The 72,089-nt window shown below is 46.3% G+C and overlaps 1 protein-coding gene across 2 annotated transcripts; it reads left to right on the top strand.

Moving 5' to 3' along the window:
- The first annotated feature begins 41,729 nt into the window (after nt 1-41,729).
- On the top strand, nt 41,730-50,606 carry LOC125519482 (putative acyl-activating enzyme 19). Of its 2 annotated transcripts, XM_048684273.1 has the most exons (17): nt 41,732-42,022; nt 42,126-42,551; nt 42,755-42,948; nt 43,562-43,762; nt 44,584-45,303; nt 45,471-46,195; nt 46,398-46,473; nt 46,554-46,640; nt 47,070-47,113; nt 47,379-47,487; nt 47,575-47,634; nt 47,820-47,904; nt 48,556-48,620; nt 48,988-49,047; nt 49,253-49,297; nt 49,602-49,705; nt 49,783-50,606. In XM_048684273.1, exons 1-17 carry the CDS (start codon nt 41,800-41,802, stop codon nt 50,006-50,008), a joined length of 3,450 nt encoding a protein of 1,149 aa, XP_048540230.1. In that variant the 5' UTR covers nt 41,732-41,799; the 3' UTR covers nt 50,009-50,606. The 2 variants fall into 2 exon arrangements, with proteins under 2 accessions (XP_048540231.1, XP_048540230.1); XM_048684274.1 differs by lacking the exon at nt 49,253-49,297 and having other exon boundaries at nt 41,730-42,022.
- Nucleotides 50,607-72,089: the final 21,483 nt, after the last annotated feature.

The following is a 72,089-nucleotide window of genomic DNA, read 5'->3' as shown; positions in this document are numbered from 1 at the left end:
GTCACCACGCCGTCGTGCCGACGGAACTCTTCCCCGACACTTTGCTAGATTGGAGTCCGGGGATCGTCATCGAGCTGAACGTGTGCTAGAACTCGGAGGTGCCGTAGTTTTGGTGCTTGATCGGTCGGGCCGTGGAGACGTACGACTACATCAACCAAACGCTTCCGTTGTCGATCTACAAGGGTACGTAGATCATACTCTCCCCTCTCGTTGCTATGCATCACCATGATCTTGCGTGAGCGTAGGAAATTTTTGGAAATTGCTACGAAACCCTTCACAGGGGGCCCACTCCCTGTCCACGAGGGTGGGGGGCGCAGCCCCCCCCTCCCTAGGGCGCGCCCCCTACCTCATGGGCCCCCTGGTCGCTCTCCGATGCCCATCTTCTCCTATATGAAGTCTTTCGTCAAGAAAAAAATCAGAAGCAACCTTTCTGGACGAGACTCCGCCGCCACGAGGCGGAACCTTGGCGGAACCAATCTAGGGCTCCGGCAGAGCTGTTCTGCCGGGGATACTTCCCTCCGGGAGGGGGAAATCATCGCCACCATCATCACCAACGCTCCTCTCATCGGTAGAGGGCAATCTCCATCAACATCTTCACTAGCACCATCTTATCTCAAAACCCTAGTTCATCTCTTGTATCCAATTCTTGTCTCCAAGTCCGGGATTGGTGCGAGTAGGTTGCTAGTAGTGTTGATTACTCCTTGTAGTTGAAGCTAGTTGGTTTATTTGGTGGAAGATCATATGTTCAGATCCTTTATGCATATTATTACCCCTCTGATTATGAACATGAATATGCTTTGTGAGTAATTACGTTTGTTCCTAAGGACAAGGGAGAAGTCTTGCTATGAGTAGTCATGTGAATTTGGTATTCCTTTGATATTTTGATAAGATGTATGTTGTCTAGCGTCTAGTGGTGTTATGTGAACGTCGACTACATAGCACTTCACCATTATTTGGGCCTAGAGGAAGGCATTGGGAAGTAATAAGTAGATGATGGGTTGCTAGAGTGACAGAAGCTTAAACCCTAGTTTATGTGTTGCTTCGTCAGGAGCTGATTTGGATCCACATGTTTCATGCTATCCTTAGGTTTACCTTAATACTTTTGTTGTAGTTGCAGATGCTTGCAATAGAGGTTAATCATAAGTGGGATGCTTGTTCAAGTAAGAACAGCACCCAAGCACCGGTCCACCCACATATCAAATTATCAAAGTACCGAACGCGAATCATATGAACGTGATGAAAACTAGCTTGACGATATTCCCATGTGTCTTCGGGAGCGCTTTTCCTTATATAAGAGTTTGCCCAGGCTTGTCCTTTGCTACAAAAAGGATTGGGCCACCTTGCTTCACTTTATTTACTTTTGTTACTTGTTGCTCGTTACAATTTATCTTATCACAAAACTATCTGTTACCACTAATTTCAGTACTTGCAGAGAATACCTTGCTGAAAACCGCTTATCATTTCCTTCTGCTCCTTGTTGGGTTCGACACTCTTACTTATCAAAAGGACTACGATAGATCCCCTATACTTGTGGGTCATCAAGACTCTTTTCTGGCGCCATTGCCGGGGAGTGTAGCGCCTTTGGTAGGTGGAATTTGGTAAGGAAAAATTTATATAGTGTGCTGAAATTTACTGTCACTTGTTACTATGGAAAGTAATTCTCTGAGGGGCTTGTTCGGGGTATCTTCACCCCGTCCAGTAGAGAAAAGAGTTGCTCCTCAACCTAATGAACCTATTGAAAATGAAACTCCTTTTGAATTTCCTTCGGGTATGATGGAAAAACTGCTAGCTAATCCTTTTACAGGAGATGGAATGAAGCATCCTGATGAGCACTTAATATATGTGGATGAAGTTTGTGGATTATTTAAGCTTGCAGGTATACCCGATGATGTTGCTAAGACGAAGGTCTTCCCTTTATCTTTGAAGGGAGACGCATTGACATGGTATAGGCTATGTGACGATACGAGATCATGGAACTATAGAAGATTGAAATTGGAATTTCATCGAAAGTATTACCCTATACATCTTGTTCATCGTGATCGCAATTATATATATAATTGTTGGCCTCGTGAAGGAGAAAGCATCGCTCAAGCTTGGGGGAGGCTTAAATCAATGTTATATTCATGCCCCAATCATGAGCTCCCAAGAGAAACAATTATTCAAAATCTTTATGCTCGGCTTTCTGAAAATAATCGCACCATGCTCGATACTTCTTGTGCTGGCTCTTTTATGATGAAGACTATTGAATTTAAATGGGATTTATTGGATAGAATTAAACGCAACTCTGAAGACTGGGACCTCGACGAAGGTAAGGAGTCAGGTATGACACCTAAGTTTGATTGTGTTAAATCTTTTATGGACACTGATATTTTTCGTAAGTTTAGCACTAAATATGGACTTGACTCTGAGATGGTAGCTTCTTTCTGTGAATCTTTTGCTACTTATGTTGATCTCCCTAAGGAGAAGTGGTTTAAATATCATCCTCCCATATAAGTAAAAGTAGCTGCACCTATTAAAGTTGAAGAAAAGACTATCACTTATAATGATCCTATTGTTCCTACTTCTTATGTTGAGAAACCACCTTTCCCTGTTAGAATAAAGGATCATGCTAAAGCTTCAACTGTGGTTCGTAAAAGCAATATTAGAACTTATACACCTCCTGAGCAAGTTAGAGTAGAACCTAATGTTGCTATTGTTAAAGATCTCTTGTCTGATAATATTGATGGGCATGCCATTCAGTTCAACGTTGAAACTGCTAGAATTGCTAAACCTTGTGTTAAAGATAAACATAGACCTGTGGTAGGCGTGCCTGTTATTTCTGTTAAAATAGGAGATCATTGTTATCATGGCTTATGTGATATGGGTGCTAGTGCCAGTGTTATACCACATACTTTATATGAAGAAATCAAGCATGAAATTGCACTTGCTGAGTTAGAGGGTATTAATGTCACAATTAAGCTTGCCAATTGGGATTGTTAGAGATGTTGAAGTGTTGTGTGGGAAAACTAAATATCCCGCTGATTTTCTTGTTCTTGGTTCCCCACAAGATAGCTTTTGTCCCATTATATTTGGTAGACCCTTCTTGAACACTGTTAATGCTAAGATAGATTGCGAAAAGAATGTTGTTACTATTGGCTTGGATGATATGATTCATGAGTTTAACTTCTCTAAATTTATTAAACAACATCGTGAAGAAGAATTGCCTAGTAAGGATGAAATTATTGGTCTTGCTTCTATTGCCGTACCTCCTAGTGATCCTCTAGAACATTATTTGCTAGACCATGAAAATGATATGTTCATGAATGAAAGAAGGGAAATAGATGAAATATTCTTTAAACAGGAACCTATTCTGAAACACAATTTGCCTATTGAAATCTTAGGGGATCCTCCTCCACCCAAGGGTGATCCCGTGTTTGAGCTTAAACCGTTGCCTGATAATCCTAAATATGCTTATCTTGATGAAAAGAAGATATATCCTATTATTATTAGTGCTAACCTTTCAGAGCATGAAGAAGAAAGATTATTGAAAACTCTGAAGAAGCATCGTGCCGCTATTGGATATACTCTTGATGATCTTAAGGGCATTAGTCCCACTCTATGTCAACATATAATAAATTTGAAGCAGATGCCAAACTAGTTCGTGATCCTCAACGACGTCTGAATCCTAAAATGAAAGAAGTGGTAAGAAAAGAAATACTCAAGCTTCTGGAGGCAGGTATAATTTATCTCGTTGCTGATAGTCAGTGGGTAAGCCCTGTCCATTGTGTCCCTAAGAAGGGAGGTATTACTGTTGTTCCTAATGATAAAGATGAATTGATCCCACAAAGAATTATCACAGGTTATAGGATGGTAATTGATTTCCGCAAATTAAATAAGGCTACTAAGAAAGATCATTACCCTTTACCTTTTATTGATCAAATGCTAGAAAGATTATGCAAACATACTCATTATTGCTTCCTAGATGGTTATTCTGGTTTCTCTCAAATACCTGTGTCGGCTAAAGATCAATCAAAGACTACTTTTACATGCCCTTTTGGTACTTTTGCTTATAGACGTATGCCTTTTGGTTTATGTAATGCACCTGCTACCTTTCAAAGATGCATGATGGCTATATTCTCTGACTTTTGTGAAAAGATTTGTGAGGTTTTCATGGACGACTTCTCCGTCTATGGTTCGTCTTTTGATGATTGCTTGAGAAATCTTGATCGAGTTTTGCAGAGATGTGAAGAAACTAATCTTGTCTTGAATTGGGAAAAGTGCCACTTTATGGTTAATGAAGGTATTGTCTAGGGGCACAAAGTTTCTGAAAGAGGTATTGAAGTTGATAAAGCCAAGGTTGATGCTATTGAAAAGATGCCATGTCCCAAGGACATCAAAGGTATAAGAAGTTTCCTTGGTCACGCCGGGTTTTATAGGAGGTTCATTAAGGACTTCTCAAAAATCTCTCGGCCTCTGACTAATTTATTACAAAAATATATACCATTTATCTTTGATGATGATTGTGTAGAAGCATTTGAAATACTTAAGAAAGCATTAGTCTCTGCACCTGTTGTTCAGCCACCTGATTGGAATTTACCCTTTGAAATTATGTGTGATGCTAGTGATTATGCTGTAGGTGTTGTGCTAGGGTAAAGAGTTGATAATAAATTAAATGTTATCCATTATGCTACTAAGACTCTAGACAATGCTCAAAGAAATTATGCTACTACTGAAAAGAACTTTTAGCAGTTGTATTTGCTTGTGATAAGTTCAGACCCTATATTGTTGATTCTAAAGTAACTATTCACACTGATCATGCTGCTATTAAATATCTTATGGAAAAGAAAGATGCTAAACCTAGACTTATTAGATGGGTTCTCTTGCTGCAAGAATTTGATTTGCATATCGTTGATAGAAAGGGAGCTGAGAACCCCGTTGCAGACAACTTGTCTAGGTTAGAAAATGTTCTTGATGACCCACTACCTATTGATGATAGTTTCCCTGATGAGCAATTAAATGTTACAAGTACTTCTCATAGTACTCCATGGTATGATGATTATGCTAATTATATTGTTGCTAAATTCATACCACCTAGTTTCACATATCAACAAAAGAAAAAGTTCTTCTATGATTTGAGGCATTACTTTTGGGATGACCCACATCTTTATAAAGAAGGAGTAGATGGTGTTATTAGACGTTGTGTACCTGAGCATGAACAGGAACAGATCCTACGCAAGTGTCACTCCGAAGCTTATGGAGGACACCATGCTGGAGATAGAACTGCACATAAGGTATTGCAATCTGGTTTTTATTGGCCTACTCTCTTCAAGGATGCCCGTAAGTTTGTCTTGTCTTGCGATGAATGTCAAAGAATTGGTAATATTAGTAGACGTCAAGAAATGCCTATGAATTATTCACTTGTTATTGAACCATTTGATGTTTGGGGCTTTGATTATATGGGACCTTTTCCTGCCTCTAATGGATACACACATATTTTAGTTGCTGTTGATTACGTTACTAAGTGGGTAGAAGCTATTCCAACTAGTAGTGTTGATCATAACACTTCTACTAAGATGCTTAAAGAAGTTATTTTTCCGAGGTTTGGAGTCCCTAGATATTTAATGACTGATGGTGGTTCACATTTTATTCATGGTGCTTTCCGTAAAATGCTTGCTAAGTATGATGTTAATCATAGAATTGCATCTCCTTATCACCCACAGTCTAGTGGGCAAGTAGAATTGAGCAATAGAGAGCTCAAATTAATTTTGCAAAAGACTGTTAATAGGTCTAGAAAGAATTGGTCTAAGAAACTTGATGATGCATTATGGGCCTATAGAACTGCATATAAAAATCCTATGGGTATGTCTCCATATAAAATGGTATATGGAAAAGCATGTCACTTACCTCTCGAACTAGAACATAAGGCATATTGGGCTACTAAAGAGCTCAACTATGATTTCAAACTTGCCGGTGAAAAGAGGTTATTTGATATTAGCTCACTTGATGAATGGAGCACCCAAGCTTATGAAAATGCTAAGTTGTTTAAAGAAAAAGTTAAAAGATGGCATGACAAAAGGATACAAAAGCGTGAGTTTAATGTAGGTGATTATGTATATATTGCTATACAGCTTTCGTTTAAGATTTTTTGCAGGAAAACTTCTCTCTAAATGGGAAGGCCCCCACGTCATCGAGGAGGTCTATCGTTCCGGTGCCATAAAAATCAACAACTTCGAAGGCACAAATCCGAAGGTGGTAAACGGTCAAAGAATCAAACATTATATCTTAGGTAATCCCATAAATGTTGAAACCAATATTATTGAAACCGTAACCCCGGAGGAATACATAAGGGACACTTTCCAGACCGTTTCGGACCCCGAAAAGGAATAGGTATGTGGTACGGTAAGTAAACCAACTCCAAAACAATTTTTAAGGAAATATTTCTCCGTTCTAGAATATTTAGAAAAATAGAAAAATAAGTGGCAGTCCGGGAAGGACACGAGGTCCCCACGAGGGTGGTGGGCGCGCCCTACCCCCTAGGCGCGCCCCCTACCTCGTGAGCACCTCGTGTGCCCTCCGGACTCCGTTTTCTTGCACGATACATATTTTGGTCGGTAAAAATTCATTATATATTCTCCCGAAGGTTTTGACTCCCGTATCACACAAATCTCCTCTGTTTTCGTTTCGAGTTGTTCTCTGTCAGGATTGTCAAGGCCAGGCATCATGTCATCTCTCTCCTCCAACAATGGTGACAAAGATGCTTGGCTAATGAAGATAGAGCTGAAGAGGGAAGACCCTATGGAGATCAACAAGGATGAAGGGATCAAGAAGACCACAGAGAACCAAGCTCCGGCAGCAGAAGACATCCTTCAACTTGATCATAATCTTCTTACCCCAACGGAGATCGAAGCTTTCAAGATGATTGAGTTGGCTCGTATACAGAACAAGTATCTCACACGTGAAAATATTTTGTTGAAGGAGCATATTGTCGCACTCAAGGGCATTTATCCGCAAGCTGGAGGACCTCTTACACTCTATGTGCGATTATCCATCACCACCACCTTCTTCGCCAACCAAGGAGACATAATCACATGGGTATGGGCACTCCCCTTGGCAACTGCCAAGCTTGGGGGAGGTGCCCCGGTATCATATCACAATCACAACTCCTACCTTTACCGTTTTTCTTAGTTCGATCCTATTAGTAGTATCTTGATCTAGTAGAATAAAGTTATGGCATGATCTAGTTTTGAGTTTTGCTTTATGATCTCTCTATGTAATCGAGTCCGTGAGTTATATATAATAAAGATTAGTGTTGAGTCAAGGGCTTGATTATTTTTCCATGGTCTTGGGTGAATAAAAGAAAAGAAGAAAAAGAATAAAAAGAAACAAAGAGTTCATATTGATCTTATTAAGAGTAATGACTTCACATAGAAAGAGTATGATGATTAAAAGTTGTTGGGAGTTGGCAGACATAGCTTTGGTCATCGTTGCAATTAATAGGAAGTAATAAGGAAAGAGAGGTTTCACATATAGATATATTATCATTGACATCTTTTATGATTGGGAGCACTCGTTAAAATATGACATGCTAAAGAGTTGATGTTGGACAAGGAAGACAACATAATGAGCTATGTTTTCTTATATCTGAGATAAAGTATGTTGTCATGGATCCTCTAACATGTTGAGCTTGCCTTTCCCCCTCATGCTAGCCAAATTCTCAGCACCAAGTAGAGATACTACTTGTGCTTCCAAATACCCTTAAACCAGCTTTGCCATGAGAGTCCACCATATCTACCTATGGATTGAGTAAGATCCTTAAAGTAAGTTGTCATCGGTGCAAAGCAATAAAAATTGCTCTAAATATGTATGATTGATTGGTGTGGGAGAAATAAGCTTTATACGATCTTGTGATGTGGAAGTAATAAAAAGCGACGGACTGCATAATAAAGGTTCATATCACAAGGGGCAATATAAAGTGACGTTCTTTCGCATTGAGATTTTATGCATCCAACCATAAAAGTGCATGGCAACCTCTGCTTCTCTCTGCGAAGGGCCTATCCTTTATTATTATCTTCTACCTTATGCAAGTGTCACGGTGATCTTCACCTTTCCTTTTTCATTTTATCCTTTGGCAAGCCTAGCATGTTGGAAAGAACATGATATATATATATATATATATATATATATATATATATATATATCTAATTGGATGTAGGGGAGCATGAGTTATTATTGTTGACATTACCCTTGAGGTAAAAGGTTGTGGGGCAAAACTATAAGCCCCTATCTTTCTCTGTGTCCGGTTAAAACTCCATAACCACAAGTATTGCGTGAGTGTTAGCAATTATGAAGGACTAGATGATAGTTGAGTATGTTGACTTGCTTTTAAGCTCTGACATAGACTCTTTCCGATATTATGATAAATTGCAATTGCATCAATGACTGAGATTATAGTTTGCTGGTGATCAATAAGGTTTCTGATTCATAATTTTGCATTGTGAATAGATCATCACTTGAACATAAGTAAGCATATGACAAAATCTATATATGTTGCTGTTATGAGAATAATCATGATGCCTTCATGTCCGTATTTTATTTTTATCGACGCCTGAGGGAGTCCTGGTTTAGGGGGTGTTCGGGTAGCCGGACTATACCTTCAGCCGGACTCCAGGACTATGAAGATACAAGATTGAAGACTTCGTCCCGTGTCCGGATGGGACTTTCCTTGGTGTGGAAGGCAAGCTTGGCGATGTGGATATTCAAGATCTCCTACCATTTTAACCGACTCCGCGTAACCCTAACCCCATCCGGTGTCTATATAAACCGGAGGGTTCTAGTCCATAGGACAACTTCATCATACAACAATCATACCATAGGCTAGCTTCTAGGGTTTAGCCTCCTTGATCTCGTGGTAGATCTACTCTTGTACTACCCATATCATCAATATTAATCAAGCAGGAGTAGGGTTTTACCTCCATCGAGAGGGCCCGAACCTGGGTAAAAACATCGTGTCCCTTGTCTCCTGTTACCATCCACCTAGATGCATAGTTCGGGACCCCCTACCCGAGATCCGCCGGTTTTGACACCGACATTGGTGCTTTCATTGAGAGTTCCTCTGTGTCGTCACTTTTGGGCTCGATGGCTCCTTTGATCATCAACGACGATGCGGTCCAGGGTGAGACTTTTCTCCCCGGACAGATCTTCGTCTTCGGCGGCTTCGCACTGCGGGCCAATTTGCTTGGCCACCTGGAGCAGATCGAAAGCTACGCCCCTGGCCATCAGGTCAGGTTTGGAAGCTTAAACTACACGGCAGACACCCGCGGGGATTCGATCTTCGACGGATTCAAGCCACAGCTGAGCGCGCCGCACTGCGTCGAGAGGCATGATCTAGCTCTGCCGCCGAATAGTGCCCTGGAGGCCGCACAAGCACCGGTTCCGACCCTTTATTCGAAGCCTATTGCGCCAATCGAGGACGAGCGGTTGGACGTCGCCTCGGGGGCTACGATCTCAAAGGCGATTGAGCTGAACGTCAGCCCCGCGTTCCGCACGGCCCGTGACTCCAAGGAGCCGGATTCCTCTCCGAACTCCGAACCCCCCGCGCCCCTGCCGATCAAATCCAATTGGGCGCTGGTAATGGAGTTCACCGCCGCGGACATCTTTCAGCACTCGCCTTTTGGCGACATCCTGAATTCTCTAAAGTCTCTCTCTTTATCAGGAGAGCCCTGGCCGGACTACGGTCAGCGAGGATGGGATACGGACGATGAAGAAATTCAAAGCCCACCCACCACCCACTTGGTAGCCACTGTCGACAATTTAAACGACGTGCTCAACTTCGACTCCGCAGACATCGACAGCATGGACGACGATGCAGGAGATACAGATGAGCCAACGCCCATAGGGCATTGGACAGCCACCCCATCTCACGATGTGTACATGGTGGATACCCCTAAAGGAAACGACAACGAGGAAAAAGGGGATGGAACGGGGGACCGATCCCTCGAAAAGCAATCAAAGCGTCGGCGTAAACGCCAACCCAAGCCCCGCCTCGATAAAGACCCAGCCATAGAGCAGGATGAGCCGGTAGACGACGAGCAGGCCTTAGAGCAACCGTCCGAACAGGGCAACACGGATAGAGAAACCGAACATCCCTCCCCCGGCGAAAATGGCACTCCGGACGACCTTACGCCGGATAAACCAACGAAGCAGAAGAATCTCCACAAGAGGCTCGTTGCAACAGCACGCAGCCTGAAAAAGCAGAAGCGGAAGCTAGAAACGGCGGAAGATGCACTCAGGATCCGATGGAGCAAAGTAATCAATACCGCAGATAAATACGGCGACAGTCGCCGCACTAAAAGCTATCCGAAGAGAAAGCTACTGCCCGAATTCGACAAAGAGGCCTTAGAGCCCTCGCATTCAAAAAATAAGAAAGCCACACGGTCGGATAGACGACCCCATGGCCAGCATAAAGCGGCAAGCGGCGCCGCACTTAAATCGGCATGCGACCGACTTAAGGATTCGCATTAGGGCCCAGTCAGGTCCATTTACGGGCCAAGAAAGCAAGCTCTCGTAAGCAATGCAATAAAGCCATCATCAGAATCCGGCACACCCAAATACAGGGGCGACGTACACCCCCTATGTTTCACTGATGAGGTCCTGGACTATGAATTTCCAGAGGGATTCAAACCCGTAAACATAGAGGCATATGATGGAACAACAGACCCTGGAGTCTGGATCGAGGATTATATCCTCCACATACATATGGCTAGAGGAGATGACCTCCACGCCATAAAATACTTACCCCTTAAGCTTAAAGGGCCAGCCCGGCATTGGCTTAAAAGCCTTCCTGAAAACACAATCGGAAGTTGGGAAGAACTCGAGGACGCTTTCCGAGCAAATTTTCAAGGGACCTATGTCCGCCCTCCGGATGTAGACGATCTTAGTCACATAACTCAACAGCCCGGAGAATCAGCTCGGCAATTCTGGAATAGATTCCTCACTAAAAAGAATCAGATAGTCGACTGTCCGGACGCCGAAGCCTTAGCAGCTTTCAGGCATAACGTCCGAGACGAATGGCTCGCCAGACACCTCGGCCAGGAAAAGCCAAGAACAATGGCCGCACTAACAAGCCTCATGACCCGCTTTTGTGCAGGAGAGGACAGCTGGTTGGCAAGATGCAGCCCCAGCGACCCAAGTACATCTGAAACTAGGGATGGAAATGGAAAACCGCGACGCAACAAGGACCATCGCCGGACTAAGGAAAAAAGTCCGAAGAGCACGGCAGTCAACGCCGGATTCAAAAGCTCACGACAGAATCAGACAAAGCCACCCCTCCAGGATAACAGGGATGATCCATCCAACTTAAACAAAATCCTGGACAGGATATGTCAAATACACAGTACTCCCGGTAAGCCTGCTAACCATACCCACAGAGACTGTTGGGTTTTCAAACAATCCGGCAGACTCAACGCCGAACACAAGGGGCTCGACACACCAAGCGAAGACGAGGACGAACCCCAAAAGCAAAGCACCAGGAAACAAAAGAACTTCCCACAAGAAGTAAAAACAGTAAACTTACTTCACATAACAAAACGCGCGGCGCCCATCAAGGTACGCACCACATGACCTATCCCAAAGGGGTCCCGCCATTGGTTGTCAAAACCAATCATCTTCGATCAGCTGGATTATTCTAGAAGTATCAGGAGTGCAGGCTGGACTGCCTTGGTACTCGATCCAATAATTGGCGGACTCCAGTTTTCAAATGTCCTTATGGACGGCGGCAGTGGACTAAACCTGATATATCAGGACACAATCCGCCACATGGGGATAGACCCAGCAAGAATCCGCCGGAGCAAAACCGCCTTTCAAGGGGTCACGCCTGGTCCGGACACCCATTGCATGGGTTTTCTCCGGCTCGAAGTTATATTCGGCTCTACCGATAACTTCCGCCGCGAAAAGGTGACCTTCCACATCGTCCCATTCTCCAGTCGCTATCAAGCACTACTGGGACGCAAAGCTTTCGCCCGCTTTAACGCAATACCGCATTATGCATCTCTAACGCTTAATATGCCCGGTCCACGAGGCATCATCTCTTTGAAGGGGAAGCATTGATGTGCCCCTCCCCCAAGCGGAGGACTGTGCGGCCGCTTTGACAGCCCCACAGTAAAATGGCTTCACCGGCCAAAAATTTCGGAATAGGTCATTAAAGACCACGAACGCGGATAGACGAGTTCGGTACAAAATCATCATTGATGCAGGCTTAGTGGCCATATACCCCCGCACTAGGGGATCCATACATATACAATAAGAGACAACAAAGCTCAGTTCTATATATTTTACTTTATACTTTGCTTATTTTAAACTTTTATTCGGCACGACCCATTTTCAGCTCAGTTCCTCTCTTTCGCAGATGAACGTCGTGCGGCGCCCATCCAGGATACGGCACAACAGAGACACAGGCGCAGACGTGTAGTAGGGACCCGTCCTAAGGATTCTTTCTAGAATAAGACCCTGCGTAAACCTTTTTTACTGTCTCTTGTTGCTACATATCCCCTGGTTTTCTCTGATATAACCAAGGAGGAGGCTGGCGTCTTGGCATGTGACCACGTCAGAATTTTTGCGCGTACCTAGACACTAGGGGCTTTTTAATAAAGAGTGTTGTTTTGCCCGCACTCATAAAGACCGAACACCTTAGGGAGTGTTCGGCGTCGCGGGTTTTGGCATTATATGCATCAGCTCCGAATCATGTCTTTGGTCAAATGTTGGGTTGCCCGGCTCCTGAGTTCGGCTACCTTACGTTCCGCTCTATCGGCTAAGGTAGCACCAGGAGAACTACTGCGATTGTGCCCCGGTTAGGCCGGGCGAGCGCCTCAGTAGAGAAAGCCGAAAACTGACTGTCATGATGTAGTGTGAGACTGGTCAGCCACCCAATGACCTATCGGAATCTATAGGATTCCTCCGTTTTAACGAAGGGCCGTTTCCCGGCCAGGCACACACGCGCCCCGAACTCGGGCGAGCGCAGTCGCCACCAAGGGGCTACCTAAATAGTCCCACTGTCAAGCTCCTATGGCTAAGTGAAAGTGTTAAAGCATTATAGTCCGGTTGCCTGGCCCGCTGCGCTATCACCTCCTTTGTAGGACCAAGACGTTGGGTTAAGTGTGAAAATGCGTCTTCTGCGAGCACCCCCGCACTATGTGCGTGGGGGCTGAAGCCAACGACTGCCATCTTTCAGATTATATATATATATATATATATATCTTAAAACGGCCGCACAGGAGGTGTTCCCAATACTTGAAGGCACAAGTATAAAAGGCCACTACAATTTATCAAAATATTGCTTTATAATTACATACACTATCATAACATAGCATCCTTCGAGCACTGTGTCTCTATTACATGAGCGCCTTCAAGGACTTCCTGAAAATAGTGCTTGGAGGGTACTCGGCTTTTGTCCAAATCTCGGGACGCAACAACGGTGGTCTCCATCTCTGCCCAGTATACACGGGCAAGAGCCATCCGTGCGCCCTCTATGCATGTTGACCTCTTCATTGCATTGATACGCGGCACCGTGTCAAGGAATTGCTGCACCAAGCTGAAATAACTCTTCGGCTCTGATCTCCCAGGCCACAGATGACCCATGACGTACTTCATGGCGAGTCCGGACAATCTATTCAGTTCGGCCCATTGAGCCAGGCAATCGTCCACTGCCAGTGGACGCTCTGGATTGTGGAACTGTGACCAGAAAAGCTTTTCCACTTCGCGATCTTTTAGATCTCGAAAGTGTTCGGTCGCATCAGCAGCACTTGCTGCCAAATCCAGATAGGTGTTCTCCACACTCCACATTCGGTCCAACGGAGCAAACTTCGGATCGCAAAACTTCCTCCGCAGCATAAAGGGCTTTCCAGCCGCAATCTGTTCGGCCTGACGTAGCTCCTCCTTCGCAGCTCTCATCGCAGAGCGAGCGTCCTTGGCATCGGCAACGGCCTTCTCTAAGTCCGTTTGTCTCGCCCGGTCTTCTTTCTCAAGAAGTTTGCAACGGTCTGCGGCACTCTTTAACTTCTCGGCCATCTCGGCCATCTCTTCTTTGCTTCGGCAGTGAGCATCCTGTTCGGCTCTCAACTCTTCAAGGGCCTTCTCGGCAGCCGCATCGCTTTTTCTGGCTTGCTCCTTAGCTCGGGCAAGTTCTGCCCTAAGATTCTCTATGGCGGCCGTACCATCTGTGTCAAGCACACACATTGTAAGACACTGACATGAAGCTCCTCTTACCTGATGCCGCCCGAGGAATTACATACCTTGAGCCTCATCAAGCCGCTTGTTGACAAGCGCGATGTCGGCATCTGCCACGTCCAGTTGCCGCTTTAGTTCGGCCAAATCATCAGTTCGGCTTGATTCCAGACACCTCGCCACCTACATTCAAAGGCGACATTTTAGACCTGGGATTATGATCCTCTGTGTGCCGTCATTTCTTGACAATGCGCAGAGTCTCAGGGGCTACTATCTACACAGGGCGCATCTTACCTATGCGCAACTGACAAAAGTGTACATTATCTAACGTACATCAAAACCCGTCAGTAAACTTTTGACGGCCTCATGCAATCCGCTTTCTGCGGATGAAATCCTTTCAATCACCGTGCCCATCAATGCACGGTGCTCCTCTGAGATAGAAGCTCGCCCCAGCAGAATCTTTAGCTCCTCCGGCCGAGCACCAGACGGTGCCGAACTTGTCCTATGGCCTCTTTCGAAGGCCGGACGCGGAGAACCTTGGGGGGCCACATAGCTACCTTCCGTCCCTGCCGGATTCAGAGAAACCCTCCACGACGACACCTCAGGGTTGCCCGCCTTGCTAGGCGGTACAGCAGGGGGAGGCGTCCCGCTCTCCATCATCTCCGGAAGAAGATCCCCCGAAGACGAGCTCTGCTGAGAAGGGCTGAGGTCCGAGTTACAAGGTAAAATTTCGGTTAATCTTCTCAGATATAAATCAAGGATTTCTCTCATCCCTCAAAAGGAAAACCTCTCTCTACTTACGGCTCGCTGGACGGCTGATCCCTTTGAGGGCATAGTTCGGCCGAGGAACTCCCCGGCGTCGGACCCTCTGACGAGGATTTTCTCCCCCGCTTCGAGGCCATGGTCTCCGGGTCGTCAGAGGCGGCCCTCTTCCTCCCCTTAGGAGAGGAATTGTCGGTTCCTCCCTTCGGAGCAGCCTCCTTCGAGGAGGCCATAGTTCCCTTGTCCTTCCACTTACTTCCCTCCAAAGGCATTATCTTCAACATCCTGACAAGCACGGGATCCGGCCTAGTTTCGGGAAGGGGAGCCGGACACCTGATCAGCTTTGCCTTCGCTATCCACTCCTATTTAAAAGGACAACTCTTTTAGGGGCAAGTTTATGACGATTATATGGATAGTAGGTCTGGGCACAAGGTCACTTACTTGGGTATCCGGGCAATTGCAGCTTAGGCCTGCGTCCTTGGTCAAATCCGGACACATCATTTGTGATCCGAAGAACAGTTTATACATCTCCACGGGCGTTGCGCCCATGAAATTCTGGAGAGCGCGTGGTCCCTCTGGATTAAACTCCCACAGGCGAAGGGAGCGACGTTTGCCGGGCAGTATCTGGCGAATCAGCATGACCTGCGTCACCTTGACCAGGTTGAGGTCTCTTTCTAAGAGATCCCTGATGCGGCCTTGCAATAAGGGCACGTCTTTGGATAACCCCCAATCTAATCCTTTGTTGACCCATGACGCTAGCCGTGATGGGGGACCCGAGCGAAAGGCGGGAGGCGCCACCCACTTGGTGCTCCTGGGAGCGGTGATATAGAACCACTCTCGTTGCCACAAGCCGAGCTCCTCTTGAAAGGAGCCCTCGGGCCATGGAGCATCGGCATTCTTACTTATGACAGCGCCTCCGCACTCTGCGTGCCGTCCCTCGATCATCTTCAGCTCCACTCCAAAAGTCTTGAGCCATAATCCGAAGTGAGGAGTAACACGGAGGAATGCTTCACACACAACGATGAATGAGGAAATGTGGAGGATGGACTCCGGAGCTAAGTCATGAAATTCCAGCCCGTAATAAAACAGCAGCCCCCTCACGAAAGGATCCATCGGGAAGCCTAACCCCCGAAGGAAGTGAGACATGAACACTACGCTCTCACCGGGCTGGGGACTGGGAATAGCCTGCCTTTGAGCAGGCAACCTATGCGAAATTTCGGCGGTCAAGAACTTAGCCTCTCTCAACTTTAGCACGTCCTCCTCCATGACGGAGGAGGGCATCCATCGGCCTTGAAGGTCGGAACCGGACATTGTCGAAGGTCCGAAGCGCCTGGAATCTGGAGCCTAGGGTGTTGGAACTCGAGGCGACGGGCAAACTTGTTTGAGATTGGAAAAAGGAGTAAGGCCTTGGTCTCTTTATAAGAGGTTGAATACCAAGAGCCCCTCCCGTAACCGTTTGGGACTCGCCTTTAATCGAGGAAACGTGCTAACGGGCACGATTGGGTTACCCATGTTCGTATTGATGAGAATCCCATAAAAGGGACGACACGATCTCTGCTTTGACAAGACGTGCCAAGGAAACCGCCTCGCTAAACATGCAGAGGTGGAAAAGTAAAAACAATTCGAGTAAAGGACTTGGCCGTAGTGTGATGTCACACTGCGGAATACGTCAGCAGATTAGATTTGTGTTGATATTATTCTCTCTATGGCAATATGTGGAAACTTATTTTGTAGAGCCGGACACTATCCTTGGTGTTTAAAATCTTCTTGAAGGACTTGGAGGAGGAACCCACCTTGCAATGCCGAAGACAATCTGCGCGCCGGACTCGTCGTCATTGAAGCCTGGTTCAGGGGCTACTGAGGGAGTCCTGGATTAGGGGGTGTTCGGGTAGCCGGACTATACCTTCAGCCGGACTCCAGGACTATGAAGATACAAGATTGAAGACTTCGTCCCGTGTCCGGATGGGACTTTCCTTGGCGTGGAAGGCAAGCTTGGCGATGCGGATATTCAAGATCTCCTACCATTGTAACCGACTCTGCGTAACCCTAACCCCATCCGGTGTCTATATAAACCGGAGGGTTCTAGTCCGTAGGACAACTTCATCATACAACAATCATACCATAGGCTAGCTTCTAGGGTTTAGCCTCCTTGGTCTCGTGGTAGATCTACTCTTGTACTACCCATATCATCAATATTAATCAAGCAGGAGTAGGGTTTTACCTCCATCGAGAGGGCCCGAACCTGGGTAAAAACATCGTGTCCCTTGTCTCCTGTTACCATCCGCCTAGACGCACAGTTCGGGACCCCCTACCCGAGATCCGCCGGTTTTGACACCGACAACGCCTCTACCTCTAAACATGGGGACATATTTATTTCGGCTTTTCGTTTAAGGACAAGCGAGGTCTAAGCTTAGGGGAGTTGATACGTCCATTTTGCATCATGCTTTTATATCGATATTTATTGCATTACGGGCTGTTATTTCACTTTATGTCACAATACTTATGGCTATTCTCTCTTATTTTACAAGGGTTACATAAGGAGGGAGAATGCCGGCAGCTGGAATTCTGGGCTGGAAAAGGAGCAAATATTGGAGGCCTATTCTGCACAACTCCAAAAGTCCTGAAACTCCACGGAATATCTTAAATTAAATAATAAAAAATCCTTGCCAAAAATGAAGGCCAGGGGGCCCACACCCTGTCCACGAGGGTGGGGGCCCCCCCTAGGGCGCGCCCCCTACCTCGTGGGCCCCCTGGTGACTCTCCGATACCCATCTTCTCCTATATGAAGTCTTTCGTCAAGAAAAAAATCAGAAGCAACCTTTCGGGACGAGACTCCGCCGCCATGAGGCGGAACCTTGGCGGAACCAATCTAGGGCTCCGGCAGAGCTGTTCTACCGGGGATACTTCCCTCCGGGAAGGGGAAATCATCGCCATCATCATCACCAACGCTCCTCTCATCGGGAGAGGGCAATCTCCATCAACATCTTCACCAGCACCATCTTATCTCAAAACCCTAGTTCATCTCTTGTATCCAATTCTTGTCTCCAAGTCCGGGATTGGTGCTAGTAGGTTGCTAGTAGTGTTGATTACTCCTTGTAGTTGATGCTAGTTGGTTTATTTGGTGGAGGATCAAATGTTCAGATCATTTATGCATATTATTACCCCTCTGATTATGAACATGAATATGCTTTGTGACTAGTTACGTTGTTCCTGAGGACAAGGGAGAAGTCTTGCTATTAGTAGTCATGTGAATTTGGTATTCGTTTGATATTTTGATGAGATGTATGTTGTCTAGCCTCTAGTGGTGTTATGTGAACGTCGACTACATAACACTTCACCATTATTTGGGCCTAGAGGAAGGCATTGGGAAGTAATAAGTAGATGATGGGTTGCTAGAGTGACAGAAGCTTAAACCCTAGTTTATGTGTTGCTTTGTAAGGGGCTCATTTGGATCCACTTGTTTCATGCTATGGTTAGGTTTACCTTAATACTTTTGTTGTAGTTGCGAATGCTTGCAATAGAGGTTAATCATAAGTGGGATGCTTGTTCAAGTAAGAACAGCACCCAAGCACCGGTCCACCCACATATCAAATTATCAAAGTACCGAACGCGAATCATATGAACGTGATGAAAACTAGCTTGATGATATTCCCATGTGTCCTCGGGAGCGCTTTTCCTTATATAAGAGTTTGTCCAGGCTTGTCCTTTGCTACAAAAAGGATTGGGCCACCTTGCTGCACTTTATTTACTTTTGTCACTTGTTGCTCGTTACAATTTATCTTATCACAAAACTATCTGTTACCACTAATTTCAGTACTTGCAGAGAATACCTTGCTGAAAACCGCTTATCATTTCCCTCTGCTCCTCGTTGGGTTCGACACTCTTACTTATCGAAATGACTACGATAGATCCCCTATACTTGTGGATCATCAGTATTCCGTGAAGTTTCAGGTCATTCTGAGAACTTTTGTTTTCTGCACATAAAACAACATCATGGCAATTCTGCTGAAAACAGCGTCAGTCCGGGTTAGTTCCATTCAAATCATACAAGTTAGAGTCCAAAACAAGGGCAAAAGTGTTTGGAAAAGTAGATACGACGGAGACATATCAGCGACGACCGCCACCTTGTCGGCATCCATGGCCACTCCCTCGGCCGAGATGACGTGGCCGAGGTAAGCGACCGAAGGTGTCCTGAACGAGCACTTCGAGCGCTTAAGATGAAGATGATGCGCCCGAAGCTCGTTGAAGACGATGGCCACATGCTGGAGGTGCTCGGCCCAAGAGGCGCTATAGATAAGAATTCCATCAAAGAAATCGAGCACAAACCGACGTAAGTAGGGTCGGAGGACATCGTTCATCAAGGCCTGAAACGTCGTCGGGGCGTTGGAGAGGCCAAAGGGCATCACCAAGAACTCGAAGTGGCCGTGATGAGTCTGAAACACCGTCTTGGCGATGTCGTCTGGATGCATGTGCACCTGATGATACCCTGACCGAAGGTCCAGTTTGGTGAAGAAGCGCGCCCCATGTAGTTCATCCAGGAGTTCATCTACCACCGGAATAGGGAACTTATCCTTAAGTGTGAGAGCATTAAGGGCGCGGTAGTCGATGCAGAAGCGCCACGTGCCATCCGACTTGCGAATGAGGAGGGCCGGCGCCGTGAATGGTGATGTGGAGATCGGGATAATGCTCACGGCAAGCATGAGTGCACACTGCCACTCCAGCTCGTCCTTCTGCAGCTGAGGGTACCAGTAGGGTCGTACTGCCACCGGCGCCGAGCCCGGCAGGAGATGAATACGGTGGTCGTAGACCCGGGTCGGCGGAAGGCCCTGGGGTTCCGCAAAGAGATCACTGTGCTGCTGCAGGAGGTTATCCAGCAGCGGATGCTCGGCCTCAGTGGTGGCCGCGGCCAGCTGGAGCGGAGGCGACGCCGGGGTGCCTCCAACGCCCTCCCACCGGATGCGTCGGCCGAGACGCCAGAAGGTCATCGTCAGGGCGTCTGCTACCTCTTGAGCACTGCGTTGGATTTCCCCGAAGAGGAGAGGATGATGCAGCAAAGTAGCGTAAGTATTTCCCTCAGTTTTTGAGAACCAAGGTATCAATCCAGTAGGAGGCCACGCACAAGTCCCTCGTACCTACACAAAACAATAGCTCAATGCAACCAACACGATTAGGGGTTGTCAATCCCTTCACGGTTACTTACGGGAGTGAGATCTGATAGAGATGATAGATAATATTTTTGGTATTTTTGGTACAGAGATGCAAAGTGAAAATTAAAAGGCAAAGTAAAAAAGCAAAGCAATAATAAAGTGATGGAGATTGATATGATAAGAATAGACCCGGGGGCCATAGGTTTCACTAGTGGCTTCTCTCAAGAGCATAAGTATTCTACGGTGGGCGAACAAATTACTGTTGAGCAATTGACAGAATTGAGCATAGTTATGAGAATATCTAGGTATGATCATGTATATAGGCATCACGTCCGAGACAAGTAGACCGACTCCTGCCTCCATCTACTACTATTACTCCACTCATCGACCGCTATCCAGCATGCATCTAGAGTATTAAGTTAAAAACAGAGTAACGCCTTAAGCAAGATGACATGATGTACAGGGATAAATTCATGCAATATGATATAAACCCCATCTTGTTATCCTCGATGGCAACAATACAATACGTGCCTTGCTGCCCCTTCTGTCACTGGGAAAGGACACCGCAAGATTGAACCCAAAGCTAAGCACTTCTCCCATGGCAAGAAAAACCAATCTAGTAGGCCAAACCAAACTGATAATTCGAAGAGACTTGCAAAGATAACCAATCATACATAAAAGAATTCAGAGAAGATTCAAATATTTTTCATAGATAGACTTGATCATAAACCCACAATTCATCGGTCTCAACAAACACACCGCAAAAAGAAGATTACATCGAATAGATCTCCACAAGAGAGGGGGAGAACATTGTATTGAGATCCAAAAAGAGAGAAGAAGCCATCTAGCTACTAACTATGGACCCGAAGGTCTGAGGTAAACTACTCACACTTCATCGGAGAGGCTATGATGATGTAGAAGCCCTCCGTGATGACGGCCCTCTCCGGCGGAGCTCCGGAACAGGACCCAAGACGGGATCTCGTGGATACAGAAAGTTGCGGCGATGGAATTAGGTTTTTGGCTCCGTATCTGATCGTTTGGGGGTACGTAGGTATATACAGGAGGAAGGAGTACGTCGGTGGAGCTCCGAGGGGCCCACGAGGCAGGAGGGCGCGCCCTAGGGGGGTGCGCCCCCCACCCTCGTGACTGCCTCTTTGCTTCCTTGGAGTAGGGTCCAAGTCTCCTGGATCACGTTCGGTGAGAAAATCACGTTTCCGAAGGTTTCATTCCGTTTGGAAGCCGTTTGATATTTCGTTTCTTCGAAACACTGAAATAGGCAAAAAAACAGCCATTCTGGGCTGCGCCTCCGGTTAATAGGTTAGTCCCAAAAGTAATATAAAAGTGGAAAATAAATCCCAATATAGTCCAAAACAGTAGATAATATAGCATGGAGCAATCAAAAATTATAGATACGTTGGAGACGTATCAGCGTCGAAGTCCCAAAGGATGGGACCGAGAGTCCGCAAAAAGTCGACGCCGAGGATGAAGTCGAAGCAGCCCAAGTCGATGCCGTCACAAGTGATGGTGAAGTGCTCGTCACTGATAGTGATGGGTACGTCCCGAGCGAGCCCATGGCAGCGGAGGCGGTCGCCATTAGCGACGGTGACCCGCAGCTGCTCCCCGCCTGTCGGCTGTAGCGCTAGGCGCCGCATAGTAGCCTCAGGTAGGAAGTTATGTGTAGAACCTATTGAGGGAGTCCTGGATTAGGGGGTGTCCGGATAGCCGAACTATAACCTTTGGCCGGACTCTTGGACTATGAAGATACAAGATTGAAGACTTCGTCCCGTGTCCGGATGGGACTTCCCTCCCATTGTAACCGACTCTGTGTAACCCTAGCCCTCTCCGGTGTCTATATAAACTGGAGGGTTTTAGTCCGTAGGACGAACAACAATCATACCATAGGCTAGCTTCTAGGGTTTAGCCTCACTGATCTCGTGGTAGATCTACTCTTGTACTACCCATATCATCAATATTAATCAAGCAGGAGTAGGGTTTTACCTCCATCGAGAGGGCCCGAACCTGGGTAAAAACATTGTGTCCCTTGCCTCCTGTTACCATCCGCCTAGACGCACAGTTCGGCACCCCCTACCCGAGATCCACCGGTTTTGACACCGACACCTGTGTCCAAGAGGGCCACTAGAGTCTCTCCATGGATCGTGACCGGTACAAGCATAGTCCGCTCATTACGGATGCCGGCCAACGCGTGAAGGGAGACGACAAGGGCCGTCGCGGGCGCGGGTGCCGGCGCGACCTCTACGGCGGCCGGGTCGCCGAGTCCAGCATCGATGACATCGTCCTCCGTCTCGTCGGTCATCTCCAAGTAGAAGAGGCGCGGGCAGACATGGCCCCGGGCATAGGGCGCGTCACAGTTAAATCAAAGCCCCAGGCGGCGGCGCTCGAGCTGCTCTGCCAGCGAAAGGCGCCGGAAAGGCCGCGTCGCAGTCGGGGTGGTCGCCGGCGATGCGGTTGAAGGTGCTGGCGCGGGCGGTGGGGCCGTGGAGGCAGTCGGCTCCCCCGAGGCGCTGCTGGCCGTGTCAAGGCCTGGGCACGCTGCTCGAACGCCCGAGCGTAGTACATGGCCGTCTGCAGGTCTTGGGGCCCCTTCATCTCGACGTCCACGCGGATGTGGTCGGGAAGGCCGCCGACGAAGAGCTCAGCCCGCTGTAGTGCCGTCACCCCCGGTGCATGACACGCCAGAGCCTGGAAACGGTCGGCGAAATCCTGGACCGTGAAGGTGAAGGGTAGACGGCCCAACTCGGACAAGCGGCTGCCGCGCAGTGGTGGCCCGAAACAAAGGAGGCACAGCTCGCGGAAACGCTCCCAGGGAGGCATGCCGCCCTCGTCCTGCTCGAGGGCGTAGTACCACGTCTGGGCTGCACCCCGGAGGTGGTATGAAGCGAGCCAAATGCGCTCCGACGCAGGCGTGCGCTGCCCCCGGAAGAACTGGTCACACTGGTTTAACCAGTTAAGAGGGTCCTCCGAGCCATCATATGTGGCGAAGTCGATCCGGGCGAAACGAGGTAGTGTCGGGGTTGGTGCGCCAGTGCCCACCGGCTCGGCGATGCGGAGAGTGGAGGACGGCGCCCCGTATTGCAGCGTGGACATCGACGGGTCCCCGGCCTCCGTGTAGACCGGCGGTGGCGACGTTCCGGTGAGCCAGGCCGGAATCGAAGAGGGCGACGGTGGAAACCGCACCTGCTGGATCGGGAGCCCCCCTGGAGGGGCCTGACTCAGGCCGGTGCTGGGTGGAGGTGATGGCGTGTGGGCCGGTGCAGCCGGCGCGGACGGAACCGGCGCGGGCCAGGCCGACCACGGGGCTGGGGCGGGCGCGGCTGACGTGGGTGGCGCCGCGGGCGCTGGCGCGGGCCACTGCGGCCAGGCCGGCGCTAGGGCGGCCGGCGGCTGTAGCGCCGGGTAGCCCCCGGCGAGTGCCGCTGGCACCGAGTACCACGGGAGAGCCGGCGGGCCGAAGGGCACGGGCGGCGGGAGTGGCGGTGGCGGCCCGTACGGGCTGGCCAGGAAGAGCCGGATGCCCTGGACCGCGACGACCAAGTCGTTGAGGACACCTGCCATGGCCTCCGGGGTGTATTGGGCTGGCAGGGTTGATGTAGATGGCGGCGTAGTGGTGACGGGGGCCGACGGCAGGCCGGTGGACGCGCCGGAGATGAGGTCCAGCGGCGCCGATGGAAAAGCCAGCGGCGCCGATGGAAGAGCCAGTGGCCCCGTGGCGAGTGGCGATGATGCGGCGGTGGTGGTGGTTGGCGATGACGCGACGGCGGTGGTGGTGGTCAGAGGCAGCGACGGCGATGGTGGTGGTGACGACATAGTCGAACCTGAGCTGGATGATACCAAGGTGATAGGAACTAGGGTTTTGCCCTGCCTAGGGCGTAGGCTATAGGGGAAGGAAGGAGGTGGGCGAGGGCTGGAGCGCGGCGGCCGGCGGCGAGGCGCCGTCCTTGCGGTTTGGGCGGCGGCGGCACAAGCACGAGGCGGCTAGGGTTTTAGGGTTCCGGCTCCTCTGGGAGCCGGGCAATAGAATAGTCTTATTGCTTGATTCTCAAAATAGTCTTACAAGTCGTATATATAACCACGATATTATGAAATAAAACTAAGATAATTTGAGGGCTAAGTTTGCCCAGTGGGCCTCCTGCGGTCATAGACCTGGCCGGTCATAACAGTCCTAAATATCGTAAATCGGCACATAGTAAAGCATTATATTATTCCTAAATGCTGTTCGAGACCTTTCATCGACATATCATGCAACGTTTTGCTTGATATATTCCGGTTCATGTCATCTTGAATGATATAGTTTCACCAAAAATATGAAACTAATGCCTAATTTTAATAGGAATGCATTTATACGATCTGCAGGTGTATTCCAGATTGTACGACCATCACAAGGCCACATTACTGCAATGGTAAAGAAAAAAGGTCTAACCATGCAGGTCAAGCATCCTAAAAAAATGGGCACGCCAACCACATTGCACGTACTTGGGCTTCGCTTCATGGTTACTGCATGGTATCATGCTGAACTTCAAAGAAGAAGGACGATAGTGAAACAATATCATCCAGATCTTCAAATAATATCAATGCAAAATTATACCGATCCAACAACTACCAACCATGAACATCAGGATGTTTTGTGTGTGTGCCTATATATACCGACCCATCATGACTCCAGCAAGCATCCACTTCTACTAGTTGGAACACCCTTTCATCACATTCAAATTTGACAAACTGAGAAAAAAATAGGAGCTGGGCCTGAGAGATAGTAGATGGACAAAATAGAATGTGAAGATGGATCAGGGAATAAGAGACACCGGGAAAAGTGGGAGCGTCTCTATGTGACTACGCATCGAGTTGGTTCTCGAATGGTGAATATGAAAAGTTTGTCAAGACGGCCCACGTACAACGAATTCGAGTATGGTGACATACGAGTTCAAGTATGTTGCACAACTCACAAGCAACAATCACCTCTGTTACTTTGCGGGTTGAAGGACGAGCGTGTTTTGGCTTCTAAGATCGATTGATTTACAGTAAAATTGCGTAACATGGTTTGAACGTGACCAAAAATCTAGGATGTTCTTCTTTCACTATGTACCTTTGATGGTCTTAGTCCTTGTACAATGCTAGGTGTTTAGGGAGGTGCTTTGAAAAATAAACTGGGTTTTTTTAAAAGCACCGGTGCCTATTTCTACAGAAGAGACGCCTAATTAAGCGTCTGTCTTGTAAAAATAAGCACCCGTGCTTAAGAAAAACCTGGTTTATTTCTCCAATCACCTCTTCTAAGCACCTTGCATTGTACAAGGCCTTTGCCTCTATGTAGTTTATGCAGTGATCAGGACTATGGTAAAGAAAAAAAAGTGCATTCGACCCATTCTGAGTTCCAAGTTTCATTAAAATCTGCTCCAAATCGGGTCTGAGTTCCAAGTTTCACTAAAATCTGCTCCAAATGAACAAGTACCTCTGCTCCAAACTGTTTAAATCTTGTCTACTCCCAACATGTTTCAAGCACGACTGAAGTGGCACCATAATAGACATCTCCAAGCTGGTATCATGTTTAAACTGCCACCAGGCTATTTGTTGGGGGTTTAGAGAGTATGCAAGAAACTAAAAAAATCAGGAGACAAAACAGAAAGTAGAAGTATCGGCCCCTTAGTGCAAGATTGCTTTGTGGGCTTGTTCCTGAATCGGGAACCAATCTTTCTGCGAACTGAAAGTGCAGCTGTATCAAGTTCAAAGCCATCATGCTGAAATGCTGCATCCATGGCCACACGCAAATAGGAGCCTCATCTGGCGATCCCGTTCCGCCTTCTCCCGCTCGGCTCGTCCCATTACCTGGGAAGGTGGGGAGGCAGGAAAGGCAGCAGAAGGTGCGTCTCCGGTGGATTTCGAGGGATTTGTTCGGCGTTTGTCTTCGGTGGATCAAGTTGGATCTAAGCTTCATTCGTCTATATTTGTGTGTTTACATGTTGGATCCTTACAATCTACGCTTCTCATCATCGGTAACAGTTGTTGTTCTGGTGTGAGGGTCCTGTGGGGCCTTAGCCTGAGGACATCCCGGCAAAATGACATGTAAGTCATACATGAAATGCACTTTTATTTCCGATACCTCCTAACCCTAGATCGAACTGGATTTGGTCGTCTTAGACACAAATATGCAAGAAAAAATAAAGGTTGTGAGACATCACCCGGTGGACGTGTATATGGATGCAGATGCTCTTTGTTGCCTTTTATGGTGCACCTTCCAACCGGTTGATATCTCGTACAGGACGCTGCCATCGCCATTCAGTGCCTCCCCATGTGCGCTGCAAATTTCACTCAGCCGATGTAGGCTGTCGCTGTCCATCCAAATGCACTTTATATAACTGGAAGAGAACTGCTCTTCACCCTTGAATTGAGAAACAGTAAAACGGAGCTACCTATGCCCTTTCACAGCGATTTGACATCGACGGCCGTTGGATCAGGCTAATAGACGTTCTCGATCTAGCGTTCATTCCGTCGCTCGCGCGTGCGCGAATTTCGTTCTATCACCCGGCGTAACCCACTCGGCCTACCGTAAGCGGGCTGCTGCTCTGCTGGTCGACCTAGGCTTTCTGTCCTTAATTGGGCTGACAGGTCGGGAGAAACAGATTAGGCCCAGGAAAATGGGGTGAACAATTTCTCAAAAAAAAAAAGGAAAATGGGGTGAACAGCAGGCTCCGCCCCGTGCTGACCTAGGCATCCGTTCTCAAGATTTCTCCACCACACTGCCTGCGTCTCGTTCGCCCCGCGCCGCCGCCGACTTCATTCCTCGATGCTCGGTGGTTCTCCTTGACATTTGTTATTGGCTTCGTCCCTCCTGTACGGCATAGCAAATTGGCCTAGAAGGTTGTGCAGTTGTACAACCCGTCCACGGAGAAGAAATTCTTCATGCGTGGATCGATTCTTCCTTTTCTGAAGGAACACTATCCTCTCCCATGAACTCTCAGCTTCGGTAGGTAAACAAATCTCGTGTACCCTTTGCTTGGATTGGTGTGGAATGGCTTAATTCACCGTTTCGGTCCATCGCCGCTCGACTCCGTCAGCGTGCCACGAAGGAGAAGATGCATGGGTCGACGTGGTGCCTCCCCCATTCCTAAACCTCTCCATTGATCGCCTCCTACAAGTCCTTCAATCTCCCGCTTTCCGCAACCCGTGAGATCCCCAGCGATCGCGATGAATCAATGGCCTGCTGCGTTGGGACATCGGATTGATAGCGGGATCTACAAGATGGCGACGACAATGACGGTCCACGTCAACAAGGTAAATTCTAACCCAAGGTGCAGAACGTCCCCGTCAAATTGGCAAAGCAACAGTTCATACAAGTATAAAATTATGATCTGATCCCCTTCCGCTAAAATCCCCTATCACGAAGTTGGTCAGAGCAGTCTCATCCGTGTTCGTCATTTGTGAATAAAATCAGATGTTATCTGAGGTTTCTATTTCTTTTTTTACAATTGATCTGATGTTCAGCAATTTCCTTGCTTTCTTCTTGTTCCGCTGATATGGATTCCCCAAACTTTTTATTTGGTGCACAACATGTGCTTCAGTACTTGTGTCAATGGCTGAGGAGCAGCACACTCGTTATATGATTTTTCTAACATTTAAGATCCTTAGTAACTAACGACGAGCTACATTGCAGGATCCGGCAGAACACAAGTTGTATATCAATAACTAAATGCATGTTCCAAGTAGTGGATGGAGCATTCAACGACTGGAGCTCATCAAAATAAAAGGTATAGTGGAATGATTAACCCTTATGTTTCGAGCATCACATAAAGTTTTCTACATTTCTATCGTTCATACCGATTCCCTTGGCACAAGAACCAAATCTCAAAACAAATTACACATAATATATCCAGATGAATAGAAGGAACAATACTATGATTGTATTTTCATTTTATAAATAATATACTGACATCTTTCCTTCACTCTGTCAGACATGTTGATATTTGATGTCGTTAGATATACCAAACATTTCGGATTCTTCAATGTTACATTGATTAGTAAAAATATCTCAAATATTTATACCACCTGAGTTTTTCTAACTATTTACATCTTCCTTTGGTAAGATGGACGAGCGCAGCAACGCACGCCTTTATGATCTAGTCTTACCATATAGCAATGTAAGAGCAACTACAGCCTGAACACCATACTCTCCCCAAACATCCGGACGGCGCCCAGCCTGTGACCGAACAAAAAAAGTGCAACTGGACTTTTCATGTCTGGCCCAAACGTCCGGATTGACCGGCACTCCCCACATCCGGCCTATATTTGGGGTGGATATGGGGAGGTCCGGACGCGCCCGGGCACGCCCGTCATGTCGGCTCTGTCAAGGCGGACCCATACTAAACCAGAATCAAATTGACTAGTTCTCCACATCAGCAAAACTCCTCCCGTCTCCCTCCTCCATTTCTCCCGCCGTCGTGCAGCCGCCCACCCCCTCCTTGCTAGTCGTCCTCACCCGCCTTCGTTGATGTCGTCGCCAACGGTCATGTCTGCCTCCATGTGCGCGGATGATGCCTCGATGAAATCAGTCGGGGTCCCCGGCTGGATTTGGATCCTTGCAAGGCGGAGAACCTTGCTGAAGGAGCACCGCCAAAGGCAGCGCGGGCGTGAGGCAGAGGAAAAGATAGCGATGGCGAAGGCAGCTGCAGACACGGCCTTGGTGGCGGCAAAGGCCGCTCCTGAGGACATGGACACAACGCTCTCCAATCCGTCAGTCATGGCCACGGAGACAATGAATGTTTGGTGGTTGCCCGACTCCATCACACCCTCCTAGTGGAAGGGCATCCCGGATTTGAGCTTCAATCAGGCCGTCCCCAACGAGGACATGATGGCGGACTCGCCAGAGCTCGAAGTACGTCGGGCGTCCTCGAGCAATGCCGTTGCCGGTCATGCCCACTTCATGTTCGACGGAATGCGCGACCAAGACTCGATATAAATTTTGACCCTTCCACATTTTTATCCATAGTTTCTTTTGTTGTACAGATCATCAGATCGTATTAGTTGGACCGTAGTTAAATTGCGATGCATATTGTACGAATAAATATTGCATGACATGATAAATCATGGTCAATTGTCTTTGTGTTTTACTATGGAGGATACCCAATCCTCGGTGTTCGAAGTTGGGAAAACATCACACACTAATAATAATAATAATAATAATAATAATAATAATAATAATAATAATAATAATAATAATAATAATAATAATAACTGCAAAATTTTACAAGCCGAGGGGTCCAGCATTCACACAATTTAAAGATGTTTTGTTGTGTGAAAGTTGATGCAACACTAGCATGGATCCGATTTATGGAACCGAGCAAAAAGCAAGAAATATTAGAAGAAAATTTGGAAATTTTATCATGAGCAAAAACACTATGTGCGACCGCACCCAATTTGCACTAACCACGTTGCGAGCTCTCTTCAACATATATGGTCGTCTATCCAAAGAGGTCGTTAGCAAATTTATTGGTTATCTCAAGTTGTAGGTTGGAACCAAGGCAGCATCGAAGTTCAAACCCATGGAACTTTGGCAGCGGCTTTGTACCATCAAGTGGAGAACAAGCCATTCAGCTTTCCTCATTGTTGGATGAAATTGAATGGGGGACCCAAGTGGCAGATTTTTCTCAAGGAAATTGAGAACGATACGAAGAACATGAAGAAAAAGGATGGGTCGAGCTCGGCTCAATGAATTGGAGTGGACGAGGAAGGGGAAGAAGAAAATTATGCATCCGAATTACAACCAACTATGCCTAAAAGAAACCACAACTGATGGGAAATAAGTGGGAGAAGAAAAGGGTGGCGCTTGAAGGTGCGGCAAGCAAAATATCCGCCACTTGGATGGGCATTTTTTATGCGAAGAATGTGAAGAAGAGGAGAGGTACAAGATGTTCATTGATGTGCAAAGTGAGAAAGGTGGACTTTGACTGGTAGAGGTTGGCCTTGGAGCAGGAGAGGCTGGAATTGAAGAGGCAAGAGAAGGTTGCCAAATTGGTGCTTGAGCAAATGATGACAATGCATGGTCTTGACCTCGATAAAGAGAGGTTGCGGCTTGTGAGAGAGATGAAGGAGTCGAGGATCGTGTTGCAGGACATCAACCTCTTGGATGAGATGGGGAAGAAGTGGTTGCTCCGCATGAAGAAGAGGATCAATGACCATGAGGACTGAAGTTGTTCATTCATTCATGTATCGTTTATCTAGTATGAATTATTGAATTTTATTTTCGCATGTATTGAATTTATCGGGGCTACACTATCTTTGTATCATTGAATGTATGATGAATTTGCGTTGTATGATCAGCGTGCATGGATTTGCATGGATTTGGGTATTGAGATTTGGGAAGTGTGGTTGTGGAGAGGGCCAAACGAGGACCTACCCGGCGCGTCCGGGTGCGTCCATGGGCGTATAGGGACCCAGATTAAGCAATTCCGGTTATAGATAATCTAAGTAAACGCGCATTTAAACACGCTTCATGTGCAAGCTGCCCTTGAGTGTTGTCATTGGGTTGTTTGATGCCTGTAGTACATTTTGAACTAACTTCTCACGTTTTGTGGGCCTGGGGTCCATGCTCTTTCATTTTGAACTAACTCAAATTGGATGGATCAGAGATCAGGGAAATGCATGCCATGTTGTAGATCGTAACATTCAAGCCGTTTGTCCTGTTATCTGCTTGCTGCAGAACTGAACACCTGTTCCGATACTGAAGAAGCTGAGCCAACTTCTGTTCTTCTCGCCCACCAACACTGATCTGGTCTAAGAGGAGCTGAGAATAGCTAAGCGAAGTACCCAGGGACAAGGTCAATGTGTGCCATCAGCCATCCAGGTAGCTTTACCAATTTCGGTGCTCTCGGTCTCGGTGCCAGAGCACCCTATATGCAGAAGTAATTTAGTAATTAAAAAAATCAAAAATTTCTAAAACCTTTTAGAATCAAACAAGATCAAGTATTGTACTCTATAAATAGATTCGTGAGAGAATTACTTTCATCATATGTTGGGTCAAAGATTCGCCAAAAAACCGCTATATACAAGTACTATTCATGCTATATTGTCATCATAAATTTTGTTTTTTCCCCTGAAATCAATGGAATTCATTTCTTGGCCAAACTTTTTATATGATTATAATACATGATCACATTGATTCCAAAAGAGATTTGGATTTTTTTGACTTTGTGGGAATTCCTAAATGTTGTGTCCGGGCTCGTCGCAGGACGCGCATGGCAGATGGAGCTTCCTCCGGTGTCGACGGCACTTGATGCGGGATCGCGGCGGCGGTTGCCATTGTATGGGCGACGACTGCGGCTGGCGCGACGATGGGTGCTCCCTGTAGCGTCCGGAATCGGGGTGGCGGCCCCTCTTCATCAACGGCGACAGATTCCGGGGTCGCGTTGGCGACTCGGAGTCCGGATCTCGAGATGATGACGGCCTTCTGAGGCTGGTGGCGGTACGGTCGTCCCTTCCATCAACAGACCGGGTTCGATGCGGCTCGGCAGGTGACACATGAGCCTCTCTCGGAGTTGTCAGGCGGTGCCTGTCGTCGGCAGGTGAAGCCACCGGTGGATGTGCTACTGGCGGATGCTACGCACGACGTCCTATACGGAGACGTCAAGTCATGCCTGCTACCGGCAGGTGATGCACATCGGCTCTAGCGGAGGTGTCAAGTTTAGTTTGTTGTTGCTGGATCGAAGGTGGTGCGACAGTAGCGGGAGGCAGGCGATATGTGGCGTCTTTGTCTTCCGTTGTCTCCTCCAAAGGTATCCAGCTATCGAGGCATCGGTGGGCGGATAAAGGCGGATGGTACAGACAGCTTCAACAACAAACTTATGCACTCTGGTGGAAACACAAGATCTGTGATCGGGCTATGCTGTAGGGCGCCTGCATCATCGCCGTGTCCTTGCTGAAGGTGGTGGATTGAAGCTTTGCTTTGGGGATGAGAATCCGAAGTTCAACCTTGTGGTGGACTCGCCATCATCAGCGCACGTGCGGCGATTCCTTGTTGAAGGCGTAGCCTAGGAGTTGTGTATTTTAATCGTTTATGTTCTGTCTTTTATCATAGGGTTACCGGTTATCTGGGGAGTTACTATCGTGTATGGCCTCAGGGTTTATTTTTTTCTTTTTTCCAGGCCGATGGTGTTCAGCTACTGAATTTTGCTCTATTAATAATATATGGCTGCATGCATCGTCCTGATGCAGAGGCCAGAAGTTATCCTCCTTTTTAAAAAAATTAATGCATGTTCTGCTAGGAGAATAGCATAATCGGCTATTTTGTGTAGCAGTCGTGTACAGTCTGTTTTCATGCATAATTAAGCTTCCAACTTCTGCTATAAAAAATACAAACAATCATCCAATATTGCACCCAATAAATGCTGCCAAAAAATCATAGAAAAGAGCAAAAATAAAAAAAAACTATTTGGATGGAAACCTCCTTCTAGGTTACATGGTTGGGTATAGAAAATATGGAAGGGGCAACTCGTTCAAGGAAGCATCACCTTGCCGGTGAATGCACTCGGTGCTTAACTATGAAGAGAGAGGAAAGTGAACAGAAACAACTACTGAATTTTAGGAAGAAAATAAATCAATGTCCTAAATATCAGCAGTCTGCAAAAATCAGCCCTTTAAATTGTTCTTAAATTGTGTTTTGGAATTAGAAGTATCATCCATTATATCAGTCAATGTTTTGCTTGATATTATGGTTTATGTCCAACCTTTGAATGGCAAAGAATTATGCATCACAGTATCAAATTATGAAATTAATAACCAGTTTTAGTAGTATTGCATATCAAAAACATTGTCTTATGTAAAAAAAAGATGATAGGATCTCCGAACATTAATTCCAGCTTACAAGCAACACAATGCCACATTCCAGACATGAGCTCTCAAAGAAAAAAAAATCAGTCAAAACATGCATGTCAATTACCTTAAAATTGGCACGAAAACACATTTGATGTACTATCTCTACTTGGGCTTCACACCATGGTTACTGCAAAATATTATTTTGAATTTTAAAGAAGGATGATGACGAAACATGTCATAGACCTTTAAATAATATCAATGCAAAATTATACAGGCCAACAACTTCCAACCCATGAACATCATGGCATCTGGTGTGTGTGTGTGTGTGCGCATGCGCTCTCACGCATATATATAGCAACCCATGATCACTCAAACAGTAGCATCCACTTCTAATAGTTGGAACACTCTTGCATCACGTTCAAAACTGAAAAAGCTGAGGAAAAAGACGAGTTAGTCTTGAGTGATAGGAGTTGAACATAAATAGAATATAAAAACTGCATTGGGGAATAAGAGACACTGGGAAAAGGAAGAATGTTTCTATGCGGACCATCCATCGAGTTGCTTCAGGAAGGGTGAATCTAGAATCTTTGTCTAGATGGCGCACGCCACTCTTCCGTATGGTGACATGCAAGAGATCAATGAGGCATATCACATTTTCAAGCCTGTTGGTAACCTCACAAACGCCGACCCATAAAAGGACTTCTTTGGGTGGCACAAGGGTGAGGTACTGAATTCATGGAAGAGATCAATGTCGCATATTTGTCGTCGACCAGGGGTGAAGGCTCCTTGTTAAACAAGGTCTTGGACGAGACATAGACGAAGGGAGCCAGAAAAGGGACAACACGACATGTTGCTGAGCTATCTACTGATGCTCCTACCATTTTGGTGTTTTTGGACTGAACGATCCTTTAGCGGGCTGGCGGATGAGCATGTTAGGGCTTCCAAGAATGATCAGTCATACGGTAACATCACGTTACATGGTGTGAACTAGGAGGTTCTTCCTTTACTAAGCATACTACCTGGGATAGCACAGCTGTAGTCTAGTCAGAGATGATAGAGCAAATGTGTTTTCAAATTTTGACTCGAACCATGTAATACAATGAAGATTTGCACGTCTTCTGATGCTGGGAAAACGATTACGCAAACTGAGACTCGAAGGCATATTCTGCACATTGGAGAAGCCGCGAAGGTAGGTTCGAGGTTGTGCTTCCACTTTGGGTTTCGGTTTGCTTTCCTTCTCTGCTGGCGAGTGCCAAGCCAAGAGATCGTGGCGGCAGAAGATCTGTGCTGCATCTCGCACGCGTTCGACCATACCGCGCCCCGGGACCCTGCTTGACTCGTCGTCATCCATGCTTCGCCCGCGGTGACCACCTCTCGTCCGCCTGTCTCCCATCACATCGTCGCCGTGCTCCCACGCCCTTGCACCGGCCTCCGCAGCAATGACGGCCCCCACGTGCGTGCGTGCGCGAGTGCAGTATTCTCTCGACTACTTCCATGTCACGATTGATCAACTCTGGAGGAAAACCATTATTATTCGCTGGATTTAGTCGTCCCAAATTACGTATGAATAAAATGTGTTCTCAGATGTCCATGTTCCACATGTGTTTGTGCATGGCGTGCCATATTATTCTAACAAAATTCTGTTGCTGCCAAATTCCAATGTGTCTGGTATCTTTGACAAAGTCCAATTTTTTTTTGTAAGAGAAGCGATGTTTGCCCACCCTGTTCATGTTTTTTACTGGCTTTGTTTTTCCTCGTTTGCTTGAGCAGGAAAGAGAGGCGACATCTAAGGCCGAGTGGGTGGTCAAGTGGGTGGTTTGGTACCTCATCTCGTTGATGGAGGTGTATCCATCCTTCAATACGCCGATGATACAATCATCTTTATGGAGCATGATTTGGCCAAGACGAAAAATATGAAGCTAGTGTTATGCCTTTTTGAACAATTGACCGGGTTAAAGATTAACTTTCATAAGAGCGAGTTGTTCTGCTTTGGTAGAGCCAGAGACGACCAGGATTCTTATAGGCAATTGTTTGGGTGCGAGTTGGGGAGTTTACCCTTCTCTTACCTTGGTATTCCGATTCACCATCGTAGGCTAACAAACAGAGAATGGAAGTGCATCGAGGATCGATTTGAGAAAAAACCTGAGCTGTTGGAAGGGTAAGCTCATGTCATACGGAGGCCGTTTGATATTGATTAATTCGGTGCTCACGAGTAAGCCTATGTTTCTCTTATCGTTCTTTGAGGTCCCAGTTGGTGTTAGGAAACGACTGGACTTCTATCGATCGCGTTTCTTTTGGCAGGGTGATGAACTTAAAAGAAAATACCGGCTTGCTAAATGGGACATCATCTGTAGATCGAAAGACCAAGGGGGCCTTGGTATTGAAAATCTTGAAGTTAAAAACAGATGCCTTCTTAGTAAGTGGTTGTGGAAGCTTTCTTCCGGGACTGAGGCCATGTGGGCGCAGATCCTCCGCAATAAGTACCTCCAGACTAAAACATTGTCCCAGGTCGCAGTCAGGCCGACTGATTCGCCTTTCTGGAAAGGACTAATGAAAGTCATGTTGGGTAACGTAGCATAAATTCAAAATTTTCCTACGTATCACCAAGATCTATCTATGGAGAAACCAGCAACGAGGGGAAGGAGAGTGCATCTACATACCCTTGTAGATCGCTAAGCGGAAGCGTTCAAGAGAACGGGGTTGATGGAGTCGTACTCGTCGTGATTCAAATCACCGATGATCCTAGTGCCGAACGGACAGCACCTCCGCGTTCAACACACGTACGGAACGGAGACGTCTCCCATGCCTTGATCCAGCAAGGAGGAGGGAGAGGTTGATGGAGATCCAGCAGCACGACGGCATGGTGGAAGTAGCGGGATTCCAACAGGGCTTCGCTAAGCGCTGCGGGAGGAAGAAGATGTGTCACGGGAGGGAGAGGAGGCGCCAGGCCTTAGATTGGTTTGCTCCTCCTTTTTCCCCACTATATATAGGGCCAAGGGAGAGGGGGAGGCGCAGCCCTTGCCCCTTCCTCCAAGGAAGGGTGCGGCCAAGGGGGGGAGGAGTCCATCCTCCCCAAGGCACCTCGGAGGTGCCTTCCCCCTTTAGGACTCTCCCCTTTTTTTTCTCTCTTGGCGCATGGGCCTCTCGGGGCTGGTGCCCTTGGCCCATATAGGCCAAGGCACACCCCCTACAGCCCATGTGGCCCCCCGGGACCCTTCCGGTGGTCCCGGTACAATACCGGTGACCCCGAAACTTGTCCCGATGGCCGAAATAGCACTTCCTATATATAATTCTTTACCTCCGGACCATTCCGGAACTCCTCGTGATGTCCGGGATCTCATCCGGGACTCCGAACAACATTCGGGTTACCGCATACTAATATCTCTACAACCCTAGCGTCACCGAACCTTAAGTGTGTAGACCCTACGGGTTCGGGAGACATGCAGACATGACCGAGACGTTCTCCGGTCAATAACCAACAGCGGGATCTGGATACCCATGATGGCTCCCACATGTTCCACGATGATCTCATCGGATGAACCACGATGTCAAGGACTTAATCAATCCCGTATACAATTCCCTTTGTCTATCGGTATGTTACTTGCCCGAGATTCGATCGTCGGAATCCAATACCTAGTTCAATCTCGTTACCGGCAAGTCTCTTTACTCGTTCCGTAACACATCATCCCGTGATCAACTCTTTGGTCACATTGCGCATATGATGATGTCCTACCGAGTGGGCCCAGAGATACCTCTCCGCTTACACGGAGTGACAAATCCCAGTCTCGATTCGTGCCAACCCAACAGACACTTTCGGAGATACCTGTAATGCACCTTTATAGTCACCCAGTTACGTTGTGACGTTTGATACACCCAAAGCACTCCTACAGTATCCGGGAGTTGCACAATCTCATGGTCTAAGGAAATGATACTTGACATTAGAAAAGCTTTAGCATACGAACTACACGATCTATGTGCTATGCTTAGGATTGGGTCTTGTCCATCACATCATTCTCCTAATGATGTGATCCCGTTATCAACGACATCCAATGTCCATGGTTAGGAAACCGTAACCATCTATTGATCAATGAGCTAGTCAACTAGAGGCTTACTAGGGACATGGTGTTGTCTATGTATCCACACATGTATCTGAGTTTCCTATCAATACAATTATAGCATGGATAATAAACGATTACCATGAACAAGGAAATATAATAATAACCAATTTATCATTGCCTCTAGGGCATATTTCCAACAGTCTCCCACTTGCACTAGAGTCAATAATCTAGTTCACATCGCCTGTAATTAACACTCACAGGTCACATCGCCATGTGACTAACACCCAAGAGTTTACTAGAGTCAGTAGTCTAGTTCACATCACTATGTGATTAACACTCAATGAGTTCTAGGTTTGATCATGTTGCTTGTGAGAGAGGTTTTAGTCAACGGGTCTGAACCTTTCAGATCCATGTGTGCTTTACAAATCTATATGTCATCTCCTAGATGTAGCTGCCACGTTCTATTTGGAGCTATTTCAAATAACTGTTCTACTTGGAGCTATTCTAAATTGTTGCTCTATTATACGTATCCGGTATCTCTACTCAGAGCTATCCGGATAGGTGTTAAGCTTGCATCGACGTAACCCTTTACGACGAACTCTTTTATCACCTCCATAATCGAGAAAATTCCTTAGTCCACTAGTTACTAAGGATAACTATGACCGCTGTCTTGTGATCCATTCATGGATCACTCTTGTACCCCTTGACTGACTCATGGCAAGGCATACTTCAGGTGCGGTACACAGCATAGCATACTGTAGAGCCTATGTCTTAAGCATATGGCATTTGATTACTGGATCTATCCGTTGGGAGATGGTAGCTCGGGATATCTTTAACCGGTTTGGATGGCGGTCATGTAATAGGATAGGCAATTAGTTTCCCTATCTATTTTTAGCCGGCCGGTTGTGGCACCTTTTTCTTGGCTAGTTTGTATCTAGCCGTTTGTCGCTCTGTGTGAGCTGCATTTATATTTTTCTTTTTCTTTAGCTGGAGAATAAGATGGCCGTATGTATCTTTCTGATGCAGAGGCCGGGGAGCCCCTTTTTCGAAAAAAAATCTAAGGCCGAGTTGGGGGTGACGCAGTGTCCCGGGCTAGGGTTCCGATGAGAACTCAGTCCGATTATGTCAAGTGTCAAAGTGTGCATCTCCTGCGTGGTGCAGGTCATGCAAAGGCAGTTTTGCGCAGTGCGCATACCGTGCTCATATTTTTCATGCTGGAGAAGCTGCGGAGGCGGGTTTGCTACTTTGCCCGTGCTTTCGAATCGCTTGTGGCCACTTCCTCTGCACCCTCTCCTCATTCGTGTGCGGGGTCGCCATCGTGCTTCCGGGGTAGGGTGAGAAAATACGTACAACAAAACTACGTGTCAGTGAGTGGATCGGGTGCTTATACAGAATGAGGAGAAAATGAATGAAAGAAATAAAGTACAAGTTCGAAGGTGCTCATAGGAGTAGGGTGCGTGTGCGTGTGTTCATAGGGGTGAGTATGCAATTAATATTCCACCAAATACCAATGAGCATTGCACTTACGTACTTACTAGTTATTCTTAAAGTGTGTTTCAAACCCAATGCCTGATAGTCATTGTTTTCTTGATATTTCAGTTTATATATGTAAATTACAAAGAATTATGCATCACAATTTCACCAAATTATGCAATTAATACTCAATAATATTGTGTAAATGCATTGTCTTATATATAAGAGAGAAGAGATGATCTCCAAACATTAATGGCAACTTGTACGGGCAACACAATGCCAAACTCCGTACATGAGCTCTCAAAAGAAAAATATCAGTCAAAACTTGTTTAGTCAATCATCCTGAAAATGTTGCATAGCAACCGCGATGCCTACACTACTACATTTACTTGGGCTTTACTTCATGGTTGCTGAAAAATATCATACCTAACTTGAAAAAAATAAGGACTACGACGAATCATATCATTTAGATCTTTACATAATATAAATACACAATTGTATCGAACCAACAACTTTCAACCATGCACATCATGACGTTTGGTGTGTGTATGTGTGCATATATACCGCCACCATCGTGACTCAAGCAGTCGCACCTAGTTATAGTAGTTGGAACACTCTTCCATCACATTCGGATTTACGAAATGTGAAGATGAAACATGATCTAGTCTTTGAGAGATGGTAGATGAACATAATACATATAATGTAAAAGCTATGTTAGGGAATAAGAGACACCAGAAAAAGAAGGGCCATTGCTATAGGGACCATTCATCGAGTTGGTTCTAGAAGTGTGAGTCATACAACTTAGGGCCCGTTCGTATCCTCTCCACAAGCCAGCTTCCCAGAATACCTATGTGAATCGATCCTGAACGCTCCAGCTTCGAGGGTCCAGCTTCGCGGAGACGAGGATCCGACCCATGCAATTTTTGCGGAGACGAGAAGCGGCGGTTGGCCAGCTTCGCTAAAACGAGAAGCGGGAGTTCGATGTAATTACAAGGGAATGCCACCGCTAAGTTGCATACCGGTTCGTTGCACCTCCCGATTTCTTTTCTCCCGAGCCCTGTGGCCTGTGGGAACCAGCAAGTAGACGTGGGCGCAGCAGGGTCATCCACATCCTTCACTCCGAATTGGGCCTGCAGCCCATGTCACCATATGTACTCCCTAATAGCCCATGTCCACACCCTTTCATTCTAAACAACCCTGTAGCCCAGCGCCAGCGCATGAGAAGCTGGCTAGAGCCTCCCGAACGCACGTAGCTCCTCGCGGAAGCTGGAAGCTGGCGCACGAAGCTGGAAGGATTTCCTGAACCTGGAGAGCTTTAGAACGGGGCCTTAGTTTACAACAAAATCGATTATGGTGACATACAACTGATCAGCGAGGTATATAATATTCTCAAGTCTGTTGGTAAGCTCACCAACTTGATGATGCTGAAAGTCTACGTTGGGTGGAACAATGGTGACGTCCTGAGTTTGTTGGTCGAGATCACCATTGATATAGCTGGCATAAGTCGTAGATGTAACATCTTTTATCTGTCAATTTGACTTGCTACAAATCAATTAATTTGGAACAGAGAAAGTATCTAGATATTCCCTTAGCCTATATATGAAGTGCAAATGTATTTTCAACTCGAACTGTTGTAAAAAAACCCTGAAGATTTGCCAGTTCCAAAAAAAACCCGAAGAACTGCCAGGGAACCGCTCCGCAGAGTACGGAAACTGAGCTCGAAGGCTGATTTTGCATGATCCGCTTCCGCTTGGGTGTCGGTTTAATTTCCTTCTCCGCTGGCGCGCGTCAGCTCGACAGTGGAATGGCGATGGCGGTGATGGAGGATGAGGAGGAGCCGTGCAGGATCTCGCACGCCTTCGACCGCGCCGCGCGCCGAGACCCTACCCTACTCGTTGTCTACGCGAGCGACGGCGAGCACCGCTTCACCTGCGGCGACTTCCTATCCGCCATCTCCCCGCTCTCCAACCGCACCGCCGCCGCGTTTCCTCGCCCTTCCACCGGCCACCGCGGTGACGACGGATCCCTAGGTGCGTGCATGAGATACAATGCGCTCGCCTGACATTTGTTGTCCTCTATAATTTCGCCCCCCCCCCCCCCCCCCCCCCCCCCCCCCCCCGCCTATCTGACTCTGAATTTGGAACCCTAGGCTGCTTGGATAGACAATGCCTATACCATTTATTTGGGCTTTACTCCATGGTTGCTGAAAAATATCATGTCTAACTTGAAAAAATAAGGACGATGACAAAACATATCATTTAGACCTTTACATAATATAAAGACACAATTGTACCGAGCCAACAACTTCCAACGGTGAACATCATGACGTTTGGTGTGTGTGTGTGTGCGCGCGCGGGGGCACGTGTGCGTGCGCATATATACCGCCCCGTCGCGACTCAAGCAGTGACATCTAGTTCTACTAGTTGGAACACTCTTCCATCACATTCGGATTTGTGAAAGGTGAAGATGAAAGAGGAGCTAGTCTTTGAGAGATGGTAGATGAACATAAATATAATATAAAAGTTCTATCAGGGAATAAGAGACACCAGGAAAAGGAGGGGCATTTATGTATGTATCATGCACCAAGTTGATTCTAGAGGTGTGAGTGCCAGAGGTTCTACAAGTGCAAGTTCTACAGCCGGTCCAAGATGGTTTACAACAAAATCGACTGCGTTGATATGCAACTGATCGGCGAAGTATATAATGTTCACAAGCCTGTAGATAAGATCACCAACATGAACTGCTGAAGGTCTATTTTAGATGGAACAAGATGTCATCAGTTTGTTGGTCAAATCACCATCAATATAGTTGGCACCGGACTTAGGTTTAGCATCTTTTATCCGTCCATTTAGACTTGGTATAAATCTTAATTTGGAACATAAAAGGTATAGGCATTGAATTTAGGTTTGGTTTGGAAACCAATTTACAGAGAAATGCTTCTTTTACTATCGTGTGCTAGGTCTTCTGAATCGCTTTTTGTGGATGCAAAGAAGGAATCCTTTGTGTTCGGACGATGTGTTGTTGTTTAAGACATCTGTCAGCTTTGTTGACCATCTTCAGGAATTTCTTTCTGCTGTGTTGAATTTTCGACTCGAACCATGTGTAAATGCCCTTCGCCTATAGGAGTATACAAAGTGTAAATGTATTTTCGACTCGAACCATGTAACAAACTGAAGATTTGCCGGTTCAAGAAAAACAAAATTGAAGATTTGCGCTTCTCAGCGTTGGGGAAACGGCTCCGCACAGTACGCAAACTGAGCTCGAAGGCGGATTTTGCACTATCCGCTTCCGCTAGGGTGTCGGTTTAATTTCCTTCTCCGCTGGCGCGCGCCGAGCTCGGCGGCGGAATGGCGGCGGCGGCGGCGGAGGAGGAGCCGTGCTGCATCTCCCACGCCTTCGACCGCGCCGCGCGCGGGGACCCAGCCCGACTCGCTGTCGTCCACTCGGGCGACGGCGGGCGCCGCTTCGCCTGCGGCGACCTCCTATTCGCCGTCTCCTCGCTCTCCCGCCGCATCGCCGCCGCGCTTCCTCGCCCTTCCACCGACCATCCCGGCGACGACGAGTCCCCAGGTGCGTGTGTGAGCTGCGATGCACTCGGCTGATTTGTTGTCTGCTGTAATTTCGCCCCCAACCCCCTCCCCCCGCCTATCTGACCCTGAATTTGGAACCCTAGGCTGCTCGGATCGACAGAGGGGAGGCGCGGGCGCGACGCCTAGGGTCGTTGGGGTGTACGCCTGGCCGTCTGTGGAGTACGTCGCGGCCGTCCTCGCCGTGCTTAGGTGCGGGGAGGCGTTCCTGCCGCTGGACCCATCCTGGCCCGAGGATAGGGTCCGGTCAGCTGTCTCTGCTTCTAATGCGGTGCTAGTCGTATCGGCAGGGGTTTCGCATGAAGACGATGTTCTTAAGGGCAGCTCTTGCCCTGTTCTGCGATTCAATGGTGACATCCGATGTCGGCAAGGGTCCGATGATGTAGAGGCTGGGGTAGGTGGAGATGAACTTGTTTGGCCTTGCGAGCGCAAGAGGCCGCGGGGGTTCTGCTATGTGATGTTCACGTCCGGTTCTACTGGAAGACCCAAAGGTGTTTGTGGAACAGAGAAAGGTAAACATTCATACTGTTGTGAAATTACTTATGTCATCAGCGTTGCTCTGCTTCTGAATGACAACGGAATTGATTGGCATGTTTCTAGATGCTAGCCTCTTGGTAGACTTCTAGGTTACTATACTAGGCGGTTCCGATTGAATTTTAGGTTTGGTTGAGAAACCAAGTTACTGAGAAATGCTTCTTTTACTATCATGGGCTAGGTCTTCTGAATCGCTTTTTGTGGATGCAAAGAAGGAATCCTTTGTGTTTGGATGATGTGTTGTTGTTTAAGACATCTGTCAGCTTTGTCGACCATCTTCAGGAGTTTCTTTCTGCTGTGTTGACTAGCACAACACTGGTCATTCCCCCCATTGATTGGAGAGCTAATCCAACATCGTTGGCCAACTTGATTAAGGTTTCTTGGCTTTCACACGTGTGTTTGTCATTGTTCTAGTGAAAATACTTCCATGTGTTTGGTTTCCTTATCCAGTTAGTTTTTTTCTTTGCAAAAGGTATCTTGTCAAAATCTCCAAAGCTTATTACTTGAATAATATTGCTTAGGAATCTGAGAAATAAAACTGCATTTCGAGTATTCGGTTTCATGTTGTGGAATTATCATTTAACACTGAGAAAATAGGATAAAAGTGAGGATGCTGTTTTGTTGGCATGCTTGCTTCCATTCAACTTGCATAATTTAGACAGTCAGGGTTTCTGACTTCCCAACTCAAGTCATATGTTCATGTATGCCCAAATGTGGGTAGCTTCTAATGTATGTTAGCATAAGATTTCGTTTCTCACTATCATTGGCAGAGATATTATGGTAGCAAACAGTATTTATTGTTTGCTGCCGTTGTGATCAAGGGATAGTCTGACGCTGTTTCCTGTTCAACTTGAATAGATGCTTGACAAAACAATAGCTCCTACTCCTAGAATGCTATTCCTGATTTTCTTGGTTCATCGTTACCTTACTCCCTTGTTCTTTTTGGTATGACATACATTGCGCTTGCATTTGGCTCATGTTGCCGCAGGCATATCGTATATCAAGGATGACTATAGTTCCGTCGCTGATGGAGATAATACTACCCACCCTGGAGAAAAATATTTCATGTGGATATAACTCTCTTAAGATCTTGGTATTTAGTGGGGAGATTCTGTCATTAGTGCTTTGGAAGAGAGTTCGTGAAATTCTGCCAGAGACTACTATCATAAATTTGTATGGAACAACAGAGGTGAGAAAGTTACCCACCAAATATTTTCTTTTTTTTTTCAGAGGAGATCAAGTCTATTTTCTCTCTCTGATACATTCTTACTCTTACCTATTGCTTTCACTAGACAATGCCAGTGCTAATCAACACTACTTTGGCCAGCCGGCTGAATTTTCCCAACTTGGCTATTAATAAAAAGGATGTTTAAATATTTTCATTGCATTCACATAATTGAGTTATCGGTGCCATCTTTATGCAGATAAGTTTAAAACCTTCTAAAAATGTCATACAGAATTAGGCTTGAGACAGGGAGTTCTTTGCTCCTGCTATGGATGTACATTTCCTCCCCAAGAATTAGGCTCGTGACAGGGAGTGCTTTGCTCCTGCCATTGGTACATCATTTACTAACCACAGTTTTACTGCTATCTATTAAATGTAAATTTAGGGGAATCATTGTAATGAGTTGGTATGCCATAATAAGGACTAAGTGCTCGAGTTCCCTACTACCTCTTACGCCCGGAGATGAACTTTAAAACTGAATCTCTGTCCCTTTTTCATCCTGAGATGTTAAATTGGTCTGGAATTACGACACAGAAGAGATACATAGAGTGTTGCAATCTGAGCAACATGTTAAATAGAAGAACAGAAATGGCAGACTTCTGTCCCTAATATCCATCAATCTATGAGCTCAGTTGCATCATTGTTTCATCTCACTGGGAGCTTGAAATTACTGTTGTTTCTTTTGTGCTATCTTTTGTTCAGTTTACTCCACACAGGGACTGGTTGAAATTAAAGTGTTGGTGTTTATTATGTATCTTTATTCAAAATTTGTACTTGTGTTTCAGGTTTCTGGTGATTGTACATTCTTTGATTGCAAAGATCTCCCTGCAATTTTAGAGTGTGAAGAAATAACCAGTGTACCGATTGGATTTCCTATTGCAAATTGTGAAGTTTTTCTTGTGACGCATGCTGGGATGGCAGATGAAGGTGAAATTTGTGTCAGTGGAGCATGTTTATTCAATGGTTATTTAGCTGACTTTCTGAGGAGTAATCACACTGAAGGCAGTGAAAGTTCAACATACTACAAAACAGGTGATTATGCTCGACGGCTGAAGGCTGGTGAACTTGTTTTCCTTGGGAGAAAGGACCGTACAGTAAAAAATTATGGGCAGCGTTATTCACTAGAAGAGGTAGAATCCATCTTAAAGGAACATCCTGCTGTCAGTGATGCTGCAGTTACTTTCCAAAGTAAAGGGTCTCCAGATTATAATGCATACCTGGTGTTTAAGAATAAGGATGAAATTGTGAAAGACAGCCTGCAGTATAGAGAAGTAAATTCTTCTCAAGATATCATGGCATCAATTCGAAGTTGGCTCATCAAGAAGGTTCCACCAGCTATGATTCCAAGCTTCTTTCTCCACGTGAAGTCCTTACCTTTGACTTCTTCAGGAAAGGTTGACTATGTCAAGTTATCAAGTTTGGAGTGTGCATTGGAACCATGTGGAATTGAGCAAATTAAGTCTGGAAGTGGTCCAATTAATCCATATTTACAAGTTATTAAAAAGGTTTGTTCTTAATTCTAAGTGTTGTCCCTTGTTTTTGGTTTTTTGCCTGAAAACTTGTTTCCTTTTAATCTGGCATTTATGTTTTTTCCTTCTTTCAGTTTTTATTTATTTTTGGATAGTGTCCATTCATGTTCATGTTGTACTGACGCCGTCTCTATCTACAATAGGCATTTTGTGACGCCCTGCTTGTTGATGAAGTTTCCGAGTTTGATGATTTTTTCACCTTGGGTGGTAACTCAATTTCTGCAGCCCATGCAGCCCACAAGTTGGAGATTGACATGAGACTGCTTTATATCTATCCAACCCCTTCTAAGCTTTTGCACGCTTTAGTTGTGGAGCATAGTAATTTGGTTTCTCCTACTGATGAGCCTCAGCCTAAGAAGGGCCTGAACGTATCTACAAGCATACATGGACTATTTGACCCGATTGCTGCAAATGCGGATGATAGTTATCATGGAGGCAAGGCACGGATAAATGGAAAGCGCGCACATTATCAAATTGCAGAGAGTTATGGAGATGAAACAGATGGCCAGCTTAACAAATATCCATTCTCTCCTGATGATAGATACCAGGTAAACGGCCTCTACTTGGATACATGCTTGAAGGACAGAAACAGTGTCATAGGGAGTCAGTGGATCCTGAACTTCTGTTTACACAAGAAGTGGTCTATTGGGCGTTGCAACAGATTTATGCATGACGATGAAGGGAAGCTGCAACTTGAAGATGTTTGCTCATATGTTTCATTCAACAAAAGAGGTTATCTTCAGGAACTTTGGAACATTCCTTTGGGTTCATGTGTTGATGCCTCACCTTTGCTTGTCCTGAACAATGGGATGATAAACATATTTATTGGGTCGCATTCACATTTATTTCTCTGCATTGATGGTTCCAAGTGAGTTTTGCTTGCTATTTCTTAGTCATTGTTCTTTTTCTTATTACTTTGAATGCTAAATCCTCGGTCTGGTGCACCACGTATGCTCTCATGCTGTTCTTATTGATTCGGTTAATTTGAATTTGATTCAATGAGATAGCAGTTCCGATCTGACATATGCATACTGAATATTTTTACAATTTACTTCCAATTTATTATGCAGTGGTTCAGTGAGGTGGATTGTCAAATTGGAAGGACGTGTGGAGTGTTCTGCTACTATTACTGGTGACTTTTCAGAGGTGACCTGACTCTTGAACTAGTTGACATAGCAGCTTGCCAATCATTTTGCGATCTAGCTCATCATTAATCTGCTGGACAGGTTGTGGTCGGATGTTATAAAGGGAAAATTTACTTTCATGATATGTTGACTGGTAAACTATCTTGGACAGTTCAAACAGATGGAGAGGTACAATTGCTGCATTTTTATTTGAAATATCTTTTAAACCTCACTTTGAAATATGGCAGCTGTATTTTCATCCCATCTCTGAGGAACACTAAGAATGACAAGGGACTGATTATTTCGTGTGCTCGACGTAAATAAAACTATGATAGATGTCAGCTTTGGGATGTTTGATTTTCAGAAAATCTTCCTGACTGTATGTTCATGTTGAGTAGGCTATAGTTCTTTAACTGCTGCAAGTGAAATTGTAAAGGGGCCAAATGGCACGCTTAAGTTATGCAAACACCCATGATGATAGCATTTCTAGCATATGGAAGTTGATAATGCAGTTACTAAGTTACACCATGATTATTTTGTTACAGCGTACATGATGGAACATATTAAGCATGTAATGTTTTCGATATTTCATATCCCAAATTAAGAAGCTTCTTTCAGGTAAAAATGCAACCAGTTGTTGACAGGACAAGGAATTTAATATGGTACCATTCCATAATCTTTCTTGTGTTTCTTCATCATAACACTACTACCACTTGTTACAGCTCTCTCTGTATATATCTTTTCTCTCCATTTAGATGAAAGCACATTTGTTATTACGATAATAAAATGTCGTGTTTGCAACTAGAATGAGTGAACCAATGATCTGTCTACTCACTCTTCAATCATACAGAGACACAAGTTTGCACAATAGATGACTGTACTGCTGTTAACCTTTTTTGTTAAATATATGCTGTGTATGGTTGTCAGGTGTGGCTCTTATGATCATCATTTATATGCACTAAATTACAAAGATCGTTGCTGCGCTTACAAAGTATCTTGTGGTGGAAGCATCTATGGTTCTCCTGCTGTGGACATGGTATTTATACTGATTCACAGCATGCATCTGCCTTAAATCTGTGCAAGGGCTCTATTGATCTTGTGTCATCTGGATTGCTTCTTGCAGGCACATGACAGGATCTATGTTGCATGTACGAGTGGCCTTGTAACTGCAATATCCCTTGAGGTGACTTGCGATATATTCCCCGTGATAACTTTAAAGGAGAAAATGTGCATGTTTTTCTTTTCTTTTTATCGTTCTGTGTATTGTTTCCATGGGAATTGTGTGCAGCAAAGCTGGTAATAGAAAGTAAAATAATTAGCAATGACTGAATATCTAGAGTCTTGACTGGTTTCTTTTGGTGGTAGCAGGTTCCATCATTCAGAATAGTTTGGCAATATGAAGCCGGGGCAGCAATTTTCAGTTCTCTTGCCATCGATCATCAAAGTGGAAATGGTAATTCTTAAGCTAGCAATGGGGCATGAGCACAGATGTCTTGCAATATGTCCATGTATGTTTTATGATTAAATTTCCTTGACACAAAAAGAGTTAGGAGGATGCAACGTTAAAGGTAGCAAGAGCCAGTCGATTTTAGGAGTTGGTCCACATCCAGATTTAATTTTTGAAAAATCACCTTTTCACCATTTAGTTAATGCCTACTTTTTCATATGTATTTCAGAAATGTTGAAATTTTTGTGCCTACTTTTTCATATGTATTTCCCAAATGTTGAATTTTTTTAGCGATGCACTTTTTTTCATCCAAGATTTTCAAGTTTCCTTGTAAAATTTGAACCCCGTAAGTTCCTCCCTGGCACGGCAGCATCTGAGCATCAGCCAAAACCATTTATTTTAAACGTGAAACTGATGGGGAGGCCCCAAGAAAATTGTGCAACCGTGCATGTCTCGAGCATAGTTTTGGCTAGCTATGTGGCATATGCTTTAAGGTGCCAAGTTTAATATTATAAAAATCAATTAAACATAACATGTGTATGGACCTCAGCCAATGTGTGGGTTTGATAAGGAATGTACTGGGAATTTGCTATGTACATTCAGTATTTTTCACTTAAGGATGCCAATTTATACTGATTATTAACTTTCATTTTGTAGTTGTTTGTTGCTTGGTGAACGGTCTGGTGATCGCATTGAACTCAAATGGCACTGTTGTCTGGAAGGTGGAATAGCTCTTCTCCCTGTTGTGTTTGTGAAGCTATTGTTGCAAAGTTACAGTTCTGCAACAGAATGATATACAAAGGAATAGTTATTCTTTTAGAGTTGTCTGGTAGACACACCAGACATCTGCTAGACTAAAGCTAACTATCCAGCCTACAGAACTAACTAACATTGAGCGGAATACTCAGAGAACAATTGTAGTTTGTGGATGCCAATTTATGTTTTAGACGCCCTTGTTTTTAAGTCTTGTCGTATCAATATTTTATTTGATTTTATTTTTTGTTATTTAGTATTATTACATACTGTCAATTTTGTTAGTATTATTTAATGTTTTATTGCAGAGCCATAACAAATTTCTTTAAAACCCAGGCAACTGTTGGTGGTCCTATTTTTGCTGGTGCATGTGTGTCATCTGCCCTTCCTTCTCAGGTATGGTCTTTGTTTATCAAAGTCTCGTTTGTCTTATGTAGTTTTATGTTCATATTATTCCACAGTATATTATTTAACTTTGAGAATTCTGAAAAAGGTTATTTCCTCACGAGCTAATTGCTTGAGCTCAACAACAGTTGACAACTTTATGTGGTCCCAATTTGAAGTAAACTGAACCAAACTTTTGCATACATGTCAATGGCAGGTCCTGATACCTTCCCGTGATGGAAGTTTATACTCTTTTGATATTGTAAGTCTTACTGACTGAACTTCCAAATGTCTCTTTTGAGACAACGCAATCTTTTCTACGGGCATTAGTGAGAGAGTAGCATGCTGTATTTTTTACACTTCATTTCTTGAAATACAGTTGATGATCATAGAATCTCTCCCACGGTTGTGTTTACTTATTTTCTGATGTCAATTTAGCAGCTGCGGGTAATTTTCAAGTTCTTTTTGTGTTAAACAATTGAACTTTATTTATTGCATTATTGGTTTACTAGGAGATCTGGCTTATCTTCACATTTAGTACTTAAACATTAATGATTACACCACAGACATCTGGTGATCTTCTTTGGTCATATGACGCCGGCGATCCAATTACTGCATCTGCTTTTGTTGATGAAGTGTTATCATCAACGCCATCTGGAGCATCAGAGAGGTACTCGACATATAGATAGCAAAGTCTTATAGCAAATACTAGGTGTCAAGAAAATGTTATAGCTGTCCTTTATGCAGATTTGCTTGTATCTGCACAAGTTCTGGGAAGGTCCGCGTCCTTGGTATTAGAGCTGATGCTGAGCAAGAGAAAGATGGTTACTCTGTGCAAGAGTTTGCAGCCATGGATCTTCCTGGGGACATCTTCTCGTCACCCTTGATGGTGGGTGGGCGCATCTTTGTTGGATGCAGAGATGATCGGCTACATTGTCTCTCAATCACTAATCCATTTAACTTTAGTGAATAACACGTAATCTAGTTTCCCTTGCTACACCAAGCTGCTCAGCATCGTATCTTCATCCTGCGGTGGTTCAGCAGCAAGAGATGCACAGTACTTAGATATTAGACACATCCAGTCAAACTGTTTTGCTTAGTGGCCAATAGAAGAATTATTGGTGATGTCCCGAGCAGCTTGATGTTTTGAACAATCTACAGAGAAGAAATGCAGAAGATACCGGTGCTTGGGTTTCAAAGGTTGGATTTCCACGCTGTAAATCTTTGGTTAAGTGCTTGATATTCAGTATCACAAGCACATTACAACCTTACTGCAAACCGAGTGTACTGGGTTCAAAAGTGGAAGCAGAGCTATAAACAGCCCTCGCTCCTTCGCTGCGAAAAATACACCTTCAAGCTTGGTTAGCATACTGATAGGTCTCTTTTTATGCAACAGAATTTTAGGTTTTTAGTTAGAATCAGAATTGTTGGTCGAGAGCAACATTTTGAATTTGTACATACGCTGATGTTTCAAGGCAGTGTAGAAATATATGTAATGTACCAAAACCACTCCTGATCAGTGATCAACAACATACAGCTGGTTCCAAGTTCCTCGTTCGAATGTTCTTATATACCGTTGAATTGTTCCAGCATTTCGAAGTTATGAATTTGTGGAAGAACACATGATTGACGGCATAGTCTTGCACCAAGGACACACAATGTTTTGGAGAGGCAGTACGCCATCGACTCTACCATGAGCGGTGATAGGGATGCATCTCCCATCTGTTGCCCACTTCCATGAACATCTTAACGACGCTGTCCTTGGGTTGGAGCCCATCCAGCAGCTGACAGCCTGTTCAAATTTGTGTGCTGATGTTGATCCCAGAGTATTTTTCACTGTGCTGATATCGACTCTTAAGCACGACGATGCTAAAGCTGTTCTCAGCTGCAAGCCATCAGTGTTCAGGAGACTATGAACATGTAGTAATTTGTGAAATGCAATTTTATTTCTGATACCTCCTAAATCTGGATTGGACCGGCTTTTGCGAGACCTAATCCAGTGGACATGTATAAGCCACTAGTCTTCACGAGGCCTCTGCAGCATGTAAGTAATGTGTGAAATGCAATCTGGATTGAACCGGCCATTGCGAAACCTTATCCGATAGAGATTTATAAGCCACTAGTATGTGTTCAGGAGACTACCACATGTAAGTAATGTGTGAAATGCAATTGTTAAGAGAAATATATTCCATTCAGTAGAATGAAAACAAATGAACAATAAACGGTACCATTGTATATGAAAGACAAAAAAAGACACACTTGCTATGGAAATGCCTCCATAGGTGCAGGCCTGGGGTGAATCAATCTCATGCATTCCTCCTATCCAACTTCCAAATGTTGCTAACTAACAAAATAATAGTAATTAGTTACGAGCTTATGTGAACCTTTCGTGGTTCAGTTTGTAGTTACAGAGAAACATAGATTAGCCTATAATTACACACAAACCAAAATATAGTTTGTAGTTACGATTGAGCCGAAGTTACGATTTCATTTATTGACAGCAGGCAAAATTAGAGATTCTTAGAAATCTTTAGAGAAGAACATGCTCCAAATAAGACTCAGCAGCTAGCCATGCATAAAGCTCGTCACCATCACCGACAGAACGAGAGCATGCTAGGGACAACCCACATAGGTTGCACCCTGCTATCACGACCCATGAATATGAAGATGTTTGGATTAAATTTGGAGGTGGGCCCATTTCCCTGTAGTGGCTTTCCCAACTCTAGTGCAACCCAATGTTTAGAGTCATGGTTATAGCAGTATACGCAGTTGCTCCTCCCTCCCCATATCTTTGGGTTCATGCAAGACAATGCCTGACTTCTCTTGTCGGTGCTGATGAATATCGCCCAATTCTCTAGCTTCTCCACCTTCAGCCATAGTGCAGGTGCAGTAGATAAGTCAAGGCGGAAGACTTCGAAGGTTACTCCTGTTACTATAATGGTTCCTCGCAAGGACACCAAGAGAAGCATATCGCCGCAAATCACTAGCCATCTATCGGAATGGTGCCATTTCCTAATCATGGTTGACTCCATAACTGGTATTTCCTGTATGCAAATCTGGGGTGTCAACTGCACTTTGAAGAGTTTGAGATTGGAATCGATGCCAAAAACACGCCCTTTGAAGACCACTATTTGCTTGATTGGTCCATCGTCAGGAGAACGTCCCACCCAATATTGACTACCAACACGCCAAAACAAATTGCGCGATCCGATATCAACAACGATATGTGAGTTAGGTGATGCTAGAGGAGCAGTGAGGGCAGCATAGAAGATCCCGATGTCCTTAATGATCGGTAGTTTTGGGGATGAGACACTAGCACCTGTGAACACGTCAACAACGAGGCATGATTTATCTCTTGAGAAAATGAGATGACCATAGGAAGCACCACTGAAGCGAAACCCTTTTAGAGGACTTGGTGGGGTATTGTTTTCACCAAAAATACTATGTAAGGGAATCTGGCAGCACTGGTAGGTGTCTTGGTTTGCTATATTAGTGGCATGGCATGGCCGTGTTCGTACCAGCTTGTTGATCATGGGAGGATGACGTGGAAAGCACATAGGGACATCAGGCCGGAGAAGGAGAGGTGGGAGGAGTGGCACCAAGGTGGAGAAAGCGGCATGCCAAGAGCGACAGGTAGCAGAAAAGGCAACAAGATCGGAGAACGAGACCAGGCCCAGCCGAGCAATGATAGAGTACAGCAGACCCTCCGGGAGGTCTGGCCACCCTCGCAATCTGTACATGGTGGCGGTGACAAAAATGTAACATGCCTTTTCCTCGCAGGTAATTGCAGTTTCCCTGCAACAGATCACCAAAGAAAGGCATGTTTTAGAAGAAAGGACCGAATAACAGAAAAGTAACAGAGTGACCAGTACAAGATCTTGATATGCTAGTTGTAATAGGCACAGAGTCATGTCAATTAAAACATATTACAAAATCCCAGTGACGCGATAAACTGGCAAGATTCGAGAACATTGGATTTCCGTCTAATACGTTGCTGCTAATTAATGTGTCCTAGATAACAACAATAACCAAACACAGTAATACTTCTGAAACTACCTCCTCCAGCCTCCCCTGCAGCCTAAACCTTCGAACACTCCATGAACTCGGACGAATCGCCTACTGATGTCGTACTAGCACTGGTGAAACAAGGCCCGGACAAACGCATTCGGGGGGCTGCACTTTAGTACGGCTGTGGTGGCACGAAAGGAACAAAATGAACGCAGAGGGTCGATTGCGAACTCAGTGGAGATACACAGTAAATTATTCAGGAATTGATGCGCCAAGGCTTCACACGGAAGAGATCCGAGCACTGTTGCTGTGGCCAGCGATTTAGCTGGACAGCATGTTTGATGGATTGTCTCGGAATCGTTCTATCTCCAGGAAAAAGAAGGTAAGAATTAATCAATCGCCATTGGTGATCTGATCTCTTCCAAATCAGAAAGGACAACACACCCAGGATAATATGATATGGAATAACCTCGAAACAGGCTTTCGCCCCGCTTTATATATAAAGCACCAACCATATACAAAAGTATACGGTCGAACGATACAAGATTGTGAGGTAACCCTCTTACAAAGCCGATCCCACGATAAACGGGAAACGCAGACCGCAGGAGCATACGAGACCGAAAGATAACACAGGAAGACCTAAGAACACCGCCACACTACATGATGAGGTAACCCTCTTGAAAATCAGAAAGGACAACACACCCTGGATAATATGATACGGAATAACAATAATGGTGCTGCTTGCCGCTTGGTGTTTCTTTTCCTAATACTGCTAGCTTACTATGGTTCTTGCATGCACCGGTGAGGAGGGCTCCCAAGTATGCACCGGTGATGAGTCATGAGATAAGCCATGGAAGTTAGGATTCGGTTGACCTAGCTAGGGAGGGTGTATATGTATGTATACCTGACGGACGGCGAGTGGAAACAGAGGATATGGCGACGGCGAAGATTGCAGCGGAGACGGAGACGGCGACGGCGACGGAGACGGCGAATATTGCAGCGGAGACCTCCGGCTCCGGCGGTTGATTTCGACTTCGCTGTATACCTACCGGACGACGGCAACCGAGAATAGTTATCAAGGTGGGCTGGGCTGGGCTGGACCGTCCACGTGCCCGAACCTGGCTAAAACACCCACGCAGGCTACGCGGGCTGCAGCACGATTGGCTTAACCGGTCGCCCACGCTCTGGCTCGGCTTCTTTTTCTTTCGCTCTCGCTTTTGTGGGAGCAACTAGTTAACGAGCGCTTCTTTCAGAGTCTCGCAACGATCAGCGCCACTTGACGCGCTCTCAGCCATTCACCACGTGTCATGCTCTAGACGCTTCCTTTGGATTTTGTTTTTTTATTTTTCCGCACACGTTTTCGGCTTTTTAAACGGTTTCTTTTCGGATTTTTTAACGTTTCTTAGCTTTCCGGTTTTTTTGCACGAAAAAACGCGTTTTTTTTCTTTGCGAAAGTCACGGTTTTTCTTTCACGAGAGGCATGGTTGTACTTTATCGAGAGTCACGGCCGTGCCTTTTGGAAACGAAAAAAAACGCGTTTTCTGTTTTTTTTCTTTCGCGAGAGTCACGGTTTTGCTTCCGCGAGAGGCACGGTTGTGCTTTCGCGAGAGTCACGGCCGTGCCTCTCGGAAAGGGAAAAACAAAACACGTTTCCTGTTTTTTTTTTCTTCGTGAGAGTCACAGTTTTGCTTCCGCGAGAGGCACGGTTGTGCTTAAGCGAAAGTCACGGCCATGCCTCTCGGAAAGGGAAAAAAATAGGCGTTTTCTGTTTTTTTTCTTTCGCGAGAGTCATGGTTTTGCTTTCACGAGAATCACGGTTGTGCTTTCGCGAGAGTCACGGCCGTGCCTCTCGGGAACGAAAAAAAAAACGCGTTTTCTGTTTTATTTTTCCTTCCACAAGAGTCACGGTTTTGCTTCCACGAGAGGCACGGTTGTGATTTCGCGAGAGACACGGGTGTGCCTCTTTCGGAAAGGAAAAAAAACCGTGCTCCCGGTTCGGTTTTTTTCGCCCGGTTTTTTTTCGTCCGATTTTTTCGTGAAAAAAATTCGTCAAAACCTATCAACATGGGATCTAGTTTTTAAGATCTCGACGCGAGGAATCCAATGGTGAAAACGGTTCGAGATTTGGACGCACGGTTTAAGAGATAAAACGTTTTGAATAAACGGATCTACGAAAAAAAGGGAAAACTTCCAGGTTGCGACAAGTGGCGCGCTGCATGTGCGCCACTTATCGCAACCTGAGAAAGTGGAGTGTTCTTTGCAACGAGTACTTCTTAATTAGTGATTTCGCGCTTTTCTTGCTGCTAGGGATGGCACCCGCAGGGTATGGCCGTATGGGTACGGGTGGAGCTACCCCATACCCTTACCCGTCCACCCTGAACTTACCCATCACCCATACCCATACCCATCAAGGGTATAATTTTTTCCCATACCCGTCACCCACCAAGGTATATAATCATAAATTATTAATAGCAACACATTTTAAACAACAATGTACAACAACATATTGTAACAACAACACATTCTTATAAACAAAAATACTTGCATATAAAGTGACACATAAAATGTTAAACAACAACACATAATCATAAATAACAACACATAGGCATACACTTTAAGTTCATAAAATCATGATAAATTATAGAGATAATTTGACTACACATTAGAGTTTCTACCTAGCGCGATTAGGAGGAAAAATAATAATACATTGGGATATTAACGGAAACCCACTTGTCAACATTTTAGATGGGTACATGGGTACGCGGGCATGGGTTATATGATCCCATACCCGTACCCTCTCTACCCGATGGGTATGATATTTTCTCATTTAAGTACCCATGGGTAAATTTTTGTCCCATACCCTTACCCTAATAGGGTTTCTACCCGCAGGGTACATGGGTACATACTTGCTGCTGGCTCATGGGAAAAAAAAGCCAGCTACCGGTTTTTTCTTTTCTTTGAGATGCCAGTTCTTCTTCTTAATTTTCAAAAATGACGAAATAAAAAATATTGGTGTATTTTTTCATGAATTCCTCAAAATATTCGCTAATTTCAAAATATTAATAAGTTAGAAATTTTTTCCCACATATAAAAAATATTCATGAACTTCAAAAATTCGAATAATTTTTAAAAATGTTCAAGAATTTATAAAATATTTTTAAATATTCAATAATTATAAAATTTTCATGAATTTTATGAACATTCATAATTCTAAAAATGGCCATGAATTTTAAAAATACTCACTGTTTAAAAAAGTCATATAATTAAAAAAGAAAGAAAACATAAAAAGGAGAAAAAAAGAGTACAAATAGAGCATGGAAATAAAAATGTGTCCTGCCTCTTCTCCCTCTCCCTTTCTCTCATTTAGTGATTTTAATTCCCTAAACAAAAATACTATTAATTCTAACCACTAAAATGAGAATAGTTTGTACCAGTGTAGAAACAATTTGGCTATAATATATGGATGATTTTGTTTGTGGAAATAGTACATGGATAATTGATGATGATGACCACGGTGTTGCCGCCTTGTAGATAGTACAACCAGATTAAGCATTTATATAAATATTATGTGTGCATCCTTGCTTCAAAGTCAAACTCTGTATGTATCTGCTGTGACCACCAAGCCTTACAGATAGTTGCACAAAACAAATTAAGCTGACTGTACGCTATGTACCACCACAAGAGTTCTCTTACTTGACATATATACATAAAGTACCCCGTGCCAAGCTCCGCTTGTCAGGGTTTATGTTTTCAGAGAAAATAGGTATTACAAACTTTCAAGGTAAACTGAAACAAAACAAGAATTTTCAAGTCACAGAGGCCAGATGGGCCAAGCTAGCCAACCGGGTGAGCCCCCATGGGCCCCTAGGCGCCCCATGTTGGTACCCTGGCCCTGAGGGTGCCCCCTAGGCGCCTAGGCACCCTAGGGCTCCCCATCTGACCTGTGGTGCCCGATGGCTTACATATACCTAAAAAACAGCCCGTGATTTTGCCAGATTTTTTTACGCTACCGCCACTTCCTGTATCGAGGCGATTTTTATTTTATCGCTAATTCGGCACTCTGCTGGAATGGAAATCTTCGTCTTCGACCTCTTCATCAACCCTTGGTGCTCCTATAGTGTTGCGGGAGTACACCTTTGAGGCCGAGGGCTTGTGGTAGTAACTATGTGTCACGTATCTCTTGTTCTTGATCCTATTTGTTCGACAAAGAATGAATTTTATTGACTCCAAAGGATGCCGTGGGTCGTTGTGGGAGACTTTAACGAAGCGATGTGGAGTTTTGAGCACTTCTCCGACACACCGCGTTTAGCAGGTCAGATGCTGGATTTCAGAGATGTTCTTGAGGTTTGTGGTCTGGGCGACCTTGGTTTTGCAGGTCTGCCTTACACTTTTGATAATCGTCGAGGGGGGCGGGCTAATGTAAAGGTCTGCCTCGACCGCGCTGTGGCCAACAACATGTGGAGAGATGCCTTCGCTCATGCCGGGGTGGAGCACCTGGTGGTGCCCAACTCCGACCACTTGCCCATCTTGCTTTGATGCGCGCTCGAGGAGATGAGCCAGGCAACAGGCAGGAGATGCAGACAGTATGAGGTAATGTGGGAACGGGACCCATCCCTGCCTGAGGTAATTATGAACACATGGACTGAGTTGGGTGCTATGCTGAATCTTGGTGATATTGCTTCCGGTTTGGGTAACTTGATGAAAAAACCATAAGACTGGAGCCGCAAAAAATTTGATAATGTGATTAAGGAAATTAACAAATCTCGCTCCCGCTTGGAGGAGCTTATGTCGATGAATGCAGATAGGAAGGACATACGGGAGGAGACCGACCGCATGAACGAGCTGCTATACAGAGAGGAGATGTTGTGGATGCAGCGGTCTCGTATTGCATGGTTGAGGGAAGGCGACCACAACACTCAGTTTTTTCACCGGAAAGCGTTGTGGCGTGCGTGGAAAAATAGCATTAAGGCACTCATTGATGAGGCAGGGGTCACGTACAGGGACCATGGTTCCATGGCGGCTATGGCCACGACCTACTTTTCTAAGCTTTTTACTGCTGATTCTTCTCTCTGTGCGGATCCAGTTATAGATTTGATACAGACTCGTGTGATTGATAGTATGAATGATGGCCTATGCGCAGATTTTTCAGACAAGGAAATAGCTGATGCTCTCTTCCAGATTGGACCACTCAAGGCGCCAGGGCCGGATGGATTCCCAGCCCGCTTCTTCCAGAGGAACTGGGCATTTATGAGAGAAGAGGTTATGGCAAGAGTGCGGGAATTTTTTCCGTACAGGGATCATGCCTGAGGGGGTGAATGACACTTCCATTATTCTCATCACGAAGGTGGATAACCCGGAGAGGCTAACTGAGTTCCGTCCAATAAGCCTATGCAATGTCATATATAAGGTGGTGTCAAAGTGTTTGGTGAATCGACTGAGACCTATTTTGGATAATATTATGTCACCTCAACAAAGTGCCTTTGTCCCTGTAAGGATGATTATAGATAATGCACTAATTGCCTTTGAGTGTTTTCACTTTATTCAGCAGGACAAGGACCCTAGCAAGAGCTTCTGTGCATATAAGCTGGATTTATCAAAAGCTTATGACAGGGTGGACTGGATCTTCTTGGAGCGAATGATGAAAAAGATGGGCTTCGCTCGCGGGTGGGTGGACTGGATTATGGCTTGCGCCACCTCGGTGAGATACACAGTGAAATTCAATGGAACCCTCTTGGAATCATTTGCGCCGTCGCGCGAGCTAGGCAAGGTGATCATTTGTCCCCGTTTTTGTTCCTATTTGTGGCTGATGGTCTATCTGCGTTGTTGAAAGATGGAGAGCAAAGAGGAGATTATACCCCACTAAAAATATGCCGAAGAGCGCCGGGCGTGTCTCACTTATTATTCGCAGATGATACGTTGCTCTTCTTCAAGGCAGAGGCGGACCAAGCTAAAAAGGTCCAACAAGTGCTAAATACATATGCAAAGGCCACTAGACAATATATTAATCTGTCTAAATGTAGTGGCCTGTTTGGCACTTCGTGTCCAGCCATGATGCAAGACGTGGTGAGAGATATTCTCCATATTGGTGCTGTTACTTTTGAGGAAAAGTACCTAGGCCTTCCAACACCTGAGGGTCGCATGTCGCGAGGTAAATTTTAGAATCTGCAGTCCCGGTTGTTGAAAAGGATTATTGCGTGGGGTGACACCCTCTCTCTGGCTGGCAAGGAGACTATGATCAAGGCAGTAGCTCAGGCCATCCCTACGTATATTATGAGTGTTTTCAAGTTACCTATATCTGTCTGCGATGATCTGAACAGAATATAATGGTCCGGAATTTTTGGTGGGGGGCATCGGAAGGCAAGCGGGAAACACATTGGGTAGCATGGCCAAGGATACAAGCTCAAAAAAGCAAGCGTGGTTTGGGATTCAGAGATTTCCGCCTCTTCAACCAGGCGCTCCTAGCGAGACAGGCTTGGCGTTTGCTAACTAATCCCACCAGCTTGTGTGCGCAGGTTCTCAAGGCACGATACTATCACGACGGGCGCCTCGAAGATACGGTATTCTCGGGGAATGCATCTCCGACTTGGCAGACGATTCAGCACGGCCTCGAGCTCTTGAAAAAGGACATCATATGGCGCGTCGGGGGTGGGCAGGACATCCGTATTTGGCGAGACCGGTGGCTGCCTAGGGAGCCATCACGCCAACCCATATCCCTGCAGGGTACGTGCCGCCTGAGGAGGGTGGCGGAGCTCCTGGATGGCGAGGGGTCCTGGCGCATGGACCTGCTCCGCCGCTACTTCCTCCCGGCGGATGTCGATGTCATCACCAGTATCCACACGTCGACCCGCGTCACCGACGATATTATTGCATGGGCACCGGAGAGGAACGATATCTTCACCATTCGGTCCTCCTACCACCTGGCCATGGACGAGCGCGAGCGTCCTTCGGCTTCCGCCACGAGTAGGGCACCGGATGGTCGTCGCGCCATCTGGAAGATCATATGGGGGTGCCCTGCTCCCCCTAAGGTACGCGTGTTCGCTTGGAGAGTCGTCACCAACTCACTTGCTACTTGGGCCAATAAAGCCTCATGACACCTCGAGCTTACTGACATTTGCCCCCTGTGTGGTGTTGAATGCGAGGATGGATTCCATGCGCTTTGCCAGTGTTCCCTGGCAAGAGAGCTCTGGCGAGTTATGACCTTGGACTGAAACATTCCCAAGGTGGAGGCCATCGTCAACACGTGGCCAGAGTGGATCTTTTCACTACTGGACCCCTTGGATGAGACGACGAGACTGGTGGTGCTCATGACCATGTGGAGTGTATGGCATTTCCGGAACGAGATCACACACGACAAGGCGCCGCCCACTGCCGAAGCCTCTCGACGCTTTTTGCACGGATACATCAACTCACTCCTGTGCATATAGCAACATCCTGATGGTAACCTAGAGAAAGGGAAGATGGTGGTCCTGACTTCACCACCACGCGCTTCAGAAAGTACGGCGCCCAAGGTGCGTGCACACTGGGTACCGCCCCAGCCGGGCTGGGTTAAGTTGAACACGGATGGGAGCTACATAGCGGCCACGGGTGCGGCGGGAGGAGGTATGATCCTGCATGATGACAGAGGCGAGATCATCTATAGCGCATGTAGGGAGCTACGTACATGCGACAACGCTTTAGAGGCGGAGCTAACAACATGCAGAGAAGGCTTGGAGCTGGCCTTGCACCGATCTAACCTACCTATTCTGGTTGAGTTGGATAGCGCGGAGGCGGTGTCGACGATTACAGCGCGCGAGATGGATAGATCGTCACATCGTGCACTTATAGAGGAGATTCATAGGTTGGCTGGAAGCGATGCTAGGGAGATCTCTTTTACTCTTTATAGCCGTCTGCAGAACATGATTAGTCATGAGCTGGCCGCCTATGGCCGTAGCACTCCACGCACAGCAGTCTGGCTTATAACCCGGATGGACTTTGTTGTAAACCTGGCTCTCGTTGAGAAGTCTCCTTGAGTAATGAGAATTCCTTTTTCCCCGCAAAAAAATGAAGCATCAAGTTGCTTTTTCGGAAAAAAAGCATCAAGTTGCTACAAACACAACGAGAACACAGTCAACACCAATGCACATGCACAAATAAACATGCCGGCAAAGAGGAAAGTTATACAAGATGAAAACTATGCCTAAGGAAAAAAAGTGATCGGAGAATATAATCTGTGGTACGGCTTGGTATTGTGCAGCCTCCCAGTGTTTCTCTTCCTAATCTGCCTAACGGTTATTGCACTGGTGAGATGAGAGAAGTCATGTAAGTGTATGGAGCGACAGGAGAAAAAAAGGCAGGATTTAGTAGAGCAAGCTAGGGAAGGTATATATATCTGATGGACGACAAGTGGAAACAGGGGCGATGTACCAATTGTGGCGGAGAAGGTGATGACAACGATGCGGCGAAGACGGCGGCGACGTGCTCCGGCTCCGCCAGTCGATTTTCTCTTTGCTGTGTACCCATCACAGTTTTAAATGGCGACTCGGTTCCCCTCCTGTGACTCGGCGAGAGAAGCTCCCCTCCCGCGATTAGGCTTCCCCCTCCTCCCCTCCCGCCGCTGCCGGCCCTCCCGCCGCCGCCGGCCCTCCCGCCGCCGCCGGCCCTCCCGCCGCCGCCGGCCCTCCCGCCGCCGCCGGCCTAGCCCCCCCCCCCTCCGTCCCCTTCCGCCACCCTCCTTCCCCCGTCCAGATCCGCCCTCGCGCCGCCTCCCTAGGAGGTGGCCGGGGCGGAGCTCGAGCTCCTCTCCCGCGGGCTCCCTCCTCCCCCGTCTTCCCCCGCCGCCGCCGGTGGACGCCCCCGTCGCTGGCCCGGGTGGAGCCGGTGGCGGCGAGCCTTCTTGTCCCCGCGCGCATGTGCTCCCTTCCCGGGCAGGGAGGCGGCGACGGTGCAGCCCGGTTTGGCTGCGGTCCGGCGGCCCTGCGGCAACGACCGGCGGCAGGCGTGGTGTCGGCGCGGCGTGGTGGAGCAGGGTGGCCGGCGTCGCGCCCCCGGCCAGATCTGGGCCCGGCGGGCCCCATCTGGGTCCTAGCGGGCTGCCCCCCGGCGTGGCCTCGTTGTCTGCGGCGCGGTGAGGAGGAGGTGCGGCTTGGATGTGGGGCGGTGGCGCCGACAGCGTGCTGGCAGCAGCGCGAGGGCGGGAGCAGCACCGCGAGGTCGGGAGCTTTACGAGCCTAGGAGGGCTCGGTCGGGCCTGTGGGCCCATGGGCCTGGTGTGCTCCTGCTATTGCGTCCGGACGGCTACCGTCGCTGACGGTGGAGGTGGGGCCACTCCAGCGTGCCGACGGTGCTGTTGCCCTTGTCCCGGCTTCGATTCTTCGCCCTGCTGTCCTCATTTCGCGGTGCCGTGGTGAGACGGCGTGGGGGTCTCAAGACCGCATTGGCGCTGGGTGGTGGTTGGTTTGGTGGCAGGCTCCGGAGCGCCTGAGGTGCGGGTTGAGATCGGGGGAAACCCCTGTCGGCATGGCCGACGCTGGCGCGGTGGCGCCTGTGGGTACCACCTGACCTTCCGGGAGGGTGTCGGGGGCTACCCTTCCTCTCGCCTCGTCGGGTACTGGGGGAAACCCTTGCAGCAGCGTCGTCATCGTCGCGATCCTTCTTGGAGGTGTTGATAGGTGCCGGCGCTTTGGAGTCTTGGAGCCTAGTGGAAAATCCCGGTGGGCGTAGCGATCGCGAGGCTTCTTCGTTTTTGTTGATCCGCCGTTGTCGGCATTTGTTTCTTTTGCTCTTTCTCTATCATTTTTTTTGGGCGTGAATGTGCTGCTTCCGCCTCAGCACCTATCCCTGTATGGTTTGGTTGGTTGCTTTGTAATACAAAGCGGGGGAAACCCTTTTTCGATAAAATATGGCGGGTTATGACATTCACACTTTGCACTAAATTGATGTGGTAGCTAAATTGTACATGATGTGTTCAACGTGATGCCCCTTCAAACACTATAGCGGCAGGATAGCACGCTATTTAAAACTGTGGTACTTTTATTTTGAGACAATTAAAAACTATGGTACCTATCGGCGGCAACCAGCAGCAACCAGCAGCAACCGACAGAATTGTTATCAAGGTGGGCTAGACCCATCTGTCGTTGTTCAGGTCGGATTTCTTTAGCTGGGCTGGACCTTTAGAGGCCGAACTCTCTCCCCTTATCTCCGTTACTGATCTTATCCCCATATAAAAAAATTACGCATTTCTCTAAAAATTGATTCTAATCATTAAAGTGAAAATTGTTTGTATTAGTGTAGAGCAAAATTGGTTAAAATACTTGGCTGATGGACTATGATGAAGATGATGACGCTGCCTTGAGTAGATAGTACAGATTAAGCATTTATACATAAATATAATGTGTGCGTCCATGCTTCAAAGTTCAAAGGAGTGGGTGCCCTCCCATTGGCTAAGCAAGCAGGGGCTCCTGTTTTCATACACCGAGCATCGATGCTTCAAAGTTCAATTCATTTTCGTACAGAAGCAATGTATTTTTCTCTGACTGTTGCAGTAAAAGAGGAAGAAACAACAGCAACAGTAACAATAGAACACTCGGTCAAAAGTATCCACCCACTGGGACGCCAATCACTGAAAGAAGTTACCACATTAAACATGTCTGACCTTTTTCAATCTTATAATTTCGAACTCTACTGGGTAGTCATGGCGCAGAGGTACAACCAAATTATCAGCAAACACAAAGTGCTAAAGGAAAACAACATGAACATCAACACGGAAAGCGATTCACTACATGAGCATCGGCAGAAATAGCACAGGATAACAACATTGCAATGAACGTAAAACCATGAGGCAAGCAAATCGAGTTCAAAGCCATCATAGTGCTGAAATTATAAAGATCTCTCAAGACCAACATAGTTTGTTCCTAATTAATAAGGTTACGAGATTCTACATTGACAACTACCAAAGGTTGGACAGATTCGTACACATCCTTGGAATAACAGAATCTTCTCCAGATAAAATATAGCAGCAACGTATCATGATAATCACCATCACCGTTGCAGAGAGAACATGCTGGGGACAACCCACATAGGTTGCACCCATCCGGCCCAGTCTTTTAAAACAAACGCATTTGGATTGAATTTGGAGCCATTTCCCAATTCAATTGTGACGCAACGTTTAGAGTTGCTGTCATAGCAGTATATGTGGTTGCTCTTCCCACCCCATCTCTCCGGGTTCATGCAAGACAATGCCTGGCTTCTCTCATCCTTGCTAATGAATATCGCCCAATTCTCTAACTTCTCCATCTTCAGCCATAATGCAGGGTCGGTCGATAGGTCAAGGCGGAAGACTTTGAATCTTCCCCCCGGTGTTGCACTAGGTCCCCAAAAGCCGACTAAGAGAAGCATTTCGCCACACGTCACCAGCCATGTGTTGGAAAGATGTCGATCACTGATCATGCTTGACTCTCTAACTGGCAGTTCTGTTATTTTTATCTGCTGGGGGCGTCAACTGCAGTTTAAATAGCCTCCGATCAGAATCCATGCCAAATACTTGCCCTTGGAGGACGATGATTTGCTTTATTGGTGCATAACGAGGAGAACGTGCCACCCAAGAGTGGCTACCAACACGCCAAAACAGATTCTGTGATCCAACTTCGATAATGAGATATGAGTTAGCTGATGCTAGGGGAGCGGTGAGTGCACCATAGATGGGCCTAGTGCCTTCATCCAAGACTGGCAGTTGTGGAGATGAGACAGTAACGCCAGTGAACACATCAAAAACTGCACATGATTTATTGCTGGACAAAATAAGATGACCATATGAAGCCCCACTGAAGTAAAAATTCTCCATAGGACTTGATGAGGCGTTCTCTCCATGAGAATTCCAAACTATGGGAATCTGAAAGCCCTGGTAGGTGGTGTCTTTGTTGGCTATATCCGTGACACGACATGGGCGTGTGGTCACCGTGAAATTTCTAATGGAGTGTGGATGAGGAGAGCCCCCAGAGCCATCATGTTGGAGAAGTAGAGGTGGGAAGAGCGCTGCCACGTTATATTTGAACGGACATGAAGAAAACACGGCATGCCAAGGGCGGCAAGTGGCTTGAAAAGCAAGAAGATCGTGGAAGGAGCCCAGCCGAGAAATGATAGAGTCCAACAGGCCACTCGGAAGGTTTGCCCAGCCTCGGGATCTGTTGGACATGGCACAGACACGGATATAGCAACCGTTCCTCTTGCAGCTCCACCTCTGCAACACACTGCAAAAGAAAAAGAAAAGGCACATATTAGAAGAATGAACAGACTTGCAGGTATAAGCACAGAGACGCGGTGGATTAGAACATATAGAATTCTAGTGGCACAGTAAACAACCAGCACGATATCGGCACGGACTACATATGTCATTGTGAGATATTGATAACCAGATGCAACAGTATTTCTGAGACTGCTAGCCCCAGCCTAAACCTTAACCGAATGTAGTACTCGGAAGGTCTGAGCAAATTAAATCGCTCAAGACCTTGCAGTTCTCGCAATCAGATCAGAAATAAGTGGGAATATTAGATAATGTTCTACTGCATGAGAAAATATCTGACATAATTAAGTGGGATTACGCTATTGGTAATGTCGTGGGTTCCCCTAAAAATAATTCTCCTGGATTTCAGATCAGGCGATCGTTCAGCAACAAGCCAACACGCAGACTACTTACTATACTACTCTAAGCCTAGGGTTCTTACAGGCAGGAAACGGGAACGGGGACGGGAAGAAGAAGGAATAATGATTTGGCCGAGCTTCATACCTGACGGCGAGTCGACGGCGACGAGGCGGCGGTGATGGCGATGGCCTCCGACTACGCGATGCGTGCACCAAACGGGAACGGCCACCGAACTTTTTTTATTTGATTGAGGTCTGGCGAGATCTTTCGATGGGCTGGGCCGTCAATGAGACCAACCTCTCTTTTCTCTCTCTAAAAAAAGGAAAAAGAAAGGAGAAAAAACGTTCTCTCTCTCTTTTTTTTTTCTACAATGTCCCAGCTAGCATTTTGTAGAGAAACAGAAATTTTATCTGTAGCTTCGATACTCAGTTTAGGCACACAAGGTGCAGGCAGACAACACAAAGCTCGAGCAAAGACGAACAACATTATGACCAATGCAGCATAAAATTGAGTCCAAGTTACCATGCTCAAATTAAAAATCTCTTGAGACCAAGTTACGAATTCATTGATTCACAATTACCAAAGTTTAGAGATTCTTAGAAATCTTTAGAGAAGGAACATTTGCTGCAAACAAGATTTAGTAGCCATACATAAAGATCATCACCATCACGGACACAAAGAATATTCTGCATTTATCATTGCTATATAGATTGGAATAGCACTGACCAGACAATTTATATCATCACTGACGTGCATCTGGCCTGTTAGTGCCTCCGGGTCAGTGATGACTTTTATGGCTACTTGGCCGGTCAGTGATGTGTTATACCACTAACCGACTGACCTGTCCGTGGTAACTATCAACAGGGCATTAGTCATAGTGCCATCAGTGACCTTCTTTTGCCCTGCTGTATCAGAAGTACTGCTAGCATATAATGTTACACACGGAATACACAAGATGCACATATAAACATTGTATTCTCATTCGTCACACACACATAGACATGAACATCTCTTACAGTATCTTTTGCCAATATAATCTGATATATGCATCTCATAGATCCATTCTAGTACACTTTGACGTTCACATAACGCTACTCCTCTAATACATCAAAGTGTAAACATGTCACTTCGCGATGTTGTTATCCCCAGCAATGTCATTTTGAACATTTAACCCTTCGGCGCTTCCTGTCCATGGATCCTCATTTCCGCTTACGATGAAAGATGGTCTACTCAGCTCCGTCATCATACCCGTAATATACAATGAATTATACCTTGGCTCTGTCCACTATATTATCCACATCACATTTAAGTTGACATATTATCTGGGGCAAGTTATTTGTACTTACTTACTTATGGTTTGAACTTTTTGTACAGTGAGATAGAAATATAATCAACTGTTAAAATATGAAGGAAAACTTTGTATAAAGTTTAGTGTTACTAATTGGTAATAAGCATTATTTTCGGAGAAATTTTAATGTTCAAAGTGTAGCACCCAAGTTTGATTGTTTGCACTTGAAGAGTTCGCCAAAGAATTTCTTCAGGATAATCTGTTAGGGCACCAAAGTCCACAGGCTGTCAATTGGACAACTCCTTTGCTCTAAGGCCCTTGAGACATGAAAACTTCTTCCTTGTCCCTTAGAAGCTTTCGCTTGAGAAAGAGAGCCTCCCACATGACAACTCATACCCATGCAAATCATTTTTTGTACAGTGCAACAGAAATGTAATGCCTGTGGGGAAAAGTTAAATTAAATGAAACAATGAAAGACCAAATGTTCAAACATATAAATGTTCATTGGTCTGTAGCTACAACCACCAAGCATTATAGATAGTCACAACACCATGCAGTTGCAAAAAATAAATTAAGCTGACTGTACGTTATGTGCCACCACACCAGTTCTCTTGCTTGCGATACATCAATGAATAATACAGAACCTACAAGTAATAACCAGCCAGTAACTGCATGTCCTCATCCACGATACATAGACTTCAGCTCAGTTGCAGCAGTCCAAGAAGAAGCAAAAACAAGAAACCAGCCGTACTTCTGCGGAAGCTTTATTCACTACCAACAAGCTATCTCAAACTAAAAGTGCAATTTGATTACTGAAATCACAACAAGCTGCCTGAAAGATAAACAAGCGCAATCGTTTGATCTACTACTTGGTTGAGATAAAAAGCTGTTACAAAGATAAAGCAACATTGCTCGAACAAGGCATCCCTATTTCCGTTTACATAAAACGGAAACACAACAGAATATTATCTTGCAGAACTAGAGGGGAAACAACAATAGGAATTCAAAAATCAACACATGACGGGAGATGACACACTTGACCTTGGGCATAACTAATGGGTGTCCCATAGAAAATGATTCACTACATGTGCATTAGCGAAAATAGCACATGATGAAACGTTACAATCAGTGGCGGAGGATGGACAGAAGTTGAGGTAGGGTGGGCTTTTGTCACTCGTCACCGGCAATGCCACCGCGCCGATGCGCCGCCTTGCACCCCGCCTGAACCGGACAAATCAAGGTAGGGGGGCTGCCAACCCTTGCCCTACTGGGTCCTCCATCACTGGTTACAATGAATGAAGAACCAGGAGGCAAGAAATCGAGTTCAAAGCCATCATGATATGCGTAAATCAAACATCCCTCAAGGCCAACATAATTTGTTCCTTCCCAAGTTACGAGATTTGATTGTCAACGACTACCAAGGTTGGAGATATAAACACATCCTTGCAATAAAAATCTGCTCCATATAAAATTTAGCAACAATGCATCATGATCATTACCATCACCGATGTAGAGAGAACATGCTGGGGACAACCCACATTGGTTGCAGGATGCTTTCACAGTCCATGAAAACGAAAACATTTGGACTGAAATTGGAGCCATCTCCCTGCCGTGGCTTGCCCAACCCAAGTGTGATCCAACGTTTAGACTTGCAGTCATAGCAGTATATGCAGTTGCTCCTCCCTCCCCATTTCTCTGGGTTCATGCAAGACAATGCCTGGCTTCTCTTATCCTTGCTGATGAATATTGCCCAATTCTCTAACTTCTCCACCTTCAGCCATAATGCAGGCTCAGTCGATACGTCAAGGCGGAAGACTTCGAAGGTTCTCGCCGGTGTTACAATATATCTATGGAAGCCGACCAAGAGAAGCATATCGCCACAGGCCACCAGCCATGCATCAGAAAGATGTTGTCTACTGATCATGCTTGACTCTAGAACCGGCAGTTCTTGTATTCTTATCTGGGGTGTCAAGTGTACTTTGAAGAGTCTACGATCAGAATCAATACCAAACACTTGCCCTTTAAATACCACAACTTGCTTGATTGGGCCATGATAAAGAGAATGTGCCACCCAAGAGTGGCTACCAACACGCCAAAATAGATTTGTTGATCCGTCTTCGATAACGAGACATGAATTTGCTGATGCTAGAGGAGAAGTGAGCGCACCATAGATGAACTCAGTGCCCACCGAGAAAGGCAGTTGTGGAGATGAGGCAGTAACTCCCGTGAACAAATCAAAAACTACACATGATTTATTGCTAGAAAAAATAAGATGACCATAGGAAGCCCCACTAAAGAAAAACTTTTCCAGAGAACTTGGTAGGGCATTATTTCTATGAGAAGTCCAAACTATGGGAATGCCAAAACACTGGTAGGTGGTGTCTTGGTTGGCTATATCAATGACGCGGCATAGGCGTGTAGGCACTAGGAAATTCCGAACAGAGTGAGGATGAGGAGAGCGCGAAGAGTCAGCAGGTTCGAGAAGTAGAGGTGGGAACGATGCTGCCAAGGTACATTTGAATGGACATGTGATGAAAAGTGGCATGCCAAGAGCGGCAAGTGTGGCTTGAAAGGCAAGAAGATCGTGGAAGGAGCCCAGCTGAGAAATGATAGAGTCCAACAGGCCACCCGGAAGGTCTGCCCAGCATCGGAATCTGTTGGACATGGCTCAGTATATAGGAACCCTTTATCTTTCAGATAATGTCTCTGCAACACATTGAAAAAAAAACCCCCACATATTAGAAGAATGTACTGAGTTGCAGATATAAGCACAAAGACGCGGTAGATGAGAACATACAGAACTCTAGTGGCGCAATAAACCAACCAGCAAGATGTTGATACTTGATAACACTGGATCAGCACAAACTACATATGTCATTACATGCGAAATATTGATAAACAGATGTTCTGAGACTGTCTCCAGCCTAAAGCTTAACCAATTATCGGAGCTAAGAGCAATTCTCGCCATCTGACCGTGCAATTCTTGCAATAAGAACACGCAATTCTCTCAAACAGATCAGAAATAAGTGGAATTACACAATGTTTTACCGCATGAGGAAATATCGACATGATTAAGAGGGATTAGGCTATTAGTAATCTCTTGGGTTCCCCTAAAAAAATCTCTTATATTTCCGACCAGGCGATCGTCCAGCAGCCAGTCAGCATGCAGACTACCGAGTACTGACTACTCCTAGCCTAGGGTTCTTGCAGGCAGGAGGGTAGCCAGACAAGCGACGCCATGGAGGACGGGGAGAAGAAGGGAATAGGATTTGGCCGAGCTACGTAGCGTGCATGCATACCTGACGGCGACGACACGGCGGCGGTGAATGGTGATGGCCAGGGCCTCCGATTCCGCTGTGTGTACTAAAGGGCGACGGCGACCGAAGATATAATAGGTAGGTGACTGGAGATGTGATGTGAGCGTTTTCGTACATTTTTTCTCTCTCTCTCATTCTCATATATTTTTCACTCACTGCTGCTAAGTGCATATATGTGCGCCAGCCCTGAAAATTCTTCAACAGCTACTTTGTTTATCCAATATGGCCAGTAGAAAGTAGCAGCAACCAAAGGAACCACCATCGTTTCTAAATTCTGATAGGAGGGCATAGCAGAGAGATGGTTGATGCATTATGCAAGTACGGCAAAACTATGCAAGTACGGCAAAACTGAGGAGACGTGTCATTTTTTATATCAAAATGGTTGATCAAAGGGCGTAACAGGGATGTAGTGTGTGGCAATTATCATACTTGACACTCATCTTCGTGCCGTAAGTTCTACGAGCTGTGTATACTCTGAAAAAGGATTTCGCCCCGCCTTATATATAAAGCAATGATCAGACAACACATTCCGGATACAACACGCCATCACCCCACACAGCACACACACCCAAGGCAAGATACGAGGGTGCCGATGCACCGCAACACTACGCAATCAACCACCAAGCACACTACGGATGAGCCAAAGGGAACTACTTAGGCCGACGAGGACCTCCCGAGACCTAGCCACCGAGAAGTGAAGCGGGACAGTGACGAAGCATCGACTCCAAGGCAGTGCCTTCAAGGACACGACACCGATAGTCGCCACCACCCGATCCCGAGGATCAACTTTTCACCCCGGAGCAATGTGGAGCAAAGAGAACACCACGACGGAGCTTTTATCAAGGAAACGACGCTCGTGGCCGCCGCCACCGTCGGCCGGAGAAGACCGGCAAGTTATGCACTTTGGTATTAATCCTCCGCTAAACCACCATGCTACGCCAAACATCACCAACCATGGACCATGGCTGCCCGACCGCATGCAAGACGCGCGCTCCGCCCATGAACACCGCGTCTCCCGCCGCCAGGGCCGCCGCCCTGCATCCAAGCAACTCCGTGAACGCCCAAAGGCCTTGGCTTTGGCCTACCTGGCAGCACCCGCCGATGGAGCAACCAGTAGCCGCCCTGCCTCGAACATCGCCAGAACCTCGCCAGAGGGCACACGGCCGAGGAAAGGCGGAGGAGGAGCGGACGCGCCAGGACCGGTGCACCCGCGCATCGGCGATGGGTGGCCCGACATCGGGGCCTCCCATCCCTCCCGAGAACTCCCCACCGGACACACCCCCGTGTCGCCTCACCGTGGCGGCCGACACATCTCGACGCGAGGCCACCAACGACAGCCCGCCCAGCCATCAACAAGGAGTGCAAAGCAACCCCTCACCCGCAGCCAAGAGCGCTCATCAGAGAGCCACTCCGCGCCGCTCGCTATCGTCCAGGGGCCGGAACAGGGGAGGCCCGATTGGAGCTCGGCCAGCACACACCACCAGCTCGCGCGACCGCCCCGAGCCCGTCCACCACGCCGCACGCAGCAGCAGAAGCTCCCGTGCCCGTCGCCCCACCAGATTTGGCCGAGCCCAGACCTGGCCGCCACAGCAGCCACGAGTGCGAGCAGCCCCGTGAAGCCCACCGCGCCGCCACCAAGCCCTCGCTACCCCGCCGCCGCGCCTCCGCGCCCCTCACCAGCGTGAAGCGCCGCCGAACGTCGTCGCCCCACGCCAACAGCCTCCGAGCGGGATGAAGAAGAGCCCCGCTGCCACTGGCGCCGGCGGGCTTTGCCCGGCAGCATGGTCCGGTGGCGGCGACAGAGGGAAGGGACGAGGGAGGCTCG

The sequence above is a fragment of the Triticum urartu genome, chromosome 7 (assembly GCF_003073215.2).
Source record: "Triticum urartu cultivar G1812 chromosome 7, Tu2.1, whole genome shotgun sequence".
Classification (NCBI taxonomy): domain Eukaryota; kingdom Viridiplantae; phylum Streptophyta; class Magnoliopsida; order Poales; family Poaceae; genus Triticum; species Triticum urartu.
This window is presented reverse-complemented; position numbering and strand designations above follow the sequence as displayed.

Bases quoted from the DNA above. Each gene is read 5' to 3' on its own strand.
- LOC125519482 (XM_048684273.1), top strand. From the start codon at position 41,800: ATGGCGGCGGCGGCGGCGGAGGAGGAGCCGTGCTGCATCTCCCACGCC. The intron at 42,023-42,125 runs GTGCGTGTGTGA...TTGGAACCCTAG, and splicing joins CGGCGACGACGAGTCCCCAG to GCTGCTCGGATCGACAGAGG. The intron at 49,706-49,782 runs GTACTCGACATA...TCCTTTATGCAG, and splicing joins CCATCTGGAGCATCAGAGAG to ATTTGCTTGTATCTGCACAA.